The sequence below is a fragment of the Mus musculus genome, chromosome 3 (assembly GCF_000001635.26).
Source record: "Mus musculus strain C57BL/6J chromosome 3, GRCm38.p6 C57BL/6J".
In the NCBI taxonomy this organism is placed as follows: domain Eukaryota; kingdom Metazoa; phylum Chordata; class Mammalia; order Rodentia; family Muridae; genus Mus; species Mus musculus.
Window position 1 is genome coordinate 129,783,469 of NC_000069.6, and position 64,259 is coordinate 129,847,727.

Sequence of the window (64,259 nt, forward strand, 5' to 3'; positions counted from 1 at the left end):
CCAGTCTGACTTTAGTCTTTCTTTCCTCCCCGAGAAAGCATACTCAAAAGACAGGAAAGCAATGGCGTCACTGGGACACCTTACACCTCCAGTGTGCATGCTTGTAAGGTCTACCACTTACAGTGCTACGACTTTCACTGTCAGTCATGAGTTACTTGCAAGGCTGGGGAACATCCCAGGGCTTTCTCCCAGCTCCCTGACTCCCAAACCAGCCCTTCCTTTACAGTCAAAAATCAACCCCGGGCTGGACGTGGTTTTGAAGGAAATCAGTGACTTATCACATCTGATGATCCAATCCTTGGTCTTGACGAATTTCTTTTGTATAATTTGGGTACCTCTCCATATCCACTGCTGGGCTCAGAAGTTTGTAACACTCTCCCACAGTCATAGAACTAGTGATATGCTGTGAATACTTAGCATGTGTCTGAACCATTTAAATAAGCGATGACAACATTAAATGGCACCTATAAAGTAGTACATAAATAAAAGTTTTATTTATTGACCTTTTAGTTTAAAACAGGTTAATCTAACGTCAACTGGAGTTAAACAAAGTCATTTATAAAAAGTGTTTGGAAGATCCTTAGCAATGCTTAGTAAACTAAAAGCTTTAGATCGTTAGACAATGCACTCAGTGGTGAGAGCACCAGGGATACCTGGATGGGAGGGAAAAGAAAGGGGGAAGGGGATGAGAAGGGAAGGGAAGGGAAAGGAGAGGAGGGAAGAAGAGGGACAGGGAAGAAGAGGAGAAAGAAACTGGAGGGGAGGGGAAGGGGAGGGGAGGACAAAGAAAGGGGAGGGAAAGGGGAAGAGAAGGGAGGAGTTGGAGAAGGAAGGAGAGGGAAGGGGGGAAGAGAGAAGGAAGGGGGGAATGGAAAAAGAAGGGAAGGGAAGGGAAGGGAGAGAGAAGGGAGAGGTTAGGGAGAGAAAGGGAAGGGAAGGGTAGGGAGGGAGAGGGGAGGGGAGGGAGAGGGGAGGGGAGGGAGAAGGGAGGGGAGGGAGAGGGGAGGGGAGGGAGAGGGGAAGGGAAGGAAGGAGAGGGAAGGGGAGAGAAGGGAAGGGGAGAGAAGGGAAGGGGAGGGAAAAGGAAACAGAAAAGGAAGTGGAAAGGCAAAGAGAAAGAGAAAGGCAAAGAGGAGGAAAAGGAAACCAGGAAGTTATGGGCATAGGGAAGATTTAGAATCTAAACAAGCTATCCATCCACAGCTGTTCTTCCAGCATGCACATCATGTCTAAACTAACATTCTTTTTTAATTTTTAACAAGGTGTTTAGAATGACTTTTAATTCCCCAACTACTTATAATTTCTGTGATGTAGTACATTAAATAAAAGCCAACATGCGTCTTACACAAAATATGCTTCTCAGAACATTTCAGAACTCCTGACACAACTTCAGATATCTATCCTATGCCTCAAAATCTTCACAGGACAGGTAAAATGGAGTTCGGTGTAATGGATTCTTCTACAATGAGCCCACTGTGCATCTGTGATTCAGAACATTGGCAAGATTTCCCGCCACACCAGGGATGTTAGGGGAACCTAAAGGGTGGATGAGAGTATATGTAGATAAGAGTAAAAGACAGTGACTAGGACAGAGCAGTCACGATTCTCCAGGGGCGGCCACATGAGAGATACCCAGCCAGCCGGGCCAGGTATCCTGTAGAACAGTGTGGCGGAGGCAGCTGCTTTTTTAGCTTGGGCTAGACTGTGACAGGCAGTGACTGTCCTGCCTGTAGTGACTGAACAAACTTCAGATTATTTTAAAGCCCTCAGTCTACTTGGCAGAAGGACTTGATCATGCTGTTTGTGGACTGCTGCCATTGGACTCCAGCACACGTCACAGGAATCCACACGCCCTGTGAGAGGCGTGCTGCCTCACTGAGATAGTACACCGATGGGCAGAGGACTGCCGTCACGTCCTTTTGGGTGAGACTGTGACTCTGCTGGTGTGTTTAATCAGGAGTCCGTGGAGAATTCCTCAATTGATGGATAGCAATAGAGCGCCCTGAAGAGAAGCTGCTCCTTGGTCGTCTTTGGCTGCCTGGCATCACGGTGCCAAGGAAACTCCAGGCGAGACGCTCCTCCACACATCTGGAACTGGAGACACACCATGTAGCATTCACTGCTCCCAGCCAGGATGTCTCCTGACCTTTCTTCCTCTGTCCATCTTCCCAAGAGGCTGGACAAACTCAGGAATAATTTTTGGCAGGTTTATCCTGGTGGAAGCCTCCATAACACACACAAAAGTGCTTGCGGAAGTCAATAAGGGCAGCGAGCAGAACAAAGCCCTCCAGGACCCCTGTGGAGCAGTTCACGGAACAGCACTTGAAGTTCGTCATCACATCCGGCCACCGGCCACACTCAGTCCTCCCTGGAAAATGGCCGTCATGACTCATTTAAGTGCCGAATCCTATCTTCTTGCCAGTGTTCAGGTTTAAGCTCAGGCCAGCCTGCTAGGAACCAGCTTCTCTCCTTCGGACCAATCGTCCAGGACCAGTCTTGGTTAGCAGTTCATTCCGGAAGTGCTGTATAAGATGGCCAGGGACTGATGCTGGTGCCGTGGCCACATCCCATCAGAGTCTGATGACATGGACAAGGGCATCTCAGTCCGAGAGCATTCTCAGAGTTTGGTGGACGCTTCTCCCCTCACATCTGTATTCAGCCACACCATGACCAGGTGTTTCTTTCATAAACAGAACTGAACTGCTTGTACAGGCTAGCTCTTTCTCACAGTTTATGACCACGCCTGTGCTGAGGTAGGTAGCCTTGTCTCTGGAATAGCTCCAGCCTGGGTTGCCGCACACTGCTAAGTAAGGGTGTCAGGCCTCCAAAAAACTTGGCTGCAGGCTACGCTGTGCCCTTCATGAATCTTTGTAGCCACACTACCTCTTGGAATGAGTACAATACTTGTGAAAAGTCTTTTTAAAAACTAAATAGTATTATGAAGTCTTTCTTCTGTGTGTTTGTGGGCCTCCTTCAATTTCCCTGTTTTTTTTTTAACCAAAAAATAAAATTAAATATCAAATGGATCCACCAACAATTCCCTTTCAAAATCTTAAAACACTGTTTTATGACATAGCCTTTCAGTCCACTTCTGTGGTTCGTTACTGTGCTGGCTAGTTTTATGTCAACTTGATAGAAACAGGAGTCATCAGAGAGAAAGAAGCCTCAACCTAGAAAGTGCCTCAGTAAAATCAGGCTATGGGGAAGCATGTTGTATTTCCTTAACTAGCGATTGTTGAGGGAGGGCCCATGTACCATGCCTGGACCAGTGGTGCTATAAGAAAGCAGGCTGAAGAAGCCACTAGGAGCAAACTAGTAAGCAGCATCCCTCCTTGGTCTCTGCATCAGCTCCTGCCTCCAGGTTACTGACCTGTGTGTGTTCCTGTCCGGACTTCCTTTGGTAATTAACTGTGATGTGGAAGCTTGCACCAAATAAACCCTTTCCTCCCTGAGTTGGTTTACTTGCGATGCTCCATCACAGCAATAAAACCCCGGCTAAGAAAATTGTTATTGACTTGCATGCCTTGAACTACCCCTGCGTCACAGGGATAAAGCCAACGCAGCCATGGTGAGTGATCTTTTTGATGTATGTCTACACTTGGTTTGCAAGCATTTTACTGAGTATTTTTGAATCTATGTTTGCCAGGGCTATTGTCCTCTTTCTCTTTGTGGCTTGCTTGCTAGCTTGCTAGCTTTCCTGTTTTACAACATCATTTCTTTTGTGGCTGTATCTTTCCCTGGTTTGGTATCAGCATGAAACTGGCTGTACAAAAGGACCTGGAGAGTGTTCCTCCTGTTTGTGTATTTTTTGTTTGTTTGTTTGTTTCTTGCTTTCCTTTGACCCATTCATCATACAGTAATGAATGAGGTGTCTAATCTCTAGTCCCAGGGAACCAGATGCCCACGTCTATCCTCTGAGGGCATTGGGCACACATGTGGTCCCCAAATATATATTCAGGCAAAACACCGATCCATATAAAAATGAAAAAATAAAAATTAAGGAGGAAACCACTATACCTCAACAACAACACCAGCAAAGAAACCTCAAAGGCCTTTGCTCTACCAGAGAATAAATAATACACTGAAGACAGCTGAGCTTAGAGAGTCCTTTGGCTGCTGTGCATCTTCTGGCCTTTAAGGGAGACATTTTAAAGGATGAAGAAAGAAAATGGCAATGAGATTAAGAGAAGAAAATGAAAGAAAGTAAAGAGGTTGTTCTTAAACTAACACATCATGAGACCCATACAGTCTGTCAACTGTGTTAAATATAACCACTAACTCTATAGACATTTTGTTTGCTATGATCTTTTTGTACTAATTTTGAATGATATCTAACAGTAAATGAGGAGAGAAAAACTATTTCTAGACACAAAATTCATTAGAATCTCACATGGACACACCAGGCAACAGCAGCAAATGTCCACAGCAAACCTTCGAAAGCACTTTGAACGTTCAGGGCCGTCAGCCCTGGCTGGTTATGCTAATGTTCTTTCAATGTTCAAAATAGTCTCTCTTCTTAAATGCAGACTTTACCTGTTGTGAATATTTTCTTGTCAATTTATTTTAGGAACTGGATGTCCCTAAAACTGTGGCAAGCTTCACTGGAAAATTCTTTATACAGACGCCATGCAGTTAATACAAATCGGGACCATTTGTTGTTTTAGTTGAGATGTTTCCCAACTAAAAAAATTTTAAACACGTCAAAAAATACCCCATTGGTGATCCTCACAGAGCACATGGAAGTCTCTCCAAAAGTCACCCAACAGAGGCTCTACGGTGGCTCCCGCGCTTTTTTCTTCACGTTCATCTCGCCTGCAAAACCTCAGCCATAATACTCCGTCCTACAGCCATCGCTCTTAAGATTCATCTGGGAGTCCACACTTGACTGGGAGCATAGCAGCAACCTCTCGCCATCGTCTCTGTGCCTCCGGGTCCAGAGCTCCCCTATACTCTGTGACCTGGGTGACAGGGTCTCAAATTGGATATATGTCTCTTTTGACAAATCCTCTTCCCAGAAAGGGTCCGATGTGCATTGCAATTTGCAGACTTTATATAATAAGAAACAAATTAGGGGCACGACTATAACACAGGCAGTACTGGTCACCACGAGGAGCAATGACCACTGTGAGCCACGCCCCTCAACTCTGTTGGTAGAAAAGGTGATACACAGATCCTCCCGGGGACCCACTCCTTTTGGACAGACACATGCCACATACTGACTTCCGGGCTCTAGGCCATTTATGGTTGCCTGGTTCTTGCCATAGTCGTCTGCATTCACTAACAGCAGGTCCTTCTCACCGTACTTAGAATACAGCACAGTCACAGAGGACTCTTGTGTGCTGCTGCTGCTGTTCCACATCAGAGTCACACTCACGCCGGTTTCACGGGCCACCCTGAGGTCTTTGATAGTGACGTTTGTTTCCATTGGCGCTGCCTGATCCAACAACGCCAACTCTTCTTTCTTACTTGCGCTGAGCGGAGGAAACTTCCTTCCGTTCTTCTCTATCTTCGCATTGCTTTTCCCACCGGGGTGGAGCAGGGGTGGCTGGTGGCTAGTCCTGGCGGTGCGTCCTGAGATGCTGGTTTGTACACTGGTGGTTGCAGAAGCAGCTGAGAAGATGGGAGGCAAGGAGGAGGGAGGAGGGGACCACGTAGATGTATAGAGAGCTGCTGAGGGGGTGGGGTAGGAAGGAGCGGAAGTGAGCCCGGGTGATAACCAGGATTTAGATGGAGGTGTTGATCCTCCTAATCCTGGCTGGGGATGCTGCTCAGGGGGCTCTCCAGGACTTCTTTCTGAACTGTCTGGTGATAGGGTGGTCGTAACACCACCAACAACTGTCACAGTAACCACAGCTTCCGAAATCCCTGCCAGATTTTTGGCTTTACACCTGTAATCCCCAGCATCCTTGTGAGAGATGCTGGTCAAGCTTATGATGGACCATCTGATGCCTTCTCCTGGAGACTCCTGAATTACTAGAAGAAAACAAACGTGTACACATGAAGTCTAGGACCTGCCAAGTACTGTGAAGTCTACCTGTTTAAAAAAGAACCGTTTGAAAGTGTGTGTTGGGGGTTGGGGGGCGGGCGTGGAAACCAGGAGATCCTGGCCACAGTAAACTTTTGTCTTCCAAGCAGCAGGAACTTGTCTACAAGGTGACTGGTGCGTACAGACCCGTGCCTCTGCGTTTGTCGAACAAGAGGATGAGAAAAACTACTCTTAAAATCTCCCTCTCAGGGGGCTGGAGAGATGGCTCAGTGGGTAAGAGCACCCAACTGCTCTTCCGAAGGTCCAGAGTTCAAATCCCAGCAACCACATGGTGGTTCACAACCATCTGTAACGAGATCTGACTCCCTCTTCTGGAGTGTCTGAAGACAGCTACAGTGTACTTACATATAATAAATAAATAAACCTTTAAAAAAAAAATCTCCCTCTCAGTCTTGATTGTGGCTCTATAGAATGTTTATTGTAAGACTTTATTTAACTCTCAAAAAAATTTTTTTTCGCTGTAATTAAATGCCATACTTAGAAGGAACAGAATGTCATTTTCTGGCATAGAGGAGTTGTAACTTTTATTTTAAATCATTTATCCCATATTAAACTCAGATAAATTAGAAAATTATAAGCCCCCCCCCCGTTTACAGAGTAGCATATAAAATATGTAGAAAATGGCCTTATTTCTTTGCTAAACATTACTTTTATTTTTCCTTATCTGAACTCAAGACAGAAGGTTCCTAAAGAAGAATATTACAGAAAGCAGGGTCCCAGCAGCCCAGATATGAACTTAAACTTTGGGAGCTTAAACTGTGGGTTGCCTGCCAGCAATCTATAGGAATATTAGACATTCACTTCTTTATTCCATCAAGTTTAATTTTTAAACCCCAATTTTAATTTTATTTTTGAAGAGTCCCAAAACAATATATTTCTGGTTATGAGGAGATCTCTGGGCCGAAGCCTGGGCTTGGCTTTCTCAGGCTTGAAAATATCTAAATAATTACTATTTCTAAAAGGATCTTTGTCCCGTGGTACACTCTCAGTGGTTCAAAAGTTGTGTGCAAGACTTTGAACGTGTGTCTTAGGTTTTACACTTTCAAGCGAGCGTATCCAAGATAAGAGAACAAGACAAAACTCTCAGTGGCACTCATGTGTTTATGTCACACGAAATATTTACCTGAGCAAAGAAAATGACTTGATTATCTAATTATTTTCTGGGTATTTATATAAAGTAAGAAAATACTAATCAATAAAATGCACTGTTGAGCCGGGCGTGGTGGCGCACGCCTTTAATCCCAGCACTCGGGAGGCAGAGGCAGGAGGATTTCTGAGTTCAAGGCCAGCCTGGTCTACAAAGTGAGTTCCAGGACAGCCAGGACTATACAGAGAAACCCTGTCTGGAAAAAACAAAAAAAAAAAAAAAAAAAAAAGCACTGTTGAAATCCCTTGCATCCTTAGAACTAGGAATAAAATACAGAAAGCCCTGGGTTTTATTCCAAGCGTTGAAACAAAATTTCCTTTGAATTTGTAGCTGAAGGTGTAACTTGGTGGTAGAGCACTTGCCTAGCATGCACAAGAAGGGCCTGGGCTCCATTACCACCACCCAAAACAAAGACATGACAACAACCCATGTCCTTGCATCCAATGATCTTGGTGTTATTACAAATTAACTAGACATTTAAATTTACACAAAAACATGAGATGCAGGCCAGATTTTTGTAAACTTGTTTCATGTCCGAATACTAACTATACCTGTATAGTTAACTGTGGAGCCGTCGGATCTGGTCCACGTCAGCTGTGGGGTGGGGTGACCCTTGGCATCACATCTCAGCAGAACATTACTACCCAGAGCAGATGTGATTTTGGTAGCTGACATCATCACGGACGGCTTCAGACACTTTTCCAACTCTACCCTCTGGAACAAGATTCCTTGGAAGCGCTCGGGTTCACTGCAGACCATCAGAGGATCAAGAAGAACAACAGCGTGGTCGGTGACTTTCGACAGCTCGATCACCTTGGAAATGTGACAGTCACAGAACCAGGGGTTGTCCTGCAAACCTAAAGCACAGAAAGAAAAGGGGTGACAGTAAGGGTCAACCGAGAAGTAAGTTTGCAGCACAGCTTGTCTTGTGACAGAAGATGTGACATGATCTCTCTCATAAATGAAGGTCTGGGAGGAGAGATACAGTCACCGGCATGTTAAAAGCCAGCCATCTCAATGAGTATATCCCCTTCCAGTTGTCAATGCTCTCCCACCCTACACACTTGTTCTGCATTTGGTTGATTGCTTCTCTTGTGTTAATTTGGTTCCCAAATTACATGGGAATTCACACATCTGTGTGTGAGACGCTGAGAGTCCCTGCCCCCAGCTGGTTCTAATTGGTAAATAAAGTTGCCCGAGGCTAGTGGCTGGGAGACAGAGGCAGGACTTTAGATTTCCCGGGCAAGGGAACAATGGGAAGAAGAGGATTTAGAATTGCCATGCCAGAAAAGGATAGGATGGAGACTTGAACCTGCGGAAGACTGAGAATCAGCCATGTAAGAGCCGGGAAGAGTAGCCCCAGGGGCCTCTCCCCAGCTTGGGTCTGGGTAGCAAAGATGGAATATAGGTTTTAGTAAGTAATGATTCAAGAGTATTGGAGCGGGGATATTAGCTATGTGGATATTTGAGAATGGGCCAGCCATTGTGTTTGCGTGAGCGCATGTGTGTGTGTATAAATGTATGTATATGTATGTGTGTGTATAAATGTGTGCATATGTGTGTGTATGTGTGTGTATAAGTGTGTGCATATGTGTGTGTATGTGTGTGTGTGTACACTGGCTGGTTTCATGTGTCAACTTGACACAAGCTGGAGTTATCACAGAGAAAGAGGCTTCCGTTGGGGAAGTGCCTCCATGAGATCCAGCTGTGGGACATTTTCTCAATTAGTGCTCAAGGGGGAAGGGCCCCTTGTGGGTGGGACCATTCCTCGGCTGGTAGTCTTTCGTTCTATAAGAGAGCAGGCTGAGCAAACCAGGGGAAGCAAGCCAGTAAAGAACATCCCTCCATGGCCTCTGCATCAGCTCCTGCTTCCTGACCTGCTTGAGTTCCAGTCCTGACTTCCTTGGTGATGAACAGCAGTATGGAAGTGTAAGCCGAATAAACCCTTTCCTCCCCAACTTGCTTCTTGGTCATGATGTTTGTGCAGGATTAGAAACCCTGTCTAAGACAGTGTGTGTGTGTCTTTCATTCGAGAATCCAGAGCACTTTGGTGGGTGGTGAGGAATGCAGGTTGCTGCCAGTGGGGCAATTTGAGTAGAGCTAATTAATTAATTAATTAATTAATGCTTCATATACTAACCTTTATTCTCATTTAATCCCAACAATCCTGAAGAAGCTGAAGCACAGAAGGGCTAAAACCTTGACCAACATCACATAGCTGGTATTGGAGCATATATATGTATGTGTGTATATGTGTGTGTGTGTGTGTGTGTGTGTGTGTGTGTGTGTGTGTATTTTTACTTATTCACTTATATCCCACTCACTACCCACCTCCTAGTCATTGAACCCAGGTACCACAGAATGTCATAAGTATAGGATAGATTCACACAGTCCTGGAGTACTCAGAGATACCTTCCAGCCCATCACAGGGTGCTAGGAGCTGCCTAGCACAGCCTGGAATGTGTCATGGGTTTGTGTAACTGGAAGACAAATTGAGATAAAATGAGGCTTGTGAAAGCAGAGTCAGCAATTGGAGGAGATACAACCAGAAAGTGATTTGCATGGATGCCATATATGGTGGCCACCAAGGTGATGTGCTGAATCTCAGCACAAGAGGGACCGACAGCAAGCAACATACAGGCTGAAGGTTTCCACCTGTGAGTACCCCCGTATCTACCTCAGCTTCGGGGACTGAGCTGACATCGTTTGACCCTCCAGGAGCCTGTCATTGAGAGCTTGAAGGAAAGTGATTTACAGTTCCCAGGGAAGAAAAGGAAGATCCTTGCTGTGGAATGGCAGGAGTGTTAGTGGCACTGTTATCTGGGTAAGTGTGAAGAGTAGAATGCATGCTTCTGTTGCAGACTGTTCTCTACTTAAGGGAATATCCATGCCGACCACAGAGCAGATGCTGGGCACAGAGCTGCTCGCAGCTAACGGAGGCTGCAGCTGCAGAACCATTCAGTGTGAAATAACCAAAGATGCTGGGCTCATACCCAGCCTCTTCAGAATTACCAGACGAAGAAAGGCATTCACAGCAAAACAGCCCACGGTGAGACTTTGAAAGTCTTGGAGGAACCAAAGGTGGTTCTTTAGGATATGCAGTAGGGCAAGGGTCTCTCTAGAGATGCTGCCCTCTAACCAACAGCTTCCCCACAAGCTTGAGACAAGGGCTGGCCTTGGAGATTTGTAGTTACAGCTTTTGCTGACAGCCTGGGATCTGAGCTGAGAAGAAAATGTAGAACTGTGGTTTAAGGAATTCTAACAGTGCTGGACGCAGAGCTGCCCATTTGTAGGGTATATATTCTCTCTTCTGCCTGCTGGTACTGTAACGGCAGGTCACGGGGGCTCATTTTCCTGCCAGGACTGGTTACTTTTTAATCTCCTAGTTGAGAAGTTTGTTTTTCTCCTATGAGTAACCTTGAATCCTTTCCTCTTACATTAAATCCTGTGAATCTATGAGTAGTTCTCTAGTTATTGCTAATTTGTACTCTTTTCTTTTGAATATTGGTTCCGTCGTCTGGCTGCAGGCTTCTTGGTTTATTGTTTTCGTTTTTCTTTCTTTCTTCTATTGAATAACTAAGTTTGGGTATGAAACCTAATTGGATGAAATTCCAATTCTAGAAAGCTCCACAACATTAGATAGATGCTACAACCTCTTCTAGAAGTACAGAAGGGCAGATACTCTGCCACAGGTTTACATAAATGTTAATTTACTAATCCTTGTAAAGCTACCTGACAAAGGATGATTTGTGATAAAAATATCTGTAAACTTTAACCATCGTTCCTAAACATAATAAACCCATTATTGATATAGTCAAAGTTTCAAATTATGAATAAGCAATAAATAACACAGAAATGTCATTGGTATACACAGATTCTCTCTTCTCTAATCCACACTTTCTTGCTATTGGCAGAGGTTAAACTCAGCATATCCCTAACAGCCAATGAATACAATTGAGTTTCAACCTCACTTCATTCCTAGATGGCTGGATATTTATTCACAGTTGTAAATACCAGCTGATTTGACATACTAAGGGCAGGTTTAAATATGGGATGGGAGATGAATTGAGATGAGGAGGAAATGGCACCTTCACCAGCCCTACCATGTGTGGGGTTCTAAACAGGACTGGGAAGCCTGATGGAACAGCCTTCTGAGCCCCTGCTTCCTCATCTTCTCTCTGAGGAGAAAACTGAGAAATCTCCAGAGCTCCCTCACTCCAGAAATAACATTTTGTCAGTCTTTAAAAATAACAATAATAATCACAGATTGGAGGAAATTTAAGGTTGATCTGCAAATTAGTACAATAATCAGTTAGCATCCATCCAAAGTAGAATAGTATGGTAGAGTACCTGATCTGTAGCATTTTTAATATCTCAGTTAAGGTCTGAAAGGTGCCTATTCATAAAAACACCTTGGGCCAAGTGTGGCGGTGCACACTTTTAATCCCAGTACTCAGGAGGTAAAGGAAGACAGCTCTCACTATGAGTTCAATTCTAGCCTGGTCATAGCGAGTTCTAGGCCAGCCAGGGCTAAACAGTGAGACCCTGTCTCTAATTAATGAATTAGTTTTAATAAATATTGGTTCATGAAGAACTGTATTAAAGGGTCACAGACTTAGGAAGGTTGAGAACCACTGCTCTGAAATGATCCTTCTGCATTGGCCTGTACAAATACCATTCAAACCAGACCCAACACCTTTCATATAAGGCCTGAAACTATGAAGCTACCAGAGGAAATATGGCAATATACAGGCATAAACAATGAATTTCTGAATCAAATTCCAACACCTCAAAATGTAATAGCAAGAATTGGCAAATGGATTGCATCAAATTAAAAGGCTCTGCACAGCACAGGAAGCAACTAGCTACAAAAGACAACCAGCTGGCCGAATGAGGGAAAACTCTACCCAGCCACTTACCCAACATGGGATTAAAAACCAGAACTCATGAAGAACTGAAAGAATTAAACAGCATGAGCACAGATAATCGGATAAATAAACCAGCAAATGATCTGAACAGACACTTTTCAAAGAAGTATAAATGGTCAATAAACATACAAAAATATGTAATAGCCTTAGACATCATGGAAATGCAGGTTGGAATTGTTATTCCATCTCACTGCAGTCAGAATGGCTAACATTAAGAAACCAAAGAACTTAGATGTAGCCCTGGTAACGGAAGCCTTGTCTAGCTTGCTGACCATGCTTGCCACCCCAAGTTCAGTTCCCAGTATGAGGAATGATGGAAGGGAAGACGTGAGGGAGAAAGGGAGGGGGAGGGGAGGTAGCTTGAATTGAAACAGCTCCATAGACTCATGTGTTTGAACACCTGACCTATAGGAAGTGGCACTATTAGGAGGTGTGGCCTTATTGGAGTGGGTGTGGCCATCTTGGAAGAAAGGTGTCACTGTGGAGGTAGGTTGTGAAGTATCCTATGTTCAAGCCGTGCCCAACAGATCAAAGTCACCATTTTCTATAATAGTTAATATGTGCAGAATATTTTCCTTGGACGATTCCTTGATTGGTAACGCTGGATTCTTTTTTCACTAACACTTTCCCATGTGACAAATACTGCATTTGTCAAGAACTACAAAAGCACCAAAATTTTACCCCAATTCCAGATGAGTTTGTCCAGGGTTTTACTATTTTTCCACACTGGGAACCAAGCCTTGAGAAACCTCAGTCCTGGACAAGCCAGCCTGCCACAGTTGTATGGCTCTTTGACCAGACAGAGTAGGAATGAAAATCACAGCCGTGGAGGAAATAATTATCTTTGTTATACTGGCAGTGAACACACCCAACTTTTGCTCCGGGAGGAGTCTTACCTTTAACATACTAAGATTTTTCCTTAACAAAAATCTTCACCAACATAGTGCAGAATAGACGGGAGCATAGCTCCTCACCTGTGCTCACAAACATCTGGAAAGTGGAGCACAGGAAACTGCTGGATAAGAACACGAAACAGCCTCAGGTTCTCACAGCAGTGTGAGGTGAGTAACAGCAGAGTGGTCCTTCTTCTAAAGAAAGGAAGTCTAAGCCAGGCGTGGTGGCGCACGCCTTTAATCCCAGCACCCGGGAGGCAGGGTACACAACTGGGCAGGCAGGATTTGAACTCAAGTGTCCGGATCTTAAAGCATCCAGCAGGCTACCTTGTTGTGACTCACATCACGCTCAGCTCTTTGCCACACTCAGCTCTTTGCCACCTTGGGAAGATGATGGTTTTTATTTCTCTTGCATAAGTTTCTAAAGTCAACACTGCTGTGTTAAAGAATGACTGAGTGTGTAAGCTTTAAAGAAACTGTTCATTTTCCAAAGTGGGTACGTAGCATTACTCCCTGCCTTGGCCCATACCAGAGGAGGCTAAAGCACAAAGTGATTACCTCTTTGATTTCTTAAGTCTCTTAGAGTCCTGACTAACCCTACATTTCTTTAGCCTCCTAATCTAGTAAGCCTTCTAGGACAGAGTTCATCTCTGTTACCTAGAAGCACCCACACCATTGGGTGGTGGCTCTAAGTGTTATTATCTGTAAATAAAACTTCGAAAGCAGCAACAGCTGTCTGACGTACAAGCATCAATACAGGGAAACATTCAAGAATTAGAACATTAACAGTTCCATCCGTACTTTAAAACAATTATTAAAATGTGTCAGCTATGAAAAAATTAAAAATCAGTCCTCCTGGTTATTTATAAAAGTTACATAAACCAAGAGGAAAGTTTTTTTTTTTTTAATTCCTCAAAAACACGAAGCCTATTTGTTCCAATCTTGAAGTGTCTAAGGTCAAAGGTGCAGAATTTAAGATGGGAATTAAAAATAGTTATACAAGAACCAACCAAGTCCATTGGTCCTCCTGGTGTTTTCCCTCATGGGGACAAAGGTACAAAAAAGTTGCTAAGGTTAAACTATTACTCGCATTCTTGAAGCCACAGTCAGAGTGACTTACATTCATTTCTTCCTGACTCTTCTTGAACGGGGCCACTGAGTGCTGCTTTACCCTGTCTCAGAGAGAAACTCAGTATTGCTCATGCATCAGAATCGCTGGATTAAATTGGCTATTTCTGTGTGCGTTTGGAAAGTCAGAAACAGATCCTTGGACAAAGCTTACTATGCAAACCGTAACCCTTCAAAGCAAGGGCGAGCCCTCGCATAGCTTTGTGGAGACTGCGGTGTGCGATGGGAAAGGGGAGCCTCTTCAACAAATGATGCCCTGCCTTGCGCTTATGCGGAGACTCTTTTGAGGTGAGTCATAGTTATACGCAGGGAAGATGAGGACATAATCCTAAAAGCTGAATTTAAAAGACTCAGCCTAGAAAGAAGCAGAGTCTCTTTATAATCTTGTGGTGTGGAGATATTTTTTAAATGGATCCCAGGAAGCTCTAAGAGTAAAATAGTAAGTCACCTGCCATCAAATTTTAAATATTTCTTGCCAAATACACTACGTAGAAGTGAATGGGTCAGCCAGAATCAAAGTGTTTATAATTCACAGAATTGATTAAAGAGATATATCCAGGAGTAAAGACCAATGGAAAATGACCCTTTAAAACAGGCAAAATACCTGGACAGAGAGTTCGTGACTGGGGAGGAAAAAACAGCAACCTGGCTGACATCATTAGTCACTAAGGCAAAGCAAAATGATTCGGCTACTTGATTGGTCTGCTGACTCCCCAGAAGGGCTGAAACAAAGGCTCAACATCATGAAGTATTCAGGATGACACAGAACAACCAGGCTGTCACACAGCGCCAAGACAAGGAGTAATGCTACATACCCACTTTGGAAAATGAGCAGTTTCTTTAAAACTTATCCACCCAGCCATTCTTTGACACTGCATGCAATGTTGACCTTAGGAACTTATGCAAGAGAAATAAAAATATGCACCACATACACCGTACAGTACAGAGAAATGGATAAAACCATTATGTGGGAGTATTTAACATTGTATGAGCGCATTTACATTCATAAAAGCCCCGAACTGGAAAGAGTGAAGGTGCCCAATGAGAGAGAGGCTGAACAGCTGGTTCATACAGTGACGTTCTGCAATACGGCACCGCTGACAGGTGACACAAATGCCAGCCTCAGAACGTGCTGCTGACGGACAGAAGCCAGGCGCCAGCACGTGTGTCGCAGGACTTGCCATTCCTGTAGCATGCTAGGGCAGGAGATGCAAATCAACATAGCAGCACCACAATGTGAGACACCATCTTGTGTCACTAGCACAGGAGATCAAAAGCACGCCATTTCAAGTGATGGAATGAATATCCTCCATCTTGATGATGGTATCATTTTCAAGGGCATGTTTTGGTAAGAATTTACAGAATTGTATACTTCAGATGTTGCATGTACAAAGTATGTGTCAGTCCCTCCATTAAAACAAAACTTATAAAAAACAAATGACATCTCTGGAGATAAACAATAAATTTGAGACTTGAGTCTGCCTCCTTCCCAGCTATAAAAGAGGGGGTGATAATTACAGACCCACGCCCCAGGCTGCTGTGACCTGGCAAGAAGTCAGGGTGTATCCATAGATATTGGGAAATGGTTGTTGAACTAAATTAATGCCTTTGGGCAATTCTGTGAAAACATTCAGGCTGAAACTGCCCTTTGGGCAAATTCCACTATGTTTACAAGTGAGCAAATTTGGGTACCAATTAAAAGAAACACTGAATAAACATCTAGTACTCTCTCCAACAATTCGGTTTTCATTCTGAGGTTAAACAGTAGATGTTTACATACATGCCTGTGTTAAGATCTGTAATCCTACCAATATTATGATTTTAAGCTTGAAGTCCATGACTCTAGTTTGGGGATTTAGCCATACATTAAGATGTTCTAAGTTGGTGTTCTTACTCACCTAGATCAGAGAGAGCAACTCAAGGTTTGTCCCTACTTCTTCTCTTTTAGTTAAAGACACAGTCCAAGTGAGCAAACATTCTACACCCCACTTCACAGAGAAATGGGAGCGGATATGGTTCTTAGGACCTAGACGACTACCCCAGCCCTAGCTTCCCCACGGTGTGGTGAGTGAATCGGAGCGAATGGCTTGATTGTGCCTTCTGTCTTTATCTGTAATATATTATAAAATGGTCCTTACCACAACTATCACTCAAGACTGGAAGAACGGGCATACGTAGATTCTCCAACTTTTTTTTTTCCCAAGACAGGGTTTCTCTGTGTAGCCCTGGCTGTCCTGGAACTCACTCTATAGAGAGATTTAATAAAAGCCGTGGTACCCTGTCCACTACTGAAGGACCAAGTGAAAGGTTGAAAACGGGACAGAGCAGCCGAGAGTAGCTGTGTATACCTTGGTGTGATCATGTGAGTGAAGCAGGCTGGTAAACTCTCTCAGATCAAGAGCAGCTTTCTCCACGTGCTTTCTACATGCTCACATGCACATACGTGTGCTCACATGCACATAGTGTGCTCACATGTACATATGTGCACCCACATGCCCATTACATATTATAGGAAACACAGCTTAGCAGGTGTAGAATAACTGAATTTAGAGGGTGGCTCGGTGACATCTACTTACATATTTAGCAGGTGTAAGATCCCAGGTTAGATCCCCATTGTTACACACACACACACACACACACACACACACACACACACACACACACATCCTTAAAACTATGCATAACAAGGTACCTATATATAAGATACCCAGAAGCTTTCAAACTTACCAAGAATAATTCTTCTCGGTGGAAAGTCCGGGCTTCTAGACGGTGTCACGGCTAAATGAGACCAGCTGTCTAGGAAATCTGGTGGCAGCGTGGTCAGTCGGTTGCTCGACAAGTCCAAGCAGGTGAGGTTCCTCAGATATCTGACCGCCTCGTTTGGCACACTGGCTATTCTGTTATTGTGTAAGTCCAGCGTCCTCAGGTGGGGCATGTCCAGCAGAGACACCCAAGGGAAAGCGGTCAGAGAATTCCCATCCAAACGCAACTCGTGCAGCTGCCTCAGGTTATAGAAGCTACTGGTTTCTATGCTGGCCACTGAGTTGTAAGCCAGCCAGAGGTACTGCAGCTCCACCAGGTAGTAGAAGGCCTCGGCGGGGAGCCTGCGGACCACAGTCTTCTCTATGCGAAGCTTCGAGGTGTCCACGGGGAAGTTTGCTGGGACTTCGTTCATATCCAGGTCGTTACACAACACTAACCTGTCATCATAAGAGCAACACAAGAAGATCTACGCTTCGAGACTCCGTTTAAAGAAAGCCTCACATGAAACATGCATGTCTTTCTTTTTTTAAGATTTCTCTTTTTTTTAGGATTTATTTATTTATTTGATGTATATTAGTACACTGTAGCTGTTCAGATGGTTGTGGGCCTTCATGTGGTTGTTGGGAATTGAATTTAGGACCTCTGCTCACTCCTGTCAACCCCGCTCGCTCTGGCCCAAAGATTTATTTATTATTATACATAAGTACACTGTAGCTGACTTCAGGTGCACTAGAAGAGGGTGTCAGATCTCATTACGGGTGGTTGTGAGCCACCAGGTGGTTGCTGGGATTTGAACTCAGGAACTTCAGAAGAGAAGTCAGTGCTCTTACCCGATGAGCCATCTTGCCAGCCTGGGCACGTCTTTCATTCCCTACTGGCTTTTACATAATATCTGTTTAGTCTGGAAAACCTGTTTATCAATAGTGTTAATATTATGTCATCACTACCACCACCATCATCACCATCACCACCACCACCATCATCTTCTCCTTCCTCACCATTACCATAATATGGTAACCATTTGACTGAACAGTACAAAATGGCCATTTTCATAGTTAAAATTGGTGAAATATGAGCAACTTCATGGTGTCAATGGATGTTTATAGAGTTTTTTCATGCTAGGTTTTAGAAACTCTGGTCACACCCATTTCTTTATTAGTCATCAAAGAGGCAGATAGTGGGTAACAGAATAAGGAAAGCTGAGCTCTTCCGCCTTCTCTGTGGCCAGGGACTGCCACTTCACCTGACTCATGGTTCTATTGTCACGTTGTCATCTTATGATTGACTTAAATGGAAGTAAAATCCCATGTCTTCCTGTCAGTGTTTGCTGCTGTTACCAACAACTGATTAAACGTCTGAAATCATCTGTGCCCACCAATGATAGATGCTATCTCCCTGACAACCAGTCCGTGGGATGCTACAGAACGACCTTTCCAGCCCACTCCTCTCCAACGCCAAAGTGAATCTCTTTAAAAACCGACTGATGTTAAAAGAATCCACTCAAAATCATGAACTGGGGCTCGGGGTGTACCTCCATTATAAAGTGTTTGCCTGGCGTGCTCCAATCCCTTTGTCAGCACAGCATAAACCAGGCAGGGTGCACACCTGTGGTCACGTCAGTCAGGAGTCAGAGGCAGGAGGATCAACCAGTCAAGGTATCCTGAGGCATAGGGAATTCCAAGCTATCCCAGATACATGAGAACCTATTGATAAAATAAAATAATAAACTGATCCTTTTATGAGAGAAGCACTTATGGAGGAAAGGGCAGGTGTCCATGCATTTCTTTCTGCTGAAGGACTAGACCGGAAACCAAACATACTCCTTTTTGGCAGTTTCGAAACTACCTATTTATCCCCTACACCCATCTGAACTGCTCAATGTGAATAAGCAGTTTTGAAAAGAAAACAATGTTCAAATTATGATCCATAACAATAAAATGACCGCCAGGTAGACACTTCCCAGCGAGCCCCCCGTGAATTTCACACAGCTAGCCCGAAATGCCCACAGGGGCAAGTAGGGTGGAGCCACAGGGCCTTGCCAATGGCACATCCTTCCTGTTGCTTTAGAAGACCTTGGGGAACCTCGGACTGTCTCTGGGGCACATTTACCACAAACCTCCGTGTCGATTCACACCAGAATGATGGCAGCGTCCACTCCTCAGGTAAGCATTTCAATGCGCTGTCACAGGAGGAAGCTGGAGCCTCACCTGGATTGGCCCAGTGACAGCATCAGGAGTGCTGAGACCCAGGGTGACCCAGTCCCTGTGCGGTTTTGTTACCTCACTTACACATGACAGGTATTGAACTAGAGTCCTTGGAGAGGACCTTTGTCCTGTGGTTTGGGTAGAACCCAGCATAATGGGGCCACCCCGGAGAAGAAAACATTCTGGCAAAGTTTTTAGAGATTCCTCGTCCTGGTCATCGCGTGCTGTAAATCTTTGGGATAACAGGTGCTAACCTGTGTTGTTTTCATTTGCATCTTACTTCTCAGGGAATGTATCAAAAAGGGTACCAGAGTTAGCTAAGTAAAAACGTTCACAAATAAAATGTAATTGTATCATTATCGACATCAATATCATCTCCATCTCTACCACCATCACCATGTCTCCACCACCACCACCACCACCATCACCATCATCATCATTATCACCGTCCATCATTGCTGTGCTAGATATCAGATGCATGTCTGTAGACCTGTCAGGTGTGTGCTGTTCCATTGAGCTATATCTCAACCCTAGTTATTATTTGGTTAAAGTTGTGTCATTCTTATATTAAGCTTTGTTTCAGAGACTCATTGTTTATTTCAACTAGTAAAGTCACAAGAATGCATTTATTTTATTTTATTAGTAAATACTCTCAAAAATACTCTCAAAAGAAACAGTCTACCATATCTGGCTAAGAAGAGTTCTGTTTTGTATTTGCCTACGGGTAAAAGGATTCGTGTGTATCATATACAAATTATAATTTTTACTATGTTAAAGCAACATTGAGACTTAACAACTTCTGTGAGGCCCTACAATATCTGCGACAGGTGGTATTTTCCAGACATCTTTACTTTCATAAGTTAACCACAGCGACTTCACTCTTGTCCTCCTACTACAAGTTGTTAGTAATCCTCGGATGGAACGGGAAGCTCTAGAGCAGACAAGATCAACACGCCCGCCCGCAGCTCCTTCCCAGCCTCACTCTGTGCTTTCTGTAAGAAGCCTCCCTCCTGCCCCGCCCCCACACGGAACACGGTCTGCTCTGCCGAGAAGGGTATTGTGTGTACATAGGTATAACAAACATTTTTGTAGGACAGAAAGTGCTTTTGGAATTTCAGAAACCCGTGTGAGGCTTCTGAGAGGTAAGTGTTGCCCATGATAAAAATAGTAAGACGGTGGACAACCAGCCCATAAAACTGAACCAAGTCTCACGAGGTTAAACTGCCTCTCCCTTTTAACAAATAATCTGCTCTCATAAAATTAGGCTGATCAGTCTGGGTCCTTTATTTTAAAAGCCAGGACAATCGGAATACTTAGTAGCAAGGAGAAAGGCATACCTTGATCCTGAGCCGTCATGTCTGCCGTGATACTCACAGGAGCACTGAGAAGGGCAGGTACCGTTCACTCCTCCCAGGAAGCTAAGCACAAGGCACAGGCAGGCCGAGAGCCACATAGCTCCAGAGTGGCTCTCTGAACAAAAGGTGAGGGCCTAAACAAGAACATGGGGAAGCTACCACGAATGCCCGCCGCCAGCCACAGGCAGTTAGCATCAGCAGCTTAGCCAGATTAGCCCGAGACCTGAAGTTACTTAACCTTCAAGTGTCTTGCAGGGGATCAATCCACCCAGCCTTTGAATATGGCCTCAACCGAGTAACACACTTACTAAGGGAAGTGAAAAATCAAACCGCCAGGACAATTTCAATAGGCGCCCATGTCTAAATTTGCAGGGAAACCCCGTATCAGGTACCTTTCCCATAGTTGGAACTTTAAAATGTTCCTATAGCTTAAAAACATAACCGGTGTTACAAAGAGCTTGGTATCTTGGCATATGCTAAGATTTTCAGTAGTTTATTTATACAGACATCATTCCTTTTACTTTTTGCATCTTTACCAGAAAAAAAGTGACTTTAATTCAGATTTATGTCCAATAGAGTTACCAGTGGTGCCCCGGACTGCTCATCTCCCCCAAACCAAGTTAAGTGAGCCCTATGCCGTCTCCCTAAGACTCCTCAGCCCACTCCAGGTGTGTCAGAGCTACTGCTCCAGTGAGAACCTGTCCTGAGTCTCTCCCAGATCGCCTCAGTATGCATAAGATGTGCCCAAGAGCGTTCCTTTCTAATGAAGGCAATTGTCTCTGTTCAAAGCTATGTTTAATTCTGGGTCTGGGGTGTCAAAACCCCTACTTAAGGATGAACTGAAGCCTGGGTTTGCAGCTCAGTTGGAGGAGTGCCTGCCTGGCATGGACAAAGCCTGGATCCTATCTCTAGCACCAAACAAAATGGTGTTTTATATGAGTGCCTGTAAGCTCGTCATTTAAGATGTGAAGGCAGGTGGATCAGATGTTCGAAGCCATCTTCAGTCCATAACAAGTCGGATGCCAGTCTGATACATAGACACCATCTGCAGGTGAATGGACGCCAGTCTGATACATGGACACCATCTGCAGGAGAATGGCAGGTGGTCAACTGCCATGTCTTTTAGTAACATTTAGCAAAAAATAATCTTTGAGACATTGTCTTACTATGTAGACCAGGCTGGCTTTGAACTCATAGAGATCTGCCTGTCCTTGCCAGGACTGAAAGCATGCACCGCTACACCCAGCTGCAGAGAATATCTAAGCAATGGAGTCTGGAAAACACTGCTGAATTTAAAAATGTCATATTGCAGCTGTTCAGAGATGACATAATTCATTTGTTCGTCAAATATTTATGGAGAACCTGCCAACTTCCGAACCAAAGACTAGAGGTACGAAGATAAGCAACACAGCGTTGCGGTTCATGAAGAAGTCAAATGATAGAGACAGGTCAGTGAGGACGCACAAGAGAACATCATGTTCAGCCTGGGTAACCAGGCAAAGCTGTCTTGTTGGGTGGCACCTGAGCTCCCTCTCCAGCAAGCAGAGGGAAACAGGAAAGACTGTGCTCTGTGTGTGTGTGTGTGTGTGTGTGTGTGCTGTGTGTATGTGCATGTGTGTGTGTGCTGTGTGTATGTGCATGTTTGTGTGTGCTGTGTGTGTGTGCTGTGTGTATGTGCATGTGTGTGTGTGTGTGCTGTGTGTGTGTGCTGTGTGTATGTGCATGTGTGTGTGTGCTGTGTGTATGTGCATGTGTGTGTGTGCATGTGCTGTGTGTGTGTATATGTGTGTGTGCTGTGTGTGTGTGTATATATGTGTGTGTGCTGTGTGTGCGTATGTGTGTGTATGTATGTGTGCTGTGTGTGTGTATATGTGTGTGTGCTGTGTGTGCGTATGTGTGTGTATGTGTGTGTGCTGTATGTGTGTGCATGCATGTGTATAAAGCTTCAAGAGAACCTCAGAAAAACACAAGCACTTTCTGTTGCTTAGGAATAAGTAGCTGAGCTGAGGTGGCAGAGGAAGGACCTTGGGTGCCCTGCTAAAGAGCCACACAGACTCCAGGCAGCAAAAACAGAAAGGTTAAGCTTCGAGTGGCTCATCAGATCAACAGATTAGTGGGATTTCCTGGTAGCTGTGTAGACAAAGGGTTTAGAGCCAGCAGGAGGGGAGCTGGAGGCTCTAGGTGGGCACTGGTGGTTCTGGTCCCAGTGAGCAGCCATGAGGCCATCCCCGATGTGCGGACAGGACTGTGGATAATACAGTTTTGGGAAACAGAGGAGGGGGAATCACTTGATTCCGTGTAGGCACGATGAAGACTGGATTTAAGGACAACCCCAGGGTTTCTCAGTGCTGGGGATGCAGTGATGGGTAGAAGCTCTGAGCTATTGTGCACCGGAGAGAGAAAATAGGTTGGTGGTAAAACTCTGCTCACTAAGTGACCAAACTGTCTGCATTATCAGGTTTGTGAATATTCTTACCTGGAAGAGCAGGACCGGACCAACTGAGTATAGCAAAACTGTATAGTGATAAGCCACCAAGCTAGTAAGCCCAGTAGCCATAGGGAGCCAGATTCAAAGCTTAGTCAGTCTTATTGTATAAATTAGTTGATTGACATGGTATTAGATATTAGTGCACCACTGAAGTCCTTCATGTTAAAGTGAAGTTATCCCTTGTTTGTTGTTAGGAATAAACTCAAAGCTTTGCACACTAGAGCTCGCTATCAATTCTCTAGGTAATACGGTAAATACTGCCTCAACCATTTAACTGTTCTGTGACTAAGCACAGACCCCTGCTAGATTGTCTCCATAAGCAGCTTAACTGTGTGTGGGGGGGGGGGGAGGGTGAACGAGCACCCAGAGCCCTCCAGGAACACATTTTTAATGTTGCCACTGGAGAATTACAAAATGTGAAAAGTCTCTCTGGGCCATGGTGAGGAGGGCCTTGAACCTTGTGTCTAAGGCAGCCAGACTTCCTTCACAGGTGTGGTAGTAAACTTGACAGTACACACAATCATCTGGAGAACAGATCTATGGGTATGTCTGGGAGCAACTGTCTAGATTGGGGTAACTGAGCCGGAAGGAGGTATCCTCAGGGTGGGTACCACAACCCTGTGTGCTGGGGTCTTAGACTAAAAGGGTAAAGGGAGTGAACACCAGACTTGATGCCATTCGGCTTCCTGTCAGTAGATACCATGTGACCAACTGCACCCCTTGTCCCTAATGTTGAACTCAATTCTCTTCAACCATGACCCAAAATAAGCCCTTCCACCGCTCAGTTGAAGGCTTTTGCCACCGCAGGCTCCTGAAAGTTTGGTCAGAAAGATTTAAAGGGCTGGAAGTGCATCTTTAAACAGTTGGCTGTGGCGTGGTCGGAGTGAGAATGCGCAGAGGATGGAAAGCTAAATCAGGAGGTTGTTATAGCAACTCTCACCATTGTCCACAGGAAGGGAACTGTCTCGGTAAACTAGTAGGTAGGTCTTTAATATGCCGACAAAGGGGTTAAGGAGGCAACTTACAAAGTGTGTGTGTGGGGGGGTGGCAACAGATAAAGATCTATAGTCTGATGAGCACTGAGCGAGATGTGAAAGAAAATGAATTCACGCTACAGTATATAACTCATAGCTTTGAAATATGAAAGAACATTATTATAATATGGAGTGAATGTATACACATCACCAAAGCAATGCAGACCCACACTTGGAGACATCTAGCAACCATAAGGCTCTCTTATATTTCTGTGCAATAACCTTAAGCTGGATAAAGATTCAGATAGAATAATTGATACCCACCCCTACAAAGATATTTGTATTACAGTGTTCCCAATTTTGCATCTATAAAAGAAATCCAGGCTTGGTGGTACACATCTGTAAGCTCCAGAATTGAGATGCTGGTAGCTTCAAGTTTGAGCCCAGCCTGGACTATATAATGAGACCTTGCCTCATAAGAAAGAGTAAAAACTTGAAACGGTTTAGTTGTCTACCTTTCAAACAATGGTATACTGTACTCTGTTTAATAGTCACAGCCATTTAAACGGCAAAGCTTGAGTCTACAAATCCACTCTGAGTGCCTACTTTGTGCCAGACAGAATGAGTCTATGTACTAAAGATAACACAAAGGCAAAAATATAAAAAAGTGCCACTCTGTTCAAACTTAATTCTAATGGCAGACATAGAAAAATATATTGTCAGGAAAATGGTAATTTAGGGGCTAGAGAGATGGCTCCACGGCTAAGACCTTTGGATGCTCTTCCAGAGTCCTGAATTTGGTTCCCACCAGCACCCTTTACAACTGTCTGTAACTTCAGTTCCAGGAGATCACACGCCCTCTTCTGGCCTCAGCAGGCAGGCAGGCAGGCAGGCACACACACACACACACACACACACACACACACACACACAAACACATACATGCACATGAATGAACACAATGCAAATTTAGACTATTCAACACAATGCATAGATGTTACACTGCTATAAAATGTACATGCAACAGACTGGCATGATAGGAAGCAATTTTGCTTAATGTTTGAATATTTTCATTTAAATAACATGAATTAATAATTGATTCTAAATTCAAATTTTGAAATGATAAAAAATATCTTTTCATAGCTGGAAACATGAAATAACTCATTTCAGCAATTAATTATTGAGGATTATAATTTTATTAAAATATTCTGGTATTCTGATAGCTGTTTCTAGTCTAATGGAAAACTTAGTCAAGTTACAGGTCATTAATATACTATAATGTGTGCCTTTTAAGAAGAAAGAAAAGAGACTGTAGTTTTGTGTGCCTGCTTAATTATCCTTGAGGACATAGTGAAGGCTCTACGGCAACAACTCTTCAAGCAGAGTTGGGCTGGCTGAGTGGGAGGAACCTACCATCCAGTAAGGCAATAGGCTATGTCTGCACTTGGTTCAAATGGATCCATATTTAAATCAAAGTTAGTGTATTGTCAAAAAATAAGCAAATCAAATGTTTGGTGGTATATTCTTTTCTTGCAGTTCAGATCCTCACAGGAGCCAATGAGCTCTGAGGCATATCCATTGGTAGAGTACTTGGCTCAGGCACTGCTAGGTGAGGTTGGCATTTAAACATGGCCAACATGGCCTTCCGAAACCTGCCATAAGCAAATGAGAAAATGTGTTATTCTAGAATGACATGAACCTTTTAAGGAATTTTTCAGTCAAGTCTGAAGACCTACTACTGCCCATGGGTATCTCTAAATACATCACTACACCCAGCTTCAACATCTCCAACAGAGACCCTTATAAATATATAGGGCAGACAGATAAAGACCGGTTTTGCACCACTGGTGATGAATACGGACGTCTGATAAACTCCATAGCTGTACATCTGATAAACCCCATAGCTGGGGACATTTAATGACACATCAGCTACTGAGTGCACTAAGTTCCGTGTTTGAATTAAGGATTCATTTTCACAGGGCTTCTGGGCAAGGCCATTTCAACTGGAGGGGGCCTGAGAATGTTGTCTCAGAGGATTTCCAGCAGATTCTGGCCTTGTCCTTGTGATGTGGCCTTTGGACTCCTTGTGTGTTCTACCTCATCTTAAGGTCTGTGTGTTCCTTCAAATATCTACAGCTAAAGCTGTTCTCTCAAACCCAAGCATTATCCACATTTACACATTTAAACAGGCACAGTGGTGGCATTCTGTGACTTGCCAAGGTTCTTCATCCAACAGTGATAGAAAAATGGAGTCATCTAACCTTCACCCAGGAGGTTTGTGAAGGGACAAGAACTTCTCTACTGCATTCCTGGGAAGTATCCAGCTATACTATCCTCTGAGGACCCACGGCTACCTTCACTATTCTTTTCTCTAGAAAACACTTTTCCATATAACCACTCAACACAGAGGGATAACCACTCAAACACAATTGATCAGTGACCAACCAGGGACTTTCCTGCCACATGGTCATTTGAGATGAAGCTTGTCTTAGGATGCTGAGCTGATAGAATTTGGGTCTGGGTTGCCCAAGGACATTTCTGCCACTGTGTAGGTACAGTCTGTCACAAAAGTAGAGGTCTCAATAAATAAGGTCTTGGTAGTTTCACCAGTTGCATAAGCCAAATAACTTTAAACTGCCTTGTTGTGCTGGCTGGTTTGATGTCAACTTGACACAGGCTAGACTCATCTGGGAAGAGAAAACCTCAGCTGAGAAAATGCCCCCATCAGACTGACCTGTGGACAAGCTGTAATGCCTTCTCTTGATTGACTACTGATGTAGGAGAGCCCAGCTTACTGTCGCCAGTGCCATTCGTTGGCAGGTGCCTGAGCAAGCCTGTAAGCACCACTCCTCCATGGTCTTCACATCAGCCCCTAACTCCAGATTGCTGGCCTGCATCTCTGCCCTGACTTCCTTGACTATATGAACTATAGAACCGGAAGCTGAAGTAAACTCTTTCCTCTGCAAGTTGCTTTTGATCCTGGTGTTTTATCACAGTATTACAGACCCTAAGTAAGACGGTTGTCACAGGTTTCTGTCACTCACTTCTGCAAGTCTTAGAACACTAGCCACTGCTATTAACATTCTTTTGGCATTGCCATTTTAATCGGAAACGTGGAAAACACTACTCACTTCTTATGCGCAGCCACGTAAATACAGGGGTTGTAGAACGTAGAGGATTTTGCAAACAGTGGAGCTATGATAGCCATTGAAGGAGGAATCTTTTTGGGGTTTCCAAAACAAGCCCACAAGCACACGATGGAATAAGGGGACCATGCCAGCAGAAACATCAGTATCATTATCACAGACATCTGTAAAAAGAGACGATCACCAAGACTAGCATCTGAAAGGTTTGCGTGGTTAAGACGTATACAGGAGCAGGAGAATCTAGGCTAGAATTTTGTTGGTAACACAAAAGAAGCTGGGGTTCGCCTTCACTATTCTTTGTTTTGGCTCTGGAGACGTCTATGATAGCAAGAGCCTTGCAAATGGCTGTGCTGAGCAATATGTGACATTGTATCTCATAGTGTCACACACATGTAAAGAGTACCCTTTCATGTGCTGCAAAGAGCACACCATGCTGGCTTCAAGCACAGATGCATGCAAACCCGCTCCAACTCACGTCTAGTTTTACTGACAACTGCCCTGCCCCCATCATTATTTGCTAATCTCAACCAACCAATCCTTCTAAACTCAACTTGGGAACACTGTCCTATACTAAGCTCGGTGGATTCTCACACTAGCCGTTGGCTGAGTGCTTTACATATAGATGGATAATGTGAAGAGGAGCCCTGGGCACCTTGTTTACATGATGAAGGGAAGGTCTCTGTTTACAGAGCAGCTGGATAGAGGAAATCAAGGCTACAGAGAGAAGACAAAATGAACCACGTATCAGGGATGTTTGAACCAAAGGCAGCCAGCCAGCTTTGTAATCTAACCAATACTGCTAACAAACTGCAGGATGCGAAGAGAGAAAGGCAGAGGGAAAGGCATGGGACTGGTCAGGCCCAGGCTTGACTGGGATCCTTACAGTCTGTGTGGCAGGAAGTCCCGGAAGCACAGCACACAGACACCCAAGGAACATGGAGGCATAGCGTTCAGTTCAGCAACACAGGGACAAACAGCAGCAGAAAGAGCAATGGAGGCCACGGAACCCTTCAGCTATGTAGATTGAAAGCTCTATTACCAAATCCATTGCAAGGATTCCGACCTCTTACCTTTGTTACATCTGCCTGGTCTGCCCAGTCTCTGTGGAGGTGTGCAGTGCAGTCACTAGCGGCGTAGAGTCTCAGGGACCGACTGACGTGGTAGTAACAGTAAAACATCACTGTCAAGGGCACAATGAAGTTCACCACGATAACCATCATGGTGTAAGACACGAACGAGCTGGGGATAAGAAAAGACAACCATGATGACTCAGTGCCCTAAACGAGGGGAAGGGGAAGAGAAAATGACTGCTAGAAATGGTAACAGATGCTCTACTGCTAAAGGGTTTAGGAAAAACGTTCGGCTTACATTTCACAGTTCACGTAGACCAACAAACTGTGGCCTATGGGCTGGTTCCTGCCCGCCAACTGTCTTTGTAAATAACGTTTTATTAAACACAGCCCTGTACACTCATTTACATATGATGACTGCTTTCACAGTATGATGACAGAGCTGAGGGGGAGCCTGAAGTTTGACTCTTTACAGAAAAAATATTTTAGAGGATTCTTGTTTTGTTTTTGAGTCATCTATCATTTCCTTTAATGAACTAAGGGATCCTCATGCCCACGGCAGACCTAGAAGAGCATTGTCAACTCACAGCAAATCCTTGCAGGGACCGTAGGATGTGCCTGAATGTCAGACGGCCTGGAAAAGGCTGTACAGGGGAGGCCTAGGGTTTGGTTACAACTGCCTACTCTCTGGCTTCACTAGCCCTCCTCCCACTTGTGCCCACAGCTCTGAGATGAATAAAGAGTGAAACTGTCCCACTGCTGCCTTAAGAGAGGAGAGGAAGGAACGAAAGTCAAAGAAAGGAGACAAAGGAAACCAGATGTCCTTGACTTGCAAGCAAGCATAAGCCAGTCTTCAGTCTGTCTCCCACTTAGATCGGACCATCACTACCAAGGAAGCCTTTGCCACAGCCTATATAAGGAACACTCGGATGAGCAGAAGGCTCAGAGATGTCTACCTCAGGAGCACTTGAGTATAAAATGTAAACACATCTCTTACGTATCATTATTCCGCCAGTTTATGGTACACGTGGCCCCTGTAGGATCCGGGGCATAACTAGCCCACCCTATGATGGGCATCAAAGCCCAAAACAGGCCATTGATCCAGGCGCCCAGGATCATGCTGAGGTAAGTGTTGGTGGTCATTCTTCGTCCTGGTGTGAAGCACAGGAAGCGTTAGTGTTGTTATCAGTGACAGGACCCACTGGTTCCACTAACGACACAACCCAGTCCCTTAGAGCACAGGAAGCCTGCCAATGGAGTTTCACACTCTGACAAACATGGCAACCTAACATCTGAATGGTAAAGTGTAGAGGACAAGTAAGAGCGAAAGCTTTGCTGGGCAAGAAAGGCGACATAGTCACCATTCCCAAGAGTGAAACCACCTGGCCCAAAGTGACAGTGACCCTGGACAAAGCTAGAAAGGCAACCAGGTCCGATCCTGAGGGGCCTTGAAGGATTGCCTAATGAAGTCTGGATTTAAGTATTATAGGAAGCTGTCAGAATGTTGGAACAAGGATTTCTAGAGAAATAAGACTGAGCCTGATTACAAACCCTAATGTCTGTACTTTAAGACAAATGCGTGTTGAATGACTGTTACATAGTGAATGGTGCCACTGATAAAGACAAGAAACACCATTACCTACATCAGGGCAACTGATGGTCAGGTACCGATCCATAGCTACAACCGTGAGTAAGCCAATGCTCACCATCCCAAAGAAGATATTCAGTCCTGCATAAATCTGAAACTCAAAATCAGAAACAGCCCACCATTCCCATGCCCTCCCATGAGACATTTACATTTTCTACTGTGTTTATATGGTGTGTGTGTGTGTGTACACGGGTGTACACGTGCACACCACGCACGTATGTGGACACGTGAGGACAGTTTCTGGGAGTTGGTTCTCTCCTAGCAGTGTGGGTTACAGAGAATGAACTCGGGTTATCTGGCTTGCATAGCAAGCATTTTTACCCACTGAGCCATCTTGCCAGCCCTAATCATTTGTAGTTTTACCTCATTGTTAGAATACTTTTCACACACATTAAGTGGTCATACGTGGAACAGTGAAACAAAGGTTATGGGCATAACCAATCACTTTTGGATTGCATTTGAAGACTGTAAAGGAGACAAGTCATGTATGATACTATAAACCTTGTCAAAAGGGAGGAACCTCCACTGTGGCCTTCCTAAATGGGTGTGCTGTTAGCCTGCCTTCTAGACACCGATTATACATCCAGACCAGTGCTACCCTGTGCCCGTGGCGAGAGACACTTCTCTCTGCGTCTAGCCAGCAGTTAATGCTGGTCAAAGGTAAGAATACATTGTTAAGAATAACTGGGTGCTCAGCCTTCAACGGGACATCTTTATTATTCTCTCCCCTAGACCTGGCTCAGGGAACATCACAATAGAGGGGACAGATGTAAGAACTAGAGCATGTGGAAAACTGCTCTACTCTGCTGTCTTCTGGATGTGATGTGGCCACTGCATGCAGTTATGGTACCCTGCACAAGAACAAACCAAGATCATTTAACACTCCAACAGGCAACACTAGTTTCATTCAGTGGGTTACGGAGTGTGTGTTATGTTCACAAAATAGAATATTGCAAAGCTGTATAATGACCTAGTCACCTCCATCAACGTAGATAACCCTGAAACCATAATATCTAAAACTGAAAGAAAGTTTTACACACAGACACACTAAAACATGCTTGTAACTTCCTTTCATTTTTAGATATACATATATGTGTGAGAGACAGACATCCTTTCAGATAGATAGATTACAGATAGATAGATAGATAGATAGATAGATAGATAGATAGATAGATAGATAGATAGATAATTCAAAGCATCAGACAGTTTCTAGTTCATGTACACACAAATATGTAATAAGAAAAGCCCTCAAAGAAAAGAATCAAAATGAGAATGGTGTGCAATGGCCTCCCAGAGTACCTCTGAAGTTCTACTATCTGGAAGGAAGGAAGGAAGGAAGGAAGGAAGGAAGGGAGGGAGGGAGGGAGGGAGGGAGGGAGGGAGGGAGGGAGGGAGGCTGCCTGTGAAGTACAAACTGGAAGTCAGAAAGATTTTAGAAAGTGATTGGTATGCATAAGAGCACCCAGGATTCTCCATTTCTCTCACTTTGTCCTCTATTGTTTTGGCTTGGAATAACAGACTATTAAAGCTACTAAAACATGACCTCAGTTGTTTGCCTACTGTCCCAGTGTGAATTAATGCCAATACATTTCCTTGTCAAAAGAAATAACAGCAAATACAGCTATTAACATTTCTCACAAAGGGCCGTCTAGAGTAAAAAAATTCACTGTGGTAACAAGTGTATTTCTTAGAGAATATGATTGTGATTAAATATTTTGTCTGAAATGAAAAGAGAATATACATTTAAATTTGTTATGTGTATATTTTATTTGAATTATATGCAGATTACTTTTCTCTGTGGTTGAATGCCAATGCTCCTTGTATGTTTCTTTGGATTGGGGAAATTTTTTATGATTAGTAATCTTATACCTCGTCTTAAAGAATGAATCCCTGAGGGTGGAGAGATGGCTCAGTAGTTCAGAGCACTGGCTGCTCTTCCAGAGGACCCAGAGATCAATTCCCATCACCACATGGTCACTCACATCCATCTGTAGAGTCAGCTTTAGGAGATCCACTGCCCTCCTCTTGGCTCCACCAGCATTGCATACATGCGGTACAAGACATGTATACAGGCACCCAGTCACCTGCCTGTCGTTTCTTCCCTGGAACTGAGATGAAAGGTGGGTACCACCCGCCATGCTTGGTTTTTCCACGGGTGCTGGCATCCTGGTGCAGGTCACCTTGTTCCCACAGCAACCAGTGTCCCCGTTGGCCCACCTCCCCAGACCCAGTTTGGGGAACTTAAATTTTGCATCTGTTTGTTATACTTCATCTTGTTTTTATTCCATAGATCTCCGATACCTGACAGCCTGCATGTCCAAATTTCCAACTTCCATGCAGATCTGAAGCCGCAGACATGGGATAGCCGATGCTACTGACCCCTATATCCGTGAAAGCCAGGTTGATAATCACTGCATTGGTGGGTGTCCGCAGCTCCTTGTACTTGATGAAGATACCCAGGACTACTACGTTGCTGAGAATGCTCGTGATACCTAAGGATGCACACGGAAGGAGCACACAATCTGTTTAACTTGAACGTTTAGAAGAGAATGAAAATTCAATACTGAAGTTGCTTCAAAAGAGAGCAAGCTCAGCTTAGCCCCTTGTTTGAAGAGGTCCCGTTCTTCTTAGAACTGTAACATCTTCTGGAAAATAGAAATGAAATGAAAACACAAAGAACTTGATGATTGCAGAAGCCAGAGCTGAAGTCTGGCTTCAGTGTCATCACCATCGAGCATCTGTCTGTCTCTATAAATTCCCCTGTAGCTTCCATGACTCTAGCGTGTTGGTATTTAGGATGTGTGAATGGTCACCCACCCTCTCCTGAGCAGACTACAGTCCTCTCCGTTTCCCAAAGCCTGGCCCCTTCTTTCTGTCTGGTTTCCCCTCTTGACCCTCAGCCAGTGTTCCTTCCGTCTTTGTTAGGGTTTCTACTGCTGTGATGAAACACTAAGACCAAAGTGCAAGTTGGGGAGGAAAGGGTTTGCTTGGCTTACCTTTCTACAGTCCTCTTCCTTATTGAAGGAAGTCAGGACAGGATCTCAAACAGGGCAGGATCCTGGAGGCAGGAGCTGATGCAGAGGCCACTGAGGGGTGCTGTTTACTGAATTGCTTCCCATGGCTTTCTCTAAAGCCTGTTTTATAGAACCCAGTACCACCAGCCCAGGGAGGGCACCACCCACCATGGGCTGGGCGCTCCTGCATTGATCACTAACTGAGAAAATGCCTTACAGCTGGGTCTCATGGAGGCCTTTCCTCAACTGAGTTGCCTTCCTCTCTGATGATTCTGTGTTGACACAGAAACCCAGCCAGTACTCCACCCTAACTACATTTCTGGCACTTCTCACATCTTTTATTTGGTTCACTATCAATAAGCACATTAAGCGTGTAGTGCATATGGTCATGTGACTACCCAGTATTTCTTGAAATTCAACATGTCAAAGTTGAAATTCTCCATTCAACACACACATGCGTGCAAATGCTCACTGTCTGTCTCTGTCTGTCTTTCTGTCTTTGTCTCTTTGTGTCTCTGTCTCTATCTCTCTAGGAAAATGCCTATTGCAATATTTGACCATCTAAACAGGTCAAGTTAGATTTCTGGGTCACTGGGACACCGGAGGTGATACCATTCTCAGCCCTGGAATGAAGAACTCAGCGTGTTCAGTGTCCCACAGTTGGCCAGACCCAGACACCTTTTTAGCTTGAGGACAAAAGTTGCTAACCAGCATGCGAGTGTGGCCTCTGACAATAAGAATTACTATTGAGTACACAGGGTATAAATATTAGCAGGATCAACATTTCCTACAGGCTGAAAGGATGCATATGTTTTTCATGGGTCAGATATATATCCTCAGGTCCCAGTGGTGGAGGCTGTTGTAAAAATCATTTTTTTTTATTACGTATTTTCCTCAATTACATTTCCAATGCTATCCCAAAAGTCCCCCACACCCTCCCCACCCCCCACTCCCCTACCCACCCATTCCCATTTTTTGGCCCTGGCGTTCCCCTGTACTGGGGCATATAAAGTTTGCCTGTCCAATGGGCATCTCTTTCCAGTGATGGCCGACTAGGCCATCTTTTGATACATATGCAGCTAGAGTCAAGAGCTCTGGGGTACTGGTTAGTTCATAATGTTGTTCCACCTATAGGGTTGCAGATCTCTTTAGCTCCTTGGATACTTTCTCTAGCTCCTCCATTGGGGGCCCTGTGATCCACCCAATAGTTGACTGTGAGCATCCACTTCTGTGTTTGCTAGGCCCTGGCCTAGTCTCACAAGGGACAGTTATATCACGGTCCTTGCAACAAAGGCTTGCTAGTGTATGCCATGGTGTCATCGTTTGGAGGCAAATTATGGGATGGATCCCTGGATATGGCAGTCTCTAGATGGTCCATCCTTTTGTCTCAGCTCCAAACTTTGTCTCTGTAACTCCTTCCATGGGTGATTGTTTCCAATTCCAAGAAGGAGCAAAGTGTCCACACTTTGGTCTTCGTTCTTCTTCAGTTTCATGTGTTTTGCATCTTGTACCTTATATCTCGCTATACTAAGTTTCTGGGCTAATATCCACTTATCAGTGAGTACATTTCATTTGAGTTCTTTTGTGATTGGGTTACCTCACTCAGTATGATGCCCTCCAGGTCCATCCATTTGCCTAGGAATTTCGTAAATTCATTCTTTTTAATAGCTGAGTAGTACTCCATTGTGTAAATGTACCACATTTTTTGTATCCATTCCTCTGTTGAGGGGCATCTGGGTTCTTTCCAGCTTCTGGCTATTATAAATAAGGCTGCTATAAACATAGTGGAGCATGTGTCCTTCTTACTGGTTGGGATATCTTCTGGATATATGCCCAGGAGAGGTATTGCGGGATCTTCCAATAGTGCTATGTCTGATTTTCTGAGGAACCGCCAGACTGATTTCCAGAGTGGTTGTACAAGCTTGCAATCCCACCAGTGAAAATCAATTTTAATGGAGAAGCTAGAACTATTACTGGACTTCTCTCTAGAAGGAAAGTTATGCAACAAACAAGAGAATTGTGCTTCTCATGAAAAGAACTATTTGATGCTCAGTTGTCAGCTAGTGTCCAAACCTGTGGGAATAATCCCAAAAACCGGCACACACACAGGAGGACCGGGTCAGTCAGGACCTCCGTTCTCTCTCGGTGTTAGCATCCTTTTACGCCAGTCTCTCAGATCCCATCTCTCTCCTCCACACTGATTGCTTCATCAAAGACTAAGCAGTAGCTCGACTGGAAGCTTCAGCACCCCAACGCCAGGAAGAATTAGAAGCCCAATGTCCTGACCCGACTATCGGGGCTCTCTGCCCTACACTGTCACTGTCCTCTCTCCACACCTGGGAAGGAAGCCCACTGGCCTAGCAGTTTATCAAATACATCAAGTTGCAAATCTTGACTTCCTATTTTTCCCCACCTGAAACACCTCATGCTGTTTTCTGTATCTTCAAATGTCAGCATCCTTCAAAGTTCAGGCCAAGCCCAAGTTGGCCCTGAAGTGGCCTCCTACCTGCAGGATTCTATATTATCCTGACCGAGTTCCCACAGTACTTACTGATATTATCTTGTTCTTAAGTGATGCTAAGGCATTCAGCTCTTATGCTGTCCTAGCCTTTATACATCTCAGGCTCTCAGTGAACTCTTTCTTGAGTACATGCCACACAGTAAGTTTTAAAAACTGGAATGCCACTAAAACTCCAGTCAGCGCGTTTCCTACTATCCCTTCAAGCACAATGAGAACAAATTCGATAAGCCTTTGGCTCTTCTTAGTAAATGTACAAGAAATTATCATGAGGGTGAAAAGAAAAAAGAAAAAACATCGTACAAGGGTTAAATATAGCACGTAAATTGTGGCCTAGCAAGGACATAGTCAGAATAAAACAATTTTGGCAGAGTCTCCAATAGAAGGTAGGTACTATACAAATCATTTACTCCTTTTCCCGTTCTCTCTAGCTGTCTTAAGCACTGAATTAGTTCCCTGGTTACTGGTACTTTCCAATGGGCAGACAGAAGACCCATCAGTCTAAACTCCAAGTAGTCCTACCCTCCCCACTCCATGCCACCCTGTTCCTGCAGCTCCCCTCCCATCTCTTCTTGGTCTATCTGAAAACCTTTCTTCAACACTTCCATAATAAGTGGGTGCTTTCCAACTCTCTGTCCTAGACCCTCTTCTTTCCTTTTTTTAAAAATATTTATTTATTTTATGTATGTGAGTACATTGTAGCTGTCTTCAGACACACCAGAAGAGGGCATGGGATCCCATTATAAACATAGTTGTGAGCCACTATGTTGTTGCTAGGAATTGAACTCTGGACCTCTAGAATAGTAGTCAGTGCTCTTAACCTGAACCATCTCTCCAGCCAGACCCTCTTCTTTCCTAATTCACCATTCTGAGTGGTTTCATTGCATTTGAGATTGGCACTGTAAGATGCAAGGCCCCATGTGCAGCTGAACTCAAGAGACATCACCTCCCACCTCAAACTTGCTCTTCTCCAGGTGTGTCCCTCTCTGTGAACTGCATCACTGACAGGTGGCATTCTCCACCTCACCTCACCCCCAGACGTCAGGCAGTGCTCCCTATTCTTGGACTTCAGCTCACTGCAGTGGCCTACTTGAATGGCCTCTTAGCTACCATCACAACACATTTCTGAAATGCAAGTCAGATCATATTGTCCCTCTCTAACCCTTCGGTGACTCCCTGTAGGCTTCCAGCTTCTGTGGTCCATCCCTGCCGGATACTCAGCCAACTCCTCTAGCTGTCTTAAGCACTGAATTAGTTCCCTGGTTACAGGTACTTTCCAATGGGCAGACAGAAGACCCATCAGTCTATCTTTTTCAGCCAACCTCTCACACTTTTACAATTCTCCAAGGACGAATTATTTCAAGTCCACACATGTATCATCCTCTCCATTCTCAGCTGTAAGTGGTACAGAGAGCATGCTCATGCACACTGAATTAACATAGGGCCTGCAGCAATGGAAGCTGGTAAAAGTGAGCTCAAATCCAAATAAGTGATTAAATGACATCTTATGGGGTACAGAGATGGCTCAGAGGTTAGGAGCACTTGCTGCTCTTCTAGACGACCTGAATCCTGTTCCTAGCACCTGTGTGGGGCAGCTCATAGCCACCTGTAACTGCAGGTCCTAGAAGAAGGACCTGACATCCTCTTCTGGCCTCTGTAGACATCATGTGGTAATAATATCTCTCTCTCTCTCTCTCTCTCTCTCTCTCTCTCTCACACACACACACACACACACACACACACACACACACACACACACAGACACGTAAGTAAAAACAGATAAATTACAGTGAAGCCAGGCAGGGTGGCAATACACCTGTAATCCCAACACTCGGAAGGCAGAATCAGGAAGACTCTGAGTACAAGGCCATCCTTGGCCTAGTAGACACAATAAAGCAAGCTCCTGGTTCAAAAAACTAATTAATTAAATACATATACAAAATAATTAACCTCTACAGTAATACAACAACAACAACAACAATACAGGCCCATGGTAAAAATAATAAACACAGGCCTGTGGTAAAAACGGTAAGTGGAATGATACTTAAGTGCGCCTTTTCCTCAGCTCAAAGTGTTCATTCTTATTTGGGAGCTCAGTGGGTTTTGTTAAAGGAGGAAACTGAGGGGATAGGAAGACTACAGGATACTCGACACACACAGAACAAATGCAGGAAGAGCTTAGATCCACTTCCTTCAGTCCTCTACGAGAAAACATACGCAGAGAACGCATGCTCCGATGTTTCCTAATAAAACTGACCGGTGCAGTCACATGACAGCCCTAACAAAAGGCCTCTGTTCAGAGCCACGCAGCCGCTCAGCTCTTCATCTGTATGAACTAGGAAAACAAAACAAAAACGCAGCTACCAGAGTTCCTTAGGAAATTTCCTTCCCATACTAATCTCATGACCAGTTTTTTTGTTTGTTTATTGTTGTTGTTGTTTTAGTGTTTGTTTGTTTGTTTGTTTGTGACAGTCTCCCTATGGAGCCCAGGTGACTCTGGAATCCTTAGCAATTCTCCTGTTCCAGGCTTCAAAATGCCAGATTAATGTTAGATTTCCCCTGTCACATATTTAATGGAGCCAAAACTTGTATACAGTGCCTCTGTGTAGTGTAATTCTGGAATTGGGGGCTCACTTTTTGCCTCTTACCACCCAGAAGTATTCAAATGAACTAGTTACGGTACCACTAAAATTAAAAGGAAATTGTTATCTATAGCCCACGTCAACTATGAGGTAAAAATAAGTAGTTATGAAGACACATGGAGATATATTTCTCACTGTTTTTGGAAACACACTTGAATTTTTCATAAATGTCAATCCGAAAAGCAATGAACCCAACATAACAGTTACTAAAACTCGCCACTTCTGTGAAGTTTGAGATCAAGTAATTGCTGGTTATAAAAGTCACACCGGCCACTGGTACAGTTTCTGTCATTTCTCTCCTTTTCAACAAACAAGCCTTCATCTCAATCTGATAATTTTATCAACAAGAGCATACCTTGTACCCATGTCCCTTAGGGGCCTTGATTATATATACTCTTCATAAGGAGCTCAGTGGATCCCTGATTCTTATCTTCATTTTGCAAAGGAGACCGTGCAAGAGTAAAAAGCTGAAATCCCTTGGGCCCACTTTCAAAGCTGCCGCCTCCCGTGGCTGCCTGCGGGAGGAGCTGAACTTACACACCAGATCTGCAGCCTCTATCTTTTGCTTTAAACTTCAGCGTTTCCTCTAGTACGTTTTAATCGTGAGCTATTTCCTACCAAGAAAACTGCAAATTATGCATGAGAGTCATAAATGATAGAAAGCATGCTTTTAACCACGATGCACACTCTGCTCATGAATTTAAGGTAAAAACCAAATATACGGACAAGTTTTATTTTAAAGCTTCATTTGATACAAAGTTTTCTTGTCCCTCTTTGCTCAAAAACCTTCCGTCAGGAAGCAGCATATTTTCCCATGTCCATTTTCTGATTGTTACAACCCCAGCCCACCCCATGTTTGAGCTAGCCTGCATCCTGCACCCTTGTGCCCACCACCTCAGTTCTTCTCCCACCCGAGAAGCAGGTCACTGAATAAACACCCGTACCTGCCACAATCAGGTAAGCCGCTATGACGCTGTGCTCAGTCCTTGAAAAGACAGAACCTTCGCTCCTAGAGCCCGAGCTGTTAAAATCCGAAGCCTCACTCAGCATTTTGGAAAGTCAAGACCACCTTTGAAGCAGCCCTCAGCAATGGTGATCGGTCAAGAATGCTCTTTCAGAACAAATCATTTCCGCTTGTAGACCTCAAAGAAAGGCCTTTTCACAAAGACTGTCCATTAATACATAATTGGGCTGAAGAGGAAAAGATTTTAATTCTTAGAATGAGAGAAAAATCTCCTTAGTAAAACAAAGAAATTCCAACCGCCTCACATCTTAAGCACTTTAGGTCCAGGCTTGTATTTATAAGCAGATTACCAAGTAAACACATCCTAGTCTAGCAAAAAAACCACAGGCAAACCCAACTCCAAAAGCAGTCCCTGAAATGAGCTGTTCCGTTATCTTCTGTAGCTATTCAGGTGAGGGACTGCACCTTTGTACTAGAGATCCAACTGTTAACACATTACACACTGGTTTTTTTTCATCTCAGGTCCGTGTGTGTGTGTGTGTGTGTGTGTGTGTGTGTGTGCGCGCGCGCGCGCACGCAAACATGTATTTTCCTTAGCAATAACACTATCAACTCCCATACTTCTAAATCCCTGGATGAATGACACCAATATTGCCTGAGCTAAGAGTTTGAGGTTCTTGCCACTTCTTTCTTTTTAAACAAAAATGAGGTCATCTGTTATATGTAACCAGTATGTCTGTCTGTAACGCACACATGATGAAGCCTGTTCCCCCTAAATACCATCCCATAAAACCCAGTTCGGCTGTAATAGCCAAGTGTTAAATGTTCTACAGCATGGATACACCACGCTCTATGCCACCTTGGTTAATTCTGTATTTTGACATTCACGAGCTCACATTAGTCAACCACTCAACTTAGCAAGGCCACGATAATCCTGATAGTCCGTATGGACACATAAAAACCTAGTGTGAACATGCACAGTTAGGATAAAGAGGAACCTAGGCTACCTTTTAACATCATAATTCCCAAGTTTAGACAGTAGAGCTTCAAAGCAAGGCTCAAGTCACAATTTCTGTATAGTCTAATAGAACCACTAGAGGGCGTATCTGCTCATCACGGGTTCTCTAGAGGCCTTCTTAGTTGCAGTTTTCAGTCTAGGGAACAGGGTGGCCTACCTGACCAGTACTCCAGTGTTCTAAAATGTGAATACCTTAAAAAGAACTTACACCAGGAATCTGAGCCTACTGTGTAAATCTCAGTACCTCAAAGTTCGGGTAGTGGGATTGACTTGAATTTGATTAGAACTGAAATCTTTCAACCAAACCCCAGAGACACAGGGGAGTGAGACACAGCAATGTTTAACTAGTTACGTAGCGTAAAAGGGAAACCACACTATATAACCCTAACAGCCGAGGTCAGCCATGGCTACACAGAATCTGAAGTCAGTCTGGGATATCAGTGTGCAATGTCCAGGTGGTCTGTACACCGACTTCTACAATCTTTCACCTCTGTCACCTTAACAGCCCTTAGTAAGGTTGCACTGGTCCTTGGCGCTAATGCCCTTCCCAAACTCATGTGTGAATGAGAGTGTGCCCTTAGGCTCATGTCTGAGCACTTGGTCCCTAGTAGTGGAACAGTTGGAAAGGATTGGAGGTGTGCCTGTGCGAGTGTCACTGAGAGCTAACTTCAGCGACTCTTCAGTCCATGCCATTTCTACCTGTGGACCCAGACCGAGATGTGAGCTCTCACCTGTTCTGGCCTCCAGGCCTTTACTTTGGCCTCCAGATCACAGCACTGATTCCATTAAGAAAAGTGGGGAGAACTCAGGCACAGGCACAATTACATGCTACTAAAACAAGTACTTAAGAACCAGTCACTCCTGCCACAGCAGCCATCCATGAGAAGTAACCAGTGAGGGAGAAACAGTGCCAGCTGGCACACGGTTCCATGTTGAGCTGGCCGCGCTTATTTCTTGACAGCGATGGAGGCCAAAGCCAATCTCATCTAGGACATGCCTAGCCAGGAACTGGAACATGTGACAGGTAGTCAAATATTTACTTAAAATGAAGACATGTCAGTCTTCCATGTAAAAAAAATTCTTCAGAAAACTTTTAATAACCCACATTTAAATTTCTACCCCTAAATTTCTTGGACTATAGTTTTCACATGAACAGAGCCACTCAAATCTTAATGGACTTGTAATAAAAAAATGTTAAATACTTACTAACTGAAATAGCTTTATCCTGTGTCCTATAAAACACAAAAGTGAAACACAGCAAACACAGCTGGTGAGCCCCTGTCCGAAGGCGGGGGCCATGCTAATTCTAAAGCACTGTTCCAACAGGCTGACTTCACTGAGGACGGACGACACCTTTGTTGCTTTGTAGGATCACTGTATATTTTAGACAAATGTCACCCTACCCTACCCACCACCAGAGTTTCTATCTGTAACCCAATGGGTTTAAGCTTTGCTCTTTCTTTCAAACTTCAAAAAATAGGTTCCGTTCAATAAACGTAAGTTAAGGAAATAAAAAATTTTATTTAAAAAATCCAAATATGCTTCAAATGAAAAGTCCTGTCTTCTCTAAGCACCCACAGAGTGCCAGGTTCTGTACAAAGCGGGGTTCTCCTCTCTGAGCAGAGCTAACTGCCCTGCTCCCCTTGTTTCTACGCGATGCTGCTGACTCAGCTCCACTGACGGAATGGCCTCCTCAAGACTGCTCCAGACACAGACGTCAACCATAGCAGAAGCAGGCCACGCAGCGGGAACACAAGTGGTCAGGTCTGCCAACTGGACAGCTAATGTCCCCTTCCTGATAAAAAAATAAAATAAAAAATAAGCGGGTTTGCAACAGTGCTAGTATCCAGACTTGAACCTTAAAATCAGCAGGGATTCCTGTGATCCTCTGTACATTTACATTACCAAACAAACACTACTGCCATTTGTATTATACATTTGCTTCAAATTACTAACACAACACAGGAACCTGCTGAAGAACTAAGAGAAAGCAATAAAGAGTTGTGTAGTAAAGAGCCATAAACTAAGCCAAGAATATCAGTGTTCTCCATGCTTGCTGGTGGAGGGAAATAAACAACAGAGAGTATCAAGCTACAGTTCCAATTGTTTAAAGACATCTCTGGTCACACTCACCTCGGAATCCGCCACCTCCTCTTCCTCCTCTGAAGCCCCCACCTCCTCCTCTGCCTCCTCTAAAACCACCTTAAAAAGGAAACAGATGTTAATTATAGCCTCTCATTTTCTGATAAACTGTAAAGATTCTACAATTCCTATAATCATAAAAATTAAATATAAATTCATCTACTATATTTTTACAAAACCTTTTAAAGGATAAAAATAGAGAACTTGCAATTTCCCCAGTGGGGCAGTAAGGCACTAAGACTAGCCCCTCTTCCATTTCTCACATTTGTTTTCCATGTGTGCTTGCATGTGTGACAGCATGTACATAGAGATCACTGCATGCACAACTTGTTGAAGGAACTAAAAGAATAAACTTGCATAGTAAGTACATATACGACCACCTCTTGGCATATAATCAAATTACTACTCATTGATAGCTAAAAATTATAATTCAGTTAAAAAAAAAATTCTTGCCAAGCGATGGTGATGCACACCTTTAATCCCCGAGCTGGGGAGGCAGAGGCAGGCAGATCTCTGTGTGTTGAGACTAGTCTCATCTACAGAGAGAGTTCCAGGTCAGCCAGATATACAGAGAAAGCCTTGTAAAACCAAAAGAGGAGGGGGTGTCTTATACAGTCATATAATAAATAGTGAACTGTCTGTCATGCATAAGTCTCCCACACCATGGAGGGGGAAAATTCTACCACCGCACATTAGAGTAAGACATTACTCACATGCTCATGGCAATGAGGGAATATAGAAGCCCAGTCGTACAGAAGTGAAGCACACAGTTATGTACAGCACACAATGCTCCATGATAGTTAAAAACTGTTTGCAGCTTGTGTATTCACTTCTGTTCCTTTACACTGCGACTTTACAGTACATCTCATCAAAGGAAGCGTACCTAGAGCAGCCTGCCCCATCTCACCTGACTCCATCTTACTACTCGACTGCACCAAGGGACCTTAGGGAGTGACGACGTTCTACAAGAGTGTTTGTGTAATGTACACCACAGAAGCATGCAACCATGCATTCCTCAGAACATATCTGTCATTAAGCAATGGGTGAGGGTGCTCTTATTAACACCTCCATTAAAACACGAATAACCCAAATGTCTGAAATCCTTCAAAGGTAATGCTAATTTTTCTTCCTTCTATTTAAGTTATGGAAACAAAGCACTTCTACCCATATTGATGCATGAGAGAGAAATAAAGGTAAGAGAATTTTGGTTACGTGCAAAATTAAACTGTGGCTACAAAATCTCATTAAAACCCTCACAGTAACTTACCACCTCTTCCACCACCTCGGCCACCGCCTCCTCTTCCTCCTCCTCGACCTCCCCTGCCGCCACCGCCGCCACCTCTGGGAGGTCCTTTCTCACCAGGAGGACGAGGCAGAAACCTCTGCAGCGGCAGCAGCTTGTATGGGTCTATATAGAACTGCAAGTTGAGTGATAGTTAGTATGACAAGGGCAGTATGCTACAGGTGAATCTACTTAGGTTCAAACCCCACTCCTGGCGTTTATACTGAATGGTTCTGGACAAGGACTTAGTCTTTCCTCCCTCTAATTAGGTTTCTTATATATAGAATGTAGATAAAAGTACCTATCACAAATTTCTGTGAAGATCAAAAGACACATAAGACAGTGCTGTGGACTGCACAAAAACACATAAAAATAAGGCAAATTCAACCCTATTTTAAATAAAAAATGTCCTAAAAATTTACATTTTCACTTAAGAGAGCTGCCAAGAGAAAATTATCTGAATTATAGTACAATTGGGAAGACTTTGGTAAATTAGCTATTTTAAGAAAGTATTCTATTAGTTTTTCCATCTACAACCAGTGGTCACTTGCTATTAGCAAGTTGTCTCCATCTACTTTCCAGTTCCAATCTGGCTCTTGGGACCGCCATTCCATAAGCTCTTTGACAGCTGACTACCCATTCCTGAATCCTCTGAATAGTATGTGTACTTGACCACAGCTAAGCACTCCTCTTGGAAACTAGTCTACTTTTCTATCCCTATTTGCACAGCATGCTTGTGGTGAGCAGCCACCTTTCCTGTAACCCTGTGCCAGTAGTTTAAATCTGAGATGGGGCCTGAAGCTCTCCTGAGTGCTGCACTGCGGCCATCCTTCCTAGACAGTGTCTGTTCATCGACCACCTCCCAGCATTATCTCTAACCTATACTCACCCGTGAACGCCTAATCTTCTGCCGACCTCAGTTATCTTAAACTCACTATACCCCAAATGAAATTCATTGTCTTTTTTCAACCTCTGTTCTCCAATGCTGCCTAAGTCAGTGAGTAGGATCATAAGGCACAAAGATGCTGGAATCCAACACCTAACAATGGTGATAGTTACCACACCAACTGACTCCTCCTCCTCTGCTCACAGCTCCACCTCCTTTCAATTTCCATGGACTCCAGCTTTACCCCATAGCAACTGTGGCTTCTTACAGCCTACACTGCTGGTCCTTCCCTAGAGGGCTTCTCTGTCACTCCCGTGCTCTTTTAGAGCACCAATGTAAAGATCAAGTTCACCCTAGTATTCAGAAACAATGTTAAAACTAAAATCTAGTCTTTCTCAGGATGTATAAAGCTCCTTCTTACCTCGCCAGCCTTTTTTGAATTGAGAACTTTCCCTACCCCATCATCGCAGACACTTCAGTTTTCTCCATGTAGAATACACTCCCCTCTCTGGCAGCCTAGTGCTGAAGTACTTGTCTAAGGACATCAAAATTCTCCAGCCTTCTTTCCTGAAACTTCATTGTGAGTGCTACTTAAGGGCAACTGGGTCAAATTTATAAGAATGGGATCTTCAAGGATGCCATTTTAAGAGCTGTCTTCAGGTATTTGTGATGCACACCAGGTGTAAGACTCTTAGCTTCCAGTTTCAAAAGCACCACCTCAAGGAAGGCTAAGACTAAATACAGATATATGTGAAAACCTTTAGTATCTATCTACATATGCCAAGCATCTCAAGATGACCTGGAATTCACTACGTAGCCTAAGCCAGACTCAAAGCTGCTCTCCTGCCATCTCTCTGCCTCCAAGTGCTGGGACTACTGGTTCATTGTTACTTCTCAGCACTGGTAAGCTTCCACTGGGTGTGACAGCACACACTGTAACTGCAGGACTTAGGAGGTATAGGCAGGAAGGTCATATAAAGTCAGAAGCCAATGTAAGCTCAACAAGTGAGTTCCGGGCCAGCTAGGGCTGTAGCAGAGACACTTGGGTAACTCAGTGCTTGGTTACTACTGTGGAACAGCCTCAGCACTTCACTTCACGAACTGGAGGAGCTGTGAGTGTCTCAAGGAAGACACACACCACCCCCTCTGAATCCAAAATCTTAATTTAAGTATGACTCACCTTCTGTAGCTTTTTAAAGGAAGATGCCTTCATGTTTTCTGACAACTTAACTGAAAAATACTATTAATTAAATTAAGGAAAAAGACACTAAGAATGCCTAGCTATAAGAAATTTCCAAGTAGAAATGGCATTTTCTTTAAAATAATTAAAACAAAACCAAAAACCCAAGAGACAGAAGAGCCAATACAATCTGGTGGCACGTATTCAAATGGCCACCACTCCCAGAACCCAGAGGACAGCCATCTCTCCTTGGCGCATCATTTTTAAATATGGACGGATGCGCTCCCTACAGATCCTCCTCCGTGAGACTCGTCTGTAGCTTTGCTATCTCACTGAATGAAACAGTGAGTTTGCTTTGATATTTCTGGCTGGGGAGGAAGGGACACGATAATTCTTAACAAGATTGCTGACTCACCCAATCAGAAAGGATACAAAATCTCTAAGCTGTCCAAATATCTCATCCACTTTCCCGACTTGCTCTTTGTTTTCTAAGTAAACAGGGGCGTTGAAGTAGGGCACCTTGTTCTCCTCGGTGGTACATTTACACACGATGTCATCTTCACAGGGATGCATGAATTCTCCTAACACTGAAACAGCACAGAACAGACACGAGGCCACTGCAAACACTGACCAACTCGGGAATCCAGTGGGCTTTGCCACTTGTCTTTCCCCATATCTGATCCCCTCTATGGCAGAGCTCAGCTGTCAACACTGTAGTCCCAAGTTAGCATGCCACTACCAGGGGACCTAAAAGAGACTCCCCTTCTGTCTGTACACTGTAAAATGAGGCCAGTCACATCTAACTGCAGCCACACCTGATGCTAAAGCAACAGGAACAACAAACTAGGTGCTTACAATGGTGCTCACTCGCTGTCCACCAGTTACCCTGTCATGGCTGTTACAGCTGCATTCAATGCTACGTTCCATTGACTCTTCTTCCTCCCCAGCCTCAAATGTGAACCACTCTGGCTTTATTGATCCCTCCCTCCTTTCTCAGAACTCATCACCACTACCACTTCTTCACCAGTGATTATCCCTTCCTGGGAAGTGTGCAAACACAAGGCACCTCTGTTTCTGTAACCCAGGATTAATACCATTCGCCTACAAAACTAACTCCCCAACCTTAGCAACAACTAGAACCTTTTCTTCTCACTATCAGCCAAGTTCTACTTATATTTCTTTTGAAATCCCTTCTCCATCCGTGTGTCCAATGCACAGACTTCAGGCAGCATGGAACCCAGGGAACTATGAATGTGGCCCTACACAAGATAGTACACACACTTATTTACAACATGATTTTGCAGGGTGCAAGGGAATGAGTGTTCAAACTAGGCTGCATGGTTATGGAGTGTGAATTCTGTAGGTATTTTCTGGTAACTGAAAATATGAGCTACGAAAACTAAAAACTTGGCTTTGTGTTTCAACTATATCACTAAGGAATCATACTTAATCCTAAAAAGTGTTCTGCCCTTTAGAAGGAGCCAGGTACTCAATGTTGTCTAAGTCTCATCTTTTCAGTCCCAACTCAAGTTCACCTCCACACTGCATTTCGGTTCTCATGATCAGTCCCTTATACGTGTCAGGGCACTCAAGCGACTTGCCTTTCGGAGTCTTATCAACAAACGCACTAATAACTTAAACCGGATTCTATTCCCAATGCAAAGGAGGTTAAGCTCAGAAGACGACTTACAGACGACACGTTCTGGAGGCCCTTGATCTTGAAATTTATTAAAGCCTCCACGACCGCCCCCTCGTCCAAATCCTCCTCGGCCGCCGCCCCTGAAACTGCCGCCGCCGCCGCCGCCTCCGCCCCTGAAACTGCCGCCGCCGCCTCCGCCGCCCCCTCGGAAGTGGTTGTTGCTGCCGCCGCCACGGTTGAAGCCTCCGCCTCCACCACCGCGATTAAAGCCTCCGCGACCTCCGCCTCGGAAAGACATGCTCTCTCCGGCCTGGCGAAATAGACGGGCCGCTCCTCCCGGTCACCGCGGGTCGATCATTTATCTAAGTCCCCTCCGCCTCGCTCAGGCCACCAAGAAGGGGACAGCAGTAAACGCCGCCCTGCCACTCGCCCACACAGCCAAGTGGCGAGCGCAGAGAGAGCGGTGTCTTCGCCCCAGCCCCACGACCCGTGGCTCGCCACCGCATCCCATGCCTCTCCACCGCATCCCGCCCCGCGGGTGCCCTCACCCTCGCTCGCCCTCCGCCGCACTCACCGCGCCACGTGCGTCTCCAGCCTAGCCCGGCGCGCGCGCGCGGAGGGACACTTCCGGCGCGCTCAAACCTCCTCGGCCACCGTAGCCGTCCAATGTTACCAGACTAGAAATTGGAAGGGCTGGTTTGCAGGAAGGGCCCGTCACTACCGGACGCAGCGGTCCCAACGCCTTACCGAGTAGAGCACACAGCACCGGAAGAGAAACAATAGCGTCCAGCGTGACCCCCCCCCGCCCCCACCTCATCCACGCAAGGGCCACCGCGCTAGAGGTGGCGGAAGTGACGCAAAATCGCAGCGCCCTCCGTACGCGACGTTTCCGGAAGTGTGGCGGCGCGTTGCCCTTGGAAACGGAGTTGTTTGAGTCCTTCCGTGCTAACAGCTGGTGAGGCGTGTCGTCGCTGAAGCGTGCTGGCTGCAGTTGGTGCTACTCGCCGGGCTCTGTCACTTCTTGGGTTGCGAGAAGGTCCCGACCTGACTCTGCTCCACGGAGTGTTGGCCACTCAAGCGGTGCTCAGCCCAGGACGTCGGAACCTGTCACCGCCAACGGAGTTGCCTCTGTGTGTGTGTGTGTCCTGTTATTATTAAATACGAAAGGGTGTGTGTCGAAGTTGCCTGTGTGTCCGTGTTCTGTTATTATTAAATAGGAAAGGGTGTGTGTTTGTGTGTGAGATGACAGAAAGGCAACCATTTTTAAATATGGTCTCAATGTCTTCATCAAGTACGTTTTGAACTCCGAGAGACTATGCACCCATCTATAGATGACACCTCACCTCCCGTCTCCTTAACACTCTCATCTCCGACATCGGTTTCCTTACATCACTAAAACTTCACTCATCACAAAAGAAGTGACCTCTAGTTCTTAAATTTGGTTGACTTCTTTTGTATCTGTATTGTCTGAAACATCTCTTGGCATTTGACAATATCACCTTTTATTTGAAAGAAAGTAGAGACTGATCCGCATATCAGAGGATTATTGTGAATAGATTTTTGAAAGATCTTTGTAAAAGATATAGAAACATTAATAATTCCAGTATGCCAGTTACTCTAAACTGTAAACTTCTTGAAAAAGTACACACCAGTTCCAAATATTTTTAAAAATTGGGCAAATGTACTTTAAATTTAGATGTTATAACCATATATATCCAATTATATATTATATTTATAATATAATATATGTAATATAGAACATACAATTATAAAATACTGAATTATAATATATGTAATAATTACATATGTAATTTTACATGCATACACACCATATATATATATGTATACACACACACACACACACACACACATATAATCAGCACTATCCCTACCTCTATTCTAGGCTTGTGGCAATCTCTAATCAAACCTGATGGGTTTCTGTTGATTCCTGTGAAGTACCTTTGTACTGTCATAGCTGAGTTCAGCCTTTTGACACTGCTACCCTTTTTCATTGCCACTCCAAATCACTCAATATAGTCTAAGAATTCAGATGCTCAAACATCACAACAGGCAACATCTCCCATTCTGGGCCCCAGACTAAATAAATGCTTGTTGACTTAACTTCTTCCGTCTGTGCTGCATTTGATGATATAGTGAATCTAATACCATTGCTGTTTTGTATAGTCTCATACTCAGCTCCCCCATAGCCCTGCACTTTCCCTTAGCAGTGTGTCTAAAGCCGTTTACATGATTAGTAATCAGTATGTGCACTTACCATCCCTCTGCCCCATCAGGCTAGAATTGCTGCCTTGTTTTCTTTGTCTTTGTTAGACTCTTCCTCTCTCCTGAAATAGCTCCATTTTCCATCCACTAGAATAGCCCCATATTCTGACCATGGAGGAATGCTCTAAATAATTTTACTATTTACACAGCCCCTGCATAAAATTTACATACACACATATACATGCATGAATGTACACACTAGAACAATAAACTTTATATCACACAATAGTTGCGAAAGTTTTTTTAACTATGGCAAAATATACATAATATAAATCGTCATTATTCTTAAATTATTCCCTGCTATTAAGTTCATTCACACGGCTGTGCAATACAGTGCCCTTTTGAATAGAGAGTGATGTTTTCACTGTGAACCTATGGGGCTATGGAGATAGCTCAGTGGATAAGAATGCTTGCTATACAAGAAAGAAGGTCAAGGTTAAAATCTCCAGCATGCAAACAGAAGTTGAGCATTGCCCTGGATGCCTGTAACCCAAGTTTATCAAACTTTGAAAGTGAAACTTTCTTAGTTTTTCATATTCCATCATGAAAATTTCACTCTTTGTATTCTATCTCTGTCTTAAGTACTGGGATGAGTTTCTTTCTTTCATTTTCTTTTTAATACTTATCTTTAGTCATGTATAAATCTCTTTTTTTTTTTTTTGCTTTCTTCTATTTGTTCCTAAACTTACCAGTTCTACTCATTGGCTGGAGAGATGACTCAGTGGGTAAGTGTACTTGCTGCTTTTGCAAGTTGAGCTCCTAGTAACTACTTCAGGAGGTTCATGGTCATCAATAACTCTAGCTCCAGGGGATCCAATGCCCTTTTCTGAACTCCATGGGCACCTAAACACACATGACACAGACTTACACATAAATAAATAAAAATAAATCTTTTGTTGTTGTTGTTTTTCTGATACAGGGTTGCTCTGCATAGCCCAAGCTGTCCTGGAACTCACTCTGTAGACCAACCTGGCCTCAAACTCAGAAATGGGCCTGCCTCAACCTCCTAAATGCTAAGATTAAAGGCATAAGCCACCACCGCCCAGAAAATAAATCAATTTTTAAAAAGAAATTCTACTTATTACCGAAGGCTTAAAACTTGTTCAGTGATTTTTTTTAACAAATGAGAACCTTGATTCTAGTTTAGCAATAATTTAAAGCATAGTAATAAAAGTTAACTAGAATTATCTTCAGAAGAAAGGAAAATCATAAACATTTTGCACTCCCTGGGGGCAGTGTGCACTCCCTGGGGCAGTGTGCATTCCCTGGGGCAGTGTGCACTCCTTGGGGCAGTGTGTACTCCCTGGGGCAGTGTGCACTCCCTGGGGCAGTGTGCATTCCCTGGGTCAGTGTGCACTCCTTGGGGCAGTGTGTACTCCCTGGGGCAGTGTGCATTCACTGTCCCCTCAGTTCTTGTGTTGGTTAGGTTTTTTTGTCTGCATGACACAAGCCAGAGTCCCCTAAGAGAAGAAAAACTCAAATAAGAAAATGCTACTAACAAATTTGCCTTTTGCAAGCCTTTGGGGTATTTTCTTACTTGATGGTTTGTTGTTGACTTTGGCTACTTTGTGGGTTCTTCTTTCTTCCACCAATCTCCTCCCCTTTTCTTCTACCCTTTCAACTCCCTAACAGTAGGTAAGTGAGAGAAGAAGATAGAGAGGATAGGAAAGAGATCTCTGAATAAAGTCAGGGGTCTGAAAGGGGGTGATGTTATCATCATTAGACTACTTCCTGCTGATTAGGGGCACAGAGTTCTTTGGGGCAAGTTTGATCTTCACCATCAGGATATCTAATTTCTTCTTGTTGTTTCTTCTTTGTGCATGAGTGCTTAATAAACTATGACCAACAGCAGCCAACAAGCAACCCACCAACCAATAGCCCAATAACAACCCATCACCTCTCAGGGGTCTGACGTTTATTTATCCTCTGAAAAGTCCCCAGAATTCCAAATGTCACAAAATTCCACCCCTGCAGATGTATTTGAGATACTGGTGTGTCTTTTGGGCTTGCAGGCCTCGTTAATACCAGGCCTAATAATCCTTTGGCTTCAAAGGATCTCAGAGTATTCGTATCTTCCAACAAGAAAGCCTATGTAACAACCCACCTGCCAAGGGTACTCTCAGCAAAAGAGGTGCAGAAGTTAGCCTGTGCCCATGTATTATACCACGTATTGCATACCATGGTCCCCAGAAGATAGTATAGCATTGCAGGGTTTGCTGAATGCTGAGCCAACGTGAGAGTTAACGGCCCTCCGAGAGGACTACTGCTATCCTCTAGGGATTCATGTGTACATTTAACCACAGCCTCATATTTAGCGTCGTGTCTCTCATAGAAATGATACACGGGTCTGGGAACAATCAAGGGATTCAGGCAGGAATGACTACACTGACCACTGCTCCCAGTGATCAGCTCAGAGTTCTAGGCTCCCTGTTCCTACAACTATATTCTGTGGAGTTTGATAGAGGTCTTGGTCCCCAAAGGTACCACATTTTCACCAGGGGTACACTAAGAATGCTCTTGAGCCGGGAGTGGTGTGGCACACATCTGTAATTTTAGTATTCAGGAGACAGAGCAAAGAGGATCCCTGTAGTTTGAGGACATCCTGGTCTGCACAGGAAGGGTCAGGCCAGCCCTGGCTACATTATGAGACTGGCACTCTGCCTCAAAATAATAGTATCAACAACATCCCATTAACAAAGGAAAACTTAAGCCGTTTCCTGGTGCATGCTGGTCTCTTTGTGTCTAGACACCAGGAAGAAAGCCAAAGGCTCTGATAACTCAGGGGGAACCGGAGCTCCTGTAATCACAGTGGGGGTTGAAGGGAGTATGTGTGTGATCACATGACTGGTTGAGTGACTGTGTTGACAGTAAAGAAATAGAAACAGCAACTTTGAGCTGAGAATGGAAGGCAGGACTTCGGCTCATGCCTGGAAGACACTGTGGGGTTGGTTATACCATCAGAAAAGCCACTGAAGCCACAGAGGTCAAGCTCAGAGGGAAGGCGTTAGGGAATTAATGAAGAAGAGACCGTAGCCAAACATCAACTGTGGCCTCACCATGAACGGCAATGTCTGAGTTAGGGAGGTTTCCCCTAATAACTCCCTCTTGGGAGTTTTCTCTCAGGAAGAAGAGACCTGGGGGAAATTTGGAAGAACTACTTTTGTAGTTCAAACTGTGAACCGAAGACACTGGTGAGTCTTCCAGACACATCCTGTATGAACGATCTTGCCAGCCGTCTGTGAGGAATGCCAGAAAACACCAGATAACAGGCGCTCCTCCGTGTTCGTGTCAGCTACAGAGACCTTGTCTACCTAAGGGCAGCGCCTCTCTGACTGAACAAGGTGTGGTGTAATAGCCCAGCCTTCCTCTGAGGCAAGGACCTGACCAATCACATTCTCCAGAGCGCCCCACAGGCAGGCTTTGTTGAATTCACGTAGAGATCCTATTTCTCTGCTCTGCTCTCCCTGGTTTCTCTCTTTTTTTCTATGGGCACTGATGCCTGACAGGAGTCTTGCCCCTAGAGGACTCAGACCGGCAGTGTTTCAGCTGCCCTCAATCTTAAGCCAACGAGTGTAATTTTATTTACCAAATGACACAAAAGTGGAGGTGGGGGGGGGGAATCCCTTCCATGGTACTTTCTGTGTTCCTTGGAAAACAGATTCGAACTGGGGCATTGTCTGGGCCAATATGGAGCAATCTGCCTCCTCTGGTGTGAACACTTTCTATTGGTGGCCTGCCTCAGGAATTTACTGGGAAGGCTTTGGTTTGGTTTTTTTTTTTTTTTTTTTTTTTTTTTTTTTTTTTTTTCAGTTCCGATAAAGCTCTGGCTATTAGCCAAATCCTCTAACAGTTCAAAAGTACAAAGCTCTTTAGGAGGCTTTTCCTTTTTAAATATTTTTTCAGGGGTTAAATATTAAATGGCAGGAGCGTAGCTGGAATGGACAAGGGTCTTCCGTGGAGACTTGGCCCCGCACTCCTCCGGCATGAAGCTCGCTCATCTCAGTCTCTTTCTCTTGGCTCTCCACTTGAGTTCTTCCAGGGTGAGTGATGAGATTTTTATGGGAAGTCTTTTTATGAGACATTTTTAAAGTCTATAAAAATATAGGAAATTTCTCAAAAGACACTTTATAGACGTACATATTACCTCAGGTCAGTTGTTAAGAATGCAGATATACAGTAGCAGATCGTTCGTATTAATAGCCTGGTAAAAGGAACTTAAGGGAATACTTTTTTGATATGCTTGTACGTGTGCATCCACATTGAGTTGAACAAGAACTTGGTTGGTTCCTTGCTATAATTTCCTGTTCTATTAAAACAGTAAGTCGTCATGCTTTTCTGCATGTGACCTACAGTGATAGGGAAATGATAAGACAGTTCTTCCTCCCGTATCCCTTTTAAGGAAAGTGTAGAAAGATGATTAAATAGGTCAGAGGGAGAATAACACGCAAGATGTAAATTACATTTGAAAATGCAAAACAAGGGAGATATTCTAGGATCATAAAGATCTTATTTAATTGCAGTGGTCTAACAGTCTGCTGAACCCAGTATACACTGAAAGTATTGTTAAGTGGGAAATGGAGTAGTGTAACTGACCGTCACAGTGTAGCCTACTCCCAGTTAATCATGCTCAAATAACTCAGTAAAATCACTCAATAAAGGCCCATTTTTAATGAAGTTATGAATTATAATTATATAATGTGGAGTTTGCTGAATATTGTTCTGAGTACTGGGCATTTTGTATCCATATCAGGGCATCAAAACACGTTGTCTGGGGTGTCTCTCGGCAAGATGACATGGCTCACCTGATGAGCATGTGGCTGACGGGGAGTTGTGTCCCTGCTTTCAACAGGAGGCCGTCACATATCACTCGTCCAAGAAAGATCAAGATCTGTAGTATAGTTTTCCCCTAAATATTTATCATTTAAATACTAGTGTAAAAAAGGGGGGGTTGTAAAATCTTTCTATACAGATACTTGCAAAAATGGTAAAAATACCAGATGGCAAATAACTTCAGGGAGAGATCACCTGGAAGCGGCTACAGAACAAGTGAGATTAGCACTGGGCCATGATTCCGGGTTTGAGTTGATATTTGGTGAGAATGATCCGTTGCACCCCTTTCGGGCAGACAGAGAAGCAGGTATTTTAAGTACGACTAGTCCCCCAGGTAAATAAATCTGTTCCATTAGAGTGATCCATATACACCTTTGTTATGCGATATGCTGGTCACAGAAACAGCAGATTGCAAGAGAGAGCTTGTTCACACTTCAGCCAACTGGAGACAGGAGAATTAGTCTTTGCTAATTCTGAGAAAGGCTCTGGTCTAGTCACAGCTGAGGATCACAGCAGGTGATTGGAGGTTAGGAAACTCTTGGTCTGTGCATACATAATCGACCACTTCCCACAGCTACCATGGTAACCCACGCGGCAGAGGCCGAAATACAGCCAATAACTAAAAGTAGGTGGGGCTTAAATCTGGAGTGGCTTGGGGTTTGTAGTTGTCTCCTAGATTCTCCTAGGGGTTGGGCCTCCTGCCTCCCGCTGCCCTTGCCCTTTCTCATCTCTCATTGCTTAGAGATTCGGGGGGGGGGGGGGGGGGAAGGACTGACTTTGAGCTACCAGACCAGGGTGTAGACTTGAGTTAGAGGGGTGAAACTACTCAGAACTATTTGGAAGTATTTGAAACATGGAATCCACTTGGTACTATTCGGATAGTGAGTTAGTATTAGAAGACCATCCCCATTGACTAAGCAATAGGATCACATCCAGTTGATCATCCAACGGATGATCACATCCATTATTCATTCATCATGTACTTAGCTTTGGTAGACTATTCTGAACAGTGAGCTGAGATCAATCAGGAATTCACTCCCTCATTCAGAGAAATCAATACCTAGAGTTTGAAGCCAATCAAAGCTTGGGTGATTTCAGCCCTAGTGTATTCCAAAGCATGGTTTCCTTTTTCTGTAATGTTCCTATGGATGGGATGTGGTAGAGTCATATCTTTTGCAAGATAAATTTAACTCATATGTCTTGGCTCAGTGGCTTGACAGCCTTCAGTCCCACCAAAGAACTTGCCATTGGGGGCACTTCATAAGTCTAGTCCGGGGATAATGGAGCTGATCGAGATGCTTGCTTTTCCTAAATGTCATAAAGATCCTGGCTGTAGGCAGACATTGTCCAGGAGACCATCTGGAGGAAACATCAGCTGCTAGAAGCAGCTTTACTGTATGGTAGTGAGACTGGTTCTCGGTGACTGTGCATGCCCGACAGTGTCTGTCACTTTCAAGTCCCCTCCAAGTCTCCCATTTCATACGGGCTCAGTTGGACCATCTGTGTGGGCCCCCTCTGCAAGCAAGACAACTGTCAAGACCTGGGCCTGAGTCAAAGTGGCTTCCAGACAAACCGAAGTGTTTTTAAGAGTATCTCTTCTTCATTATGGAAAACAATGTCGAAGTTAATCAACTTATAAGGAGAAAAGTTTTATTTTGGATCAAAGTGTTGGGTATCTTAGTCCCTCATTGCCAGGAACTGCTGTTTTGGGCCTGTGATTACACAGTGCATCGCGGCAGGACTGTGTGGGAGAGGAGACCCGTTCACTTCATGAAGACCAGACAAGGAAACGACAGGAATCGACAGCACTTCTGACATTTCTGAAAGTATTAACTTGTTTCCTGTGACATCACTTCCTCTTACTAGGCCCCATTTAAAAGGTTCCTGTCACACTATAAGCTGGGAACCAAGGCTTCAACAAATGGACCTTTAGATCCAAATGGAGAATATGACTCCTCTTTTACCTGGCCAGTGGGTTGAGGTCACCAAGGAGTATGTATGTAACTCCTGATGAAAGCCTGAGCCACAATGCACCTCAACTTGATTTTTGCCATGAAGGTTCCTCCACTGCCACTTTGACATAGCCTGAACTTCAGTAAGGTTTTAACAGTTCCGGAAACCCTTTCAGATTCACAGAATAAAGGTTTACCCAACCACAGCGTCCACAAATACTACCAAGTATATAAAAAAAAACCTCCAGTAGTTAAGTCAGTCTGCCTAAAATTTGCCAATATTCTCCAGCTCTGATGCCTCTGGACCAAGCTCCTTTTTATCTGAGGGGAGCCCCTTGGGTTGTTTTTGGCACATGCCTATGTATCCCTTAGTCACCTTTTGAACAGTCCTATAATATTACTCTTTACCATGGGAGCATCATATTGTGTGCTCTGGTATGTTTGACTTAGCACATCCTTCATAGCAGGTTCATAGATGAGGACTTCATCTTCTGTGTTATTTAAGAAAGCCAACCTCCTTTGAGTCTGGGAGTAGGGAGAACTCCAATCAAGCCTCCATTGGTTGGAACGTTCTTGTGTGTGCTGTGTGTGGTCTATACGTGTGTACTCACCCATTTGAACATATTGGGAGGACTGAAGGCAAGCGTCATGTATGGTCTTCAGTCACTCTCATTTTGAGACAGGGCCTCTTGCCCTGTCTGGCTTTCATACCAGGACTCAGATTTCAAAATCAGGTAGGCACTCTTGCTTGCACAGAGAGCAGTTTACCCACTGAGAAATCTTCCCACACTTTGTCAGAGCATCCTTAGCTAATATTTGTGAAATCGCAAGAACTGGCGATCAGGGTCCTTTGGGGAGGAGCCTAGGTCCTCCCAGGCTTGGCTATCGACTTTGCTTTCTGATTTGCTCGATTGTACCCTTGAACAGGCAGATAACTTGATATCCGCTGTCACAGACAATAACCACCGATTCCAGAATAGCTTCTGACAAATCTGAAGCTTGCTAGCATGTTCAATTTCTCCCTCTTAAGTGTTTAACACTCTCTTCCTTTCCAAATTGACCCATGGGGTGTGGTGTGTAGGTTTGGTGTTAGAGCAAATGTTTAGCATGAGCTGGATCCTGGATTTGATGCCCAGGACCACCAGCACCATGAACACCACCACCACCACCAACAACAACAACAATGATTTCCTGAGAATGAACCCCCAAAAAGCATATTTTGTGCTCTCCTTACCCAGATGGAGGGTCTTCATCAGGACTATAAATCCCATCTTCTATATCAAGCGGCTTCTGTTACCATTTTTGTTTGACATGATACTACTAGATACTCATCTTTATAAGTTCTTGCTCCATAGGACCACTCCCAACTGTGAACATCCTATGGTGGCAGGCCTGTTAGAATAGAATGGCTGGAGTAAACTCATCCTCTCATTCGGCTGCCTGAATACAATTACATCCAAGTTCTTTAGTATGTGTGATTTTTTTTCACATTATGACATTATGATTGCATGGACAGGGTGGGGGAAAGCATCTTTGAGATCAAGAACTACAGGTCAACTGGATTCTCTAGTCTGGATGATGAGTTATAGCTTGACACCACTAGGTCAGCATCTTCCACAATCTGACTAATGTCTCAAGTCTTGGCTTTTGTATTAGTAAAATTTGATATTAAGTGGGACCAAAGAGGACAGTTGAAGGTATATACAAGAAAGGTAGCCAGTAGACGTTTAATACGTTTCTTAGTATGTTATTTCAGTGGCTATGGCCTCAAATTTGGAAATCTTGGTGTGAGACAAATGTAAATGTGTATGTAGGCTTCCTTTCTCCCCATCCCAGACTCCCATCTGCCCAGATGTCCAACCTCATCTCTTAAAAGGTTTCTTGAGTTTGTTTCAACTTAGAGGATACAAGTCTGTTCTAATGATGGTGAGATGTCCACCCTGCAGGCTCACTCTGACATAGATTCCAGTAAATCTCATCCCAACAATTGAACAGTGCATTCAGCATATGCAGGAAATGATTCTTTCAGTATGTGTTTCTCATTTGACAGTCTAAGAAGTAAGAAAATAATATTTTTGAGGTTTCTTCTGAATCGTTGTCTTTCCAGAAAGTTTGGGAAGCTTATATTCAAAATTGAGTAGTTGGCCTTATGCCAATGAGAAAATCCTACAGTGTGTCTCTCCTCATCCTAGTCACCTGGGGTCCATGAAAGAAGCTCTGACGGGAACAATGGGGTCAGCGTGCGCTGTAGGACTCATTCTTGATCACAAACATGAACCCCTGTATTTGGTGAACTACTTATTTTCCACTGTGGGGGTTTAAATAGGCATGGCCTCCACAGACTCATGTGAATGCTTGTCCCATAGGGAATGGCACTATCAGGAGGTGTGGCCTTATTGGAGAAGGTGTGGCCTTGTTGGAAGAAGTGTGTCATTGTAGCAGGCTTTGAGGTCTTGTATATGCTCAAGCGATGCCCAGTGTAGCCCCAATCCCCTTCTGCTGCCTTTGGATCAAGACGTAGAACTCCCATCTCCTTTTCTAGCACCATGTCTGACCGATCATTACCATGTTTCCCACCATGATGATAATGGACCAAACCTTTGAACCTGTAAGCCAGACCCGGCTAAATGTTGTCCTTTATAACAGTTGTTTTGATCATGGTGTCCCTTCACAGCAATAAAACCTTAACTAAGACACCCATCCTCTTCAAGAATTCTCTGCAGGGCTGGATACATAGCTCACAAACTATGAATGCTTAATGCCCTTCCAGAGTTCAGTTCCCAGCACCCACATCAGGTGGTGTACAACCACCTGTAACTCCAGCTCCAGGGAATCAGATGCTCTTTTGTGGCCTCCACGGGCACCTGTATTCATGGACATATACACATGATTAAAACTAAAATAAAATGTTTAAAAGTTCCATGTAGGTAGGGGCATCCCGTTTTCTTTTTCTTTAATAGTTCGTGTGCTGCCAATGGTGCATTGGATTGCTTCCATAGACTGTGCCCCACTCAATTTAGAGACTGGGGCAGAGTTTCTGTACTGGCTGGTTTTGTGTGTCAACTTGACACAAGCTGGAGTTATCACAGAGAAAGGCGCTTCAGTTAGGGAAATACCTCCACGAGATCCAGCTGTAAGGCATTTTCTCAATTAGTGATCAAGGGGGAAAGGCCCTTTGTGGGTGGGACCATCTCTGGGCTGGTAGTCTTGGGTTAAGAGAGCAGGCTGAACAAGCCAGGGGAAGCAAGACAGTAAGTAACATCCCTCCATGGCCTCTGCATCAGCTCCTGCTTCCTGACCTGCTTGAGTTCCAGTCCTGATTTCCTTGGTGATGAACAGCAGCATGGAAGTGTAAGCTGAATAAACCCTTTCTTCCCCAACTTTCATCTTGGTCATGATGTTTGTGCAGGAATAGAAACCCTGACTAAGACAGTTTCCTATCTTAGGTCTGGTTACTCCCTGTGGTGGGTCACACAATGGTGTTTGAATCCAAGCACCTGCTAATTTCATCTTTTGATGCTCCTGCCTTTCTTAAACCTGGCCCTTGCTCCTGCAAGTGTTATAGGCAATTTTGCAGTTGAGAATATGTACTCCCCCAGAGCTCCATCTACCTCCTGCTATTCATTTTGTGTATTTGGAATACTCTGGGCAATTATGGCTAACCTTGGTTTTCAACTTGACATAGAGGAACCCGTGGTTGAAGAATTGCCTCTGATTAATTGGTCTGTGGGGCACTGTCTTAATTGATGATTGATGAGAAAGGACCCAGTGCATTGTGGGAGGTGCCATCCTTTGGGCAAGTGTGCCTGGGCTGTTAATAGAAAGGTAGCTGAGCAAGCAGTAGGAAGTGTTTGTTTGCCATGGTGGTCTGTGAGTCAGTTCTCTAGGATCCTGCCTTGAGTTCCTGACTTGACTTCCCTCGGTGGTAGACTGTAATCTATAAGCCAAAATTGTTTTGGATCATGTTTTATCACAGGTAAAGAAACCATATTAGAGCCGGGCAGTGGTGGCACACGCCTTCAATCCCAGCACTCGGGAGGCAGAGGCAGGCAGATTTCTGAGTTTGAGGCCAGCCTGGTCTACAGAGTGAGTTCCACGACAGCCAGGGCTACACAGAGAAACCCTGTCTCAAAAAACAAAAATGAAAACGAAAGAAAGAAAGAAAGAAAGAAAGAAAGAAAGAAAGAAAGAAAGAAAGAAAGAAAGAAAGGAAGGAAGGAAGGAAGGAAGGAAGGAAGAAAGGAGGAAAACCAAATTAGAAAACAAGTGGAAGTCAGCTTCATCATTTCAAAGTTTCTGTTATCCCTGAATCAATGCTATTTGCTTCAACCATTCTAAGAATTCTGTAGGGACCTCACTGTGTTTTCTTATTTATCTGTTTGTTTAAGCTGTTTTGCCTTGAGACTGGTACTAACTACTTTTCTGATGCTGCAATAAAACACCATAACTATTGGGTGTAGTGTTGTACACATTTAATCCCAGCAGTTGGGAGTCAGAGGCAAGCAGATCTTTGTGAGTTCAAGGCCAGTTCCGTCTACATAGTGAGTTCCAGGATAGCTAAAACTACATAGTGAAGCCCTGTCTCACAAACAAACAAACAAACAAGTAAACAAACAACTCTCCATGATACGGCAATTTATGGAAGAAGGGGTTTATTGGGGCTTGTAGTTCCTAAGGAAAGAAGTCCATGCTGGTAGAGTAGAGGAATGGCAACAGGAGTTTAGGTGGCAGGCACGGCAGCAGGAACAGAAGGCTGAGAAGTCACACCTTGAGCCACAAGAAGGAAGAAGAGAAAACCTCTGGTGAGAAAAACAGAGTAATACCTTCCAGTATTAACACTGTTCAGTCTTTAGAGCTGTGATTGCACGTCCAGGAACAAGTCTGCCAGGTGGAAGGAGCATTTGTGGGAAGCGTGCATTAATAAGGAAGTTCACTGCAGTATTATTTATAGTAGTGAGACCCGGGAAACAAGTTAAATTGCTTCTTTGTGGAGTCTGGCTATACCGCCATTAGATGCAAATTACAGTGGTCAGGGCGACTGGAGAGTAAACTATGTCATCATTTATATACCACTGACCCTGACCTCTGGAAAACTACAAAAACTAACTAGCAATGATATTTGTTTTTATCCCCAAGGCAAAATAATAGAGTTGATTTCAAAACAGTATTTTCTTTTTTTCTTCTTCTTCTTCTTCTTCTTCTTCTTCTTCTTCTTCTTCTTCTTCTTTTTTTCTTTTTTAGCAATTAGAGATAAGCATGCAGGATCCCTCCCTTCTTGTCCACAATGTGCAGCCATCTTCCCACCAGCTCCAACCGCATTCTGGGAAAGGAGAGATATTTGTTTTTTTTAAAAATAATAAGAAAAAAAATCCCAATCAAAACCAATAAAGACCATATTGAATTTCTTATGTAACTCAAAACAATTCACTATTAGGAACTAATAAATATCCTACTTTTCAATCTAAGCAGAACATTTGCTAGGTAAGAAGTTGGGGGTGGGGTGGGGTTGTATCTGGCCCATCACTTTCCATCAGAAGCAGGGCTCTCACCTAAGGGGGTACAAGCTGAATGGACCAATCAAGCCAGTGATAAAATGGATAATTGAAGACAACAATGAGAGGAATTTCATTATCGTGGTCCAAATACTCTTCCATTGGGAAGGATTCTGATACAGATGTTTACTCTTGGTATCTAAACTCTTGGGATCCAAGTCACTCATCTAGAAAGAGACAAAGCTTTATATTGCTGCTATGGCTCCTCCTCCTCCTCCTCCTCCTCCTCCTCCTCCTTTGTTTAACCTTTGTCTTAGAGTTTCTATTCCTGCACAAAACATCACGACCAAGAAGCAAGTTGGGGAGGAAAAGATTTATTCAGCTTACACTTCCACATCGCTGTTCATCACCAAAGGAAGTCAGGACTCAGCAGGCAGGAGCTGATGCAGAGGCCATGAAGGGATGTTACTTACTGGCCTGCTTCCCCTGGGTTGCTCAGCTTGCTCTCTTATAGAACCCAGGATGGGTTACCAGCCCAGGGATAGTACCACCCACAATGGGTCCTCCCAAACTTGATCACTAATTGAGAAAATGTCTTACAGCTGGATCCCATGGAGGCATTTTCTCAAGGAAGGCTCCTTTCTCTGTGATAACTCCAGCTTGGGTCAAGTTGACACACAAAACCAGCCAGTACACCTTTAAAATTTTTTTTTAATCCTTAGTGTTTTCCAAGGAAATCATTGTGGCAGTTGGGTAATGCCATAGTAATTAAGTCACCTCAACATCCCACTGAATATATGTATACTTTATTTAGTATACAAATCTGTAGACTGGACAGGAACAGGCTGATCCGTGATGGGCTCAGCTGGTAAGGGCCTCTCTCTTAATATTTGGTGGTCAACTTCCCATTGGCTAACCAAAGTCACATGGCCAAACCCAGAGTCCAAGTGTACCAAACTACACCTTGCCCCCAGGAAGAGGCATGGCTAAGGAAGGAAATGAAAACCAGAGCTATGTGCCTCATGTCACAATTGTCATTATGTCACTATTTGCACAAGACCTGGAATGTTTGTTATTTATGCCTTCTCCTGTGGGCTTTCGGTGTCTTGTCTGTTAGCTCTTCTGTGGTCTGTTTCTCCATCAAGTTAAGGATTAGAGCCCCAGAAGTTTGCAGTCCACAAGACTCATCCCAGTAAATATAGCACATAAGCACACATAGCTAACAAAGCCAAAACCTCTCCAGAGAGGGAGCAAACATTTGCCCCCTTCCCCCTTCCCAGGAGTCTGGATGGAGATATAGATCCATCCAGATCATTTGTCCTTCATGGACCTGGCACAATGCATTTAGCCTGTTGGGTCATTTTAAATGACAGCAGGGTGAGACTGGGGGTAGGAACCTTTGAATGTATAGAAAAGAAAGGCTGCATAGCCCACCTTCTGTCTGTCACCTTCGAGAGAGGTAAAAAGCCTCCCCAAAGAGTCTCTTGGCAGCCAGGTTATAATCCATAGCAATCCTAAATTGAAAAAAAAAAAAAGCCAGTTTTATCTGACCCAGAAACTCCCTGCCCACCTGTCTACCTATTTAATAATTAGCACACTCCCGCCTTCCCTCCATTTGATCCTCAGTAACTGAGAACATTGCTTTTATTTAGTCAAAGCAGGATGAGAAGGGAAAAGCTTACCAAAGATCATAGAGCTAGCCAGCAGCAGACAGACTTTTTAACAAGCACTTACTTGGTTCTTTGGCTGTGCAGTGTGTTCCAGCTTCCGTGGCCCATCACACACGCTGGCTGGGACTCTGGTGATATAGCTCTCTTTGTGTCATTTCTGTTTCTGAAAGTAACGTCTCACCCATACTTCTGTAAGTAACCCCCTAGTAAAACTCGGTGGCTCACCGCATTGGAGTTTGGTGCTATGTTCTCTTTGGTCTGTTCTTGGTGCCCTGTCTGGGGTGAGTGGATGCTTGTTTATATCTTTGTCTTTCCAGGAAAAATGTCACACCACACAAAGTTATGTTAATCATTGCTTAAAGTGTTTGAGGCTGTGTTCCTAAGATACGTGAGTTTATTTCTTTATAATCACACTGCTATACAAAGAAATACATTTTGAATCTTAAAAATTTAAACACGTAAACATTTTAATAATTCAAAAATTAATCTTTTGTGATGTCACTCATCGCTTTATTTTTGAAAATAATTTTATTTTAATGGCACATCCATGAAAAAGAAGACATCACACAAAAACACGGAGAATAAATTCATAGGGAGAGATTGGCCATCAAAGGAATTTTTGTTGTTGATTTTCAAGACAGGGCTTCTCTGTGTAACCCTGGCTGTCCTAGAGGTAACTCTGTAGACCAGGCTGGCCTTGAACTCACAGAGATCCGCCTGCTTGTGCCTCCCAAGTGCTGGAACGAAAGGTGTGCACCACCACCGCCCAGCGATGAATGGAATTTGATACACGAATATCAAACGGGTCCTTGGAAGTGCTGGAGGCGGGGAAGCATCATCCATCACTCCCCCATGAAACCTGGCTCGCTCTCCCACACAGATCCTGTCTCGCCCTGTCCAGCACGTCTCAAAGCCATCATCACGCTGTGCTCTCACCACCTCTGCTTCCCCAGGTTC

At 44.1% G+C, this 64,259-nt stretch overlaps 4 protein-coding genes and 2 long non-coding RNA genes across 12 annotated transcripts in view; 2 read left to right on the top strand and 4 right to left on the bottom strand.

Annotated features, from left to right (window-relative positions):
* Positions 1-472: 472 nt before the first annotated feature.
* Lrit3 (leucine-rich repeat, immunoglobulin-like and transmembrane domains 3) lies at positions 473-20,668 on the bottom strand. Its single transcript, NM_001287224.2, has 4 exons — positions 20,447-20,668; positions 16,870-17,342; positions 7,745-8,050; positions 473-5,973 (listed from the first exon to the last, which is right to left on the bottom strand). The coding sequence occupies exons 1-4, from the start codon at positions 20,560-20,562 to the stop codon at positions 4,823-4,825; spliced, it is 2,046 nt and encodes a 681-aa protein (NP_001274153.1). The 5' UTR covers positions 20,563-20,668; the 3' UTR covers positions 473-4,822.
* Positions 14,114-32,562, top strand: Gm36130. Its single transcript, XR_376066.4, has 3 exons — positions 14,114-14,430; positions 16,091-16,206; positions 32,081-32,562. It is a non-coding gene; the product is annotated as a predicted gene, 36130 (long non-coding RNA).
* Positions 25,107-39,037, bottom strand: Rrh (retinal pigment epithelium derived rhodopsin homolog). 2 transcript variants are annotated; one of them, NM_009102.3, is made up of 7 exons: positions 38,909-39,037; positions 32,092-32,282; positions 29,782-29,881; positions 29,140-29,293; positions 28,143-28,311; positions 27,058-27,236; positions 25,107-25,578 (listed from the first exon to the last, which is right to left on the bottom strand). In NM_009102.3, exons 1-7 carry the CDS (start codon positions 39,012-39,014, stop codon positions 25,464-25,466), a joined length of 1,014 nt encoding a protein of 337 aa, NP_033128.1. In that variant the 5' UTR covers positions 39,015-39,037; the 3' UTR covers positions 25,107-25,463. The 2 variants fall into 2 exon arrangements, with proteins under 2 accessions (NP_033128.1, XP_017174996.1); XM_017319507.1 differs by lacking the exons at positions 32,092-32,282; positions 38,909-39,037 and having other exon boundaries at positions 25,108-25,578; positions 29,786-29,872.
* A 2,406-nt stretch (positions 39,038-41,443) lies between these two features.
* Gar1 (GAR1 ribonucleoprotein) lies at positions 41,444-47,939 on the bottom strand. 2 transcript variants are annotated; one of them, XM_011240208.3, is made up of 7 exons: positions 47,624-47,939; positions 47,127-47,385; positions 45,869-46,023; positions 45,437-45,496; positions 43,356-43,506; positions 42,080-42,148; positions 41,444-41,741 (listed from the first exon to the last, which is right to left on the bottom strand). In XM_011240208.3, exons 2-7 carry the CDS (start codon positions 47,371-47,373, stop codon positions 41,728-41,730), a joined length of 696 nt encoding a protein of 231 aa, XP_011238510.1. In that variant the 5' UTR covers positions 47,374-47,385; positions 47,624-47,939; the 3' UTR covers positions 41,444-41,727. The 2 variants fall into 2 exon arrangements, with proteins under 2 accessions (XP_011238510.1, NP_080854.1); NM_026578.3 differs by having other exon boundaries at positions 47,650-47,928.
* A 5,319-nt stretch (positions 47,940-53,258) lies between these two features.
* Positions 53,259-64,259, top strand: part of Cfi (complement component factor i) — a 38,606-nt gene continuing 27,605 nt past the window's right edge. For 2 of the 4 annotated variants that reach the window (NM_007686.3, NM_001329552.1), the window contains exon 1: positions 53,271-53,398. In NM_007686.3, coding sequence (NP_031712.2) covers positions 53,342-53,398 — 57 coding nt within the window. In that variant the 5' untranslated portion in view covers positions 53,271-53,341. Of the gene's footprint in view, positions 53,399-64,259 lie in introns of all 4 variants that reach the window. The other 2 variants (XM_006500963.3, XM_006500962.3) reach the window with 2 other exon arrangements.
* Positions 60,768-63,734, bottom strand: Gm36180. 2 transcript variants are annotated; one of them, XR_376068.4, is made up of 3 exons: positions 63,367-63,734; positions 63,067-63,146; positions 60,768-61,460 (listed from the first exon to the last, which is right to left on the bottom strand). It is a non-coding gene; the product is annotated as a predicted gene, 36180 (long non-coding RNA). The 2 variants fall into 2 exon arrangements; XR_376067.4 differs by lacking the exon at positions 63,067-63,146 and having other exon boundaries at positions 63,367-63,650.

Excerpts from the sequence above, each read along its gene's own strand:
- Gar1 (XM_011240208.3), bottom strand. The coding sequence starts at position 47,373 with ATGTCTTTCCGAGGCGGAGGTCGCGGAGGCTTTAATCGCGGTGGTGGA. Across the intron at positions 46,024-47,126 it reads GCCTCCAGAACGTGTCGTCT|TGTTAGGAGAATTCATGCAT; the intron begins GTAAGTCGTCTT and ends GTGCTGTTTCAG. Across the intron at positions 42,149-43,355 it reads CCGAGGTGGTGGAAGAGGTG|GTGGTTTTAGAGGAGGCAGA; the intron begins GTAAGTTACTGT and ends TTCCTTTTTAAG.
- Lrit3 (NM_001287224.2), bottom strand. The coding sequence starts at position 20,562 with ATGTGGCTCTCGGCCTGCCTGTGCCTTGTGCTTAGCTTCCTGGGAGGA. Across the intron at positions 8,051-16,869 it reads ACCGAGAAGAATTATTCTTG|GTTTGCAGGACAACCCCTGG; the intron begins GTAAGTTTGAAA and ends TCTGTGCTTTAG. Across the intron at positions 5,974-7,744 it reads CTCCACAGTTAACTATACAG|TAATTCAGGAGTCTCCAGGA; the intron begins GTATAGTTAGTA and ends GTTTTCTTCTAG.
- Rrh (NM_009102.3), bottom strand. The coding sequence starts at position 39,014 with ATGCTGAGTGAGGCTTCGGATTTTAACAGCTCGGGCTCTAGGAGCGAA. Across the intron at positions 29,294-29,781 it reads CATCAGTTGCCCTGATGTAG|GACGAAGAATGACCACCAAC; the intron begins GTAATGGTGTTT and ends GCTTCACACCAG. Across the intron at positions 25,579-27,057 it reads TACGTGGCTGCGCATAAGAA|GTTTCGGAAGGCCATGTTGG; the intron begins GTGAGTAGTGTT and ends TGCTTATGGCAG.